We start from the raw sequence: 72,089 nt of genomic DNA, 5'->3' as shown, positions 1-72,089 counted from the left end.
TTAGTTTCTGCCGATACTAGGTTGTACTCTGCTAAACACGTGGTTACCTTGCTGATGCCGGTACTTGATCCTTAGGCGTGAGCTGCTTATTGTACGGTGTATGGTCACAGAGAGCGGTACGTGACAGTGGACGTCTCATTGTTCCTTGTTTCTATTTCCATATTCTTATATTTTAAATTTGTTCAATAATGCCTTGGATTATTGATTTATTGCGATATTGAAATATTTGGATGCGTTGTATCTCTTATTCCCTTTAAGATTTCTGTTTTTAATTCCATATGCCTAGAGTTGTGGCTCGTGCAAATCGCGAGTTACGGCGTAATAAATACGTTACGGCTCGTGTGGAGCGCGAGACCTCAACGAACGAAATCGAACAAATCGTGAGCGCCAGCTTACCTCATACAAGTCGCAGAAAAGGAGATTGTGACATTCGAAATCGCAATCCATTCTGCGTGATGCTTTTTAAGAAAAATCATAGATTATAGATTAAACCTGTTTACTTATTGAAATCTATAACGCCGTATCGCAAATATGACTCCTTTTGCTTCCATAAATAAATAATTCAAAGAGGCGAGGAAAGAGGCAGAAATAGAGATAAGGATACAAACATTGAAAATTAAAAAGAACCAGAGGAGGATTTGATGGAAAGATTAAAATAGATAGAGCAGAGAGAAGAGTTAGAAGAAATAACATAATGCTTAAGGCAAATGATATGCCAATAGGTCGAAGGGAATGGTAAAAATAGTAATAAAACAAACCACGCAGGTGGAAACTGAAGGAAATGGCAACAAAGAAAAGAAATGATGGTGAAGAAGAATAGGATGAAAAGGCAAGGAAGCAATTTACGTTAATAGAAAGTTAATAAATATTTCGAAAGATTGGGGCAAACCATAATCATACAGGTATGTAAAATAAAAACACAGAATAAAATCTGAAGAATACTAATAGTGTAGAGTAGAGATACGAAAAAAACGGCGGAGAAGATGGAGAAAATAATCGGAAACGTAAAGGAAGAACGGGTGCCGATTGGCGAGGATTTCAACGCAAGGATAAGAATGGGAGGTCCGTTACGAAGCGAAGAAAGAGGAAGAGGAAACGAGAAAGCCAAAGTGTAAAATAAATGCACAGAAGGAACGAAACTGTTCGGATGGGAAATTCTGTATGGGAACATGGTAGGAAACGATGTAGGGGATTACAATTTCATCGGCAAGAAGGACAGTTGAGCAACCGATTATGTAATAATACAGCCAATGGTAAAACACCAAGTTAGAAGAATCAGAACTAAAGATATAATAGAATCAGACCACTTACCGATGAGGGTGGAGAAATGTAGAACTACTAGCTCGAATATTCAAAGTGAAGAGCAGTGAAAAAAGGAAAGGTATGAATGACAGAAGGTATAGACTAGACTTCGAAAACGAGGAAACGAGCGAAATGGTGGAAGAAATAATACGAAAATAAAAGAGGCGCCACTGAAAAGATTTAAGGTGTGTGTGTGTGTCCGTGATACTTCTAGATGTTGGTGTAGATGTCGCTGATGGAGTACTGCTATTTTTCTGCCAATTTATATGCGTGGAAGAAAAATCGGACTCCGGTCACCGGGATTCGATTTCGGGTTCCGGACGTTCGTAACCTAAGGCGCTAACCACTGCGCTGCCGTCGTCCGACACTAGATATTGTCGAGTGGTGAGGTATTTGCTGTTGAGTGCCGCCACAGAGTAACAAAGATTAAGACAATAAAAGTAGGTTTGGAGAAGTAGTTGCAAAAAGAAAATGGAAGCAAGGAAAGAGAGAAAGCATTATTCTAGATTTGTACTTATTTCCCACTGACTAGGAGAAAAATTTTATGAACCTACTAGTGGAAGAAGAACGAAGCAGGCAGAAATAAAGGAATGCAACAATGAGAGGAAACAGGTAGCAAGGAGATACCATAAATGAATAGGAAGTAAGAAGCCAGACAAAGAAATTAAAGAAAGGAAAGGTGATAGGAACAGATGACACGGCAAATGTGATAAATATGCAGTATATGAGGTATAGTTGCATGGTGGTAGAAAAACACTAACAGGAATTACAGAGTTGATGAATGAAGGATTACTAAAAGCATGAAAAGAAGGTATTATTCGCCCTACATTTGAACCAGGAGACGGAGACAGTACAAAGAATTACACAGGGATAGCATCACTAAATAAGGCATACAAGATATATGCGATGGCTCTTGAAAAAAGATTAAATGCGAAACTGGAACAGAAGAAAATTATGCCAGAGATGCAAGCAGATTCTCATCGCGGAAAAATATTTTTATCCTGAATTACGTGATAAACAGAGAAATTAAGAGAAGAGAGGAAAAGCTGTACACGTTTTCACCAACCTCGTAGCTATTTTCGATAAAGGAAAAGATTTAATGACAAACGCGAGAAAATCGGAAGTATCGATAGTCACGAAAAACAGAAGCCAAAGGAAAAGAGGAATAGAAAATTAGGGCGATGGAGTAAAACTAGAGAAAAAAGTAGAAGACTTTAGTATTTAGAACACATTCTGCAAAAAAAGAAAAAAAGAAAAAATACAGAGACTCAAAAAACAGCATTTGAGTGAGATGACAAAGAGGGCAGTGATAGCCATGAAATAGACATGGGGAATAGGGGGAAGAGGTTTAAAAATAGCCTGGGAAAAAAATGATGATTTTCGGCAATTGGTGAAAAGCATCACGTAGCAGAAATATGGAAATGGGAAGAATCGGAAGAGTTAGAAAAATTATAGACGAAAAACATAAAGAGGGTTTTAAGAATAGATTTTAACACGTCCTCGCACGTAGTGATGGAAGAAAATAAAGTGGACAAGTTAAGAATCGCAGGGGGCAGAAAAGACGTAAGGTACGAAGAAAAATCAAAGTCAAACGATACAAATAATATAACCCCCAAATGCAGGAAAGAGAAAAGGTGAAAATGGTACGAGGAAAGAGAAGGATATTATGAAGAAGGGGTCATAAACATGAGAGAATTGTGGACATCGGATGGAGAAGAACCTGGCAGAAACCCTAGTACAGGTGGACAGGGCAGAGCAAAGACATACACAATATAACAGAATAATAAAAGAAACGAAGAGTACAAGGGATTAAGGGAGGGAAGCAGAGCGCAGTGTCGAAAGAGGAATGTAGAGGAAAGGATCAAGTGGTGACAGCGAGATTCAGATGCGATAATATAGAAAGAATCAATGACTTTTGGATAAAATCAGAGGAGAAAAACCTGTGTGGTACTAGATTATTACTAGATTGTTGGGACGAACGGAAGAAACGATATAACATCTTATAAAAGAATGCAGGAAAAAGGATGGCCATGCGTGTACAAGAGCAAGAAAAGAAATGTGACGAGCATTTTGAATATTTTAACATATTTAACATATCGTATGAAAATTACAATGATTAAGTAAGAAAATTATAATAATGTATATGTATTCCGATTTTGAAGACACAAGTAGGTTACATATCGAGTGTTCCGACCGTTCGCGGAGAGACGCGGTCGCGAGGAAAACGCGTCAGCGAGAGGCGTAAATTCTCGCTACGATTCGGTTAATCGACGCCGCGAAGTAGTCGTTCCCCTGTTTCGGTTAAGATAACAGAGGTGGTTAAATGAATATGACACAGTATAGTAAGTTATATTTCACCGTTTATTCCAACAACTTATAACGTAGGCAGTTACGCTGATGCGTATGTACGAGATGAGTGAGTGACTGATCTACGGGTGTGCATACCCGGTCGAAGGATGTTGACCGTTCGAAGGATGTAAAATTAGTGATGTTCGGAGACGATGCTGTGGCGGAGGAAAGCTAAGGATGGGTGTGTCTAGCGCACGGGACCATCGGATTTGTTGGTGACGATTTTAGTTAAGAGAGTGAGGGAAATAGGCTTCGTTGTTAATTGGTTAAACGAAGAGTCTTAACCGCCCTCGAGAGAAAGTGGTTAGTGGGAGGAAAGTTGCAGCGTACGTGAGAAAAACCAACTTTCCCTTGTCAAGCCGTGGTAGATAATAGTCTTTGGAAATTCTTCGGAAACAGACGTTTGTTTGGTTTGAAGGACCTTTACTAGGAAATCTATGAGATTTATGGAAGGTACTTGAGACTATTGAGGGTACGCAGTGAGTATCCGAAGACATCTGGTTGCCATCTTGCCCGCGGTGTGTGGCCTGGGCTAGGTAGAGTGTTACGCGACGTAACATCGAGATTCTGCGTAACTTTGCATGAGCTTCGACGGAATTTTTTGTTTCTTACAGAATTTCCTTGTCCACGAATAGCGCGTGTTTAATCTCGAATTTAGGTTGATCAAGAGCAAGCAAGGGAGAGGGTTAATGTAGTATAACATATTTTCTTTGTTATATTTATATGATGATAAAAAAACTTCCCTGGACCACATGAAATAAGCACTATGAAACTGTTCGCTCTCGGCCTTCCCACATTCTAGTTAGCACTATAGGCTATCGAAGAACATCACCCGTGCCGTACAGCGTTTCAAAAGACACACTGGCCGAAAGGCGGAACGCGAGTCCGGAGAGCATCCAGGCTTCGGCAATAGGACCATCCGTCCCTCCTCCCACGGGACGGGAAATTCTCTCCGGGCCAGGCATATGTCGAACAGACGCCTCAGCCTCGGGGTCAAGACCACGGCGACCTCCTTCCACAGACGGACCGGGGATTCGTCGAGACCCGGAGCTTTCCGCGCTCCGATCGCTGACCCGCGATTAAGGGCTCCAACTTCACGTGGTGTCCGGTGGCTTTTCCTCCAGCAGTTGCAGTTCCTGCTCTTCGCTACCCCTGCTCTCCTCCTCGTTGACAGCTCCAAGAAACAGAGCGCCGACGACCTCCTCCAGGAACCGAGGGTCCATGTTCTCCGTTTCGGGAGGCCACCAAGGACGGAGTTTGTACAACACCATTCTGTAAGAACGCCCCCAGGGATACTGTGAGGTGCTCGTCCCAGGCCCGCCTCTTCGCCTTCTTGATCGCTCGTTGCAGGGGCTCCGCGCTTCGCGGTAGGCCTCGTAAAAACAAGCCACCGTGGATACGACGGGATCCGGTGTACCGACGCCGGGCACGGATGCACGTTTCGCGGAGTCGAGCGATTTCCCCAGTACACCGCACCAGCGTAACGCGGAGCCCCCGACCGCGGCATGCACGAATAACAGATCGCCTGCATGTCGCGCCTCAGCCTCCGCTTCCTCATCCGACCGGGATTCTTCCACCCAAGTGACGGCCATGGCGGCCGCCGCCATGACATCCTCGTCGCGCCGGGTCGCTGCCCACCGCGCGAAGTTCCTTCTTCTTCCCAATGTGCTGCCGGGCCCGCGAGTCCCAGACGAACGGTCGTCTCTCGCGCCGCCGACAACTACATCCATCACGATGTAGAGGCGATCCGGGAGTGTTTCCTCTGGGGAAACCTTCCGCCTTGCAACATGCCCGGAAGCGGCAGGGTTTGCCCACGTGAGGTCCACTATGGACTCGCCCTGCCACGCCACGCACGTCCTGGACTACCCCCGGTTGATAAGCCGAAGGTCGAGCGCAGACGCCCAGTCCTGTGCGGCGCGCCCCCTTCCATCGGTGCTACGGGAACCCCCCACGTCGTGGGGCTGACGCAGATCTAGCGGGTTATTAACTCGCGAAGACGCTCCACTCCCTTACTCGAGGAAGGTGGACTTTTACACTCGCATTGTCTGCCTGAAATATCCACGCCGACAAACTCACGTCGAACTGAAAGATAAGAATGTGTAAAAAGCAACTGGATATGGAAAGAATTTGGGATAGTCATTGCTCCGTTAGCCATTGGCAAATCAGTGTTTACCAGGCACCATCGACTTGGTCGAGGTATTGTCATTTGACATAGGTGGACGTGAGAAGTGCAATGACATACCAGTACCTTAGAGGCCCAAATGTCAATAAAGACCTAGGTGATTACTTCGGTCTATGCTTTCATGCATTCTTTCTTCCTAATTTTTGGGTACAAGAAGTTATTTTGTTTGTATTTATATTATTTTTTGTTGAAAGGGAAGAAGGTAACGTTCAAATAGTCAGTACATAATATTATTCATAGTAAAATTATTATACCGGATATTTTGGTGATCTGATGTAACCAGAACACACTAAAATAACCAAAAATATATATATTTGTATTAGTTCCTATTTTTTTATACGAAGATACTCTCATACGTACCTTGATAACCTTTGTGAGGCTATTGACTTATTGTCTTGTTTCAGAATAAATTTCTTAATTCCCATCAGGTAAATTGCAACATACTTTTCCCAATTCATATCCTGTAAATCTAGTTTGACCATATCGCTGTCATTCAACATTTTTACTTTCCTCCCTAAGTCGGAACAGTTATCTGTTTGGAAAATCCATTCGTGCATAGCCAAATATGCTGTCAATGTGAACATCTTATTGCCATTTTGCAGAAGTTTTATCATTCTGAAATATCATTTTTAATTGTTATTATAAATGAAGTCAGAGATTATCCCCTAAAGATTGTTCTTGTTGTGCGAGGATTGGTAGAATACTCACATTGGTTCCCCATCTCGGAGTCTTGAAATGATATCTATGACGAACGCAGGTAAAACATGCGGAAATACACTCCGAACGTTGTAATGACGTTCCACCGTACCCGCTTCCTTGCCCGCGGGCTTAGGGTCGGAGGTTCCCTGCGGCAGCAAGCGTTTCTCGTTGCCACTTACGGACGTGGATCCGCGGATGGTTCCTCTTGCTTCCTCCTTCGGGGGGGGGGGGCGGTCCCCCTATCCTGTTTACGGGTGGTGCTCCGAGCGCCTCGCAAAACAGGCATTTCTGGCTCGCGGTAGTGCATGCCTTGGCTTGGTGTCCCGACCTGCCGCATCTGTAGCACAGGTCCCCCTATCCTCCTTGGAGGTGCAGGTCTTGTTTATGTGCCCAATCTCCAGGCACCTGTAACATTGTAATGGTCTTCGCTCGATGGCTTCGACCTTCGCTATCGACCAACCTACGGCGACCTTGCCAACCTGGGCCAGTTTCCTCTCTGCACCGTCCGGGCCTCGTATCTACACGGATCCAAGGCCGTTTCGAGCGAGGCGGATCTCTCCCAGTCCTCCGCCTGGTAACCGCTCTCCTTCACCAGGGTGTTCCTGATTTCCTCCTTGGTGGCCGAAATATCTATCCTGGTCAACTTCGCTTCTCCAGCTCGGAAAGGTGTCGCCACGCGGACTTTGATCCGATCCAGAGTCCGGGTCAGCCGTGCTGCGAGTGCAGCGGCCTTCTCCCTCTTCTGGTCCTCGGAGAACTCCAGAACGACGCCTCCGGTCATAGTTTTCCACCCTCACTGCGTTGATGCCAACCTCAGCCAGAGAGACGCTTCCTTGGCCGCGGCCATCGCCTCCGCGCAGGATTGGCCTGATCTATCCTTTAGCGTAATCGTTGCCGCCGATGTTCGCGGTGTATGAAGGGGGCAGCTCGTCTCCCCCTATTCGCACGTTCTCCGATTCTCCCTCTGGGGCTTTCCTCGGGTTCTTCGTCTCTGTCCTGGGAGTTAGCTTCGCCGGTTGCTTCTTCGCTGGCTCCTTTTTCTTCTTGTTTCTTCTTTCGACGGTCTGTCATTCCATGGCAGCCGCTTATCTTCCCTTGGTCGCTGGAGTATTTGGAACTCCAGGCTCCACCCTTCTCGTGGTCTCGTCGGGGACGACCTGCTTTTCTCTTCTTCTTTCTATATTTTCGAGGCGTTCTTCCATCAGCCGGAGCAGCGAAGGTCCTAGCTCCTCCATCTTGTTTTCGATCGCGGCGAGACGCGCTGTCTCGCTGCTCTTCTCTGCAGTGGAGCGCGAGGCCAGCTCTTTTCAGAGCGTCTCGTTCCTCGCCTCTAATGCTGTTATGCGTCCTTCTATTATCGTTAAAATCTGATGGTAGTCAGCCTCCTCACGGTGCGATGACTGGATTGCTCAGTATTAATACTTTTCTAGTTTATGACTTACAGTTTTTGACAAGTTGACTTGTGCGTTCAAAATATTTTTTTACGTTTTCGAGGTAGTTAGAATAGTAGTTAAGTAGAATAAGTATTAAACAGTTTGCCCGTTATAGAGATAGTTCGCAGGTCGCAGCTATGTATTTGTACACACATTTAAGTGAGGTGGTGGTATAAGAGCAACGAAAGTTTCTGGTAAATTATTTCTTAATATTCTAAGAGTATGAATTAAATCTATTTTGTGATCGTTTAACATAGACCATGGAGATGTTGCACACTTATTAATGCAAAAATCATTACTTCCAATCATCAACGAAATTAACTGGAAAACATAAAAATGTAGATACTATTGCTTAAACGATTAAATATTAAATGAAATTATAAATTTTGATTAAAGAAAAGAAAAAATTTGTTCAATTTCATACTGGCATTTATATATATATGTATATAATTACTTTGTTTACGAACATACGAACTTTCCAATGTTTGTTGATATCTATCCTCGGGTCATCTTTTCTTTTATTCATCAGATATGTCGCCATGAAAGTCATATCTTTAGACATAACTCCACTTTCGGCGACGTTTAACTGCGCAGCTGGATCAGTACTTATAGCGTCCCCAAGTGAATAACCTACTAATTTGGGATTGAATTCCTGCATGTAGGAAAATCGGACTATGAAAGATTTCAGTATTCGCATTAATGGCGATAACACAAATCATATGCGTAAACAATGCAGAAGTAAGAAATGAACAAATTTTAAGAATATTAGGGAGAGTGAGGTACTGTCGCCAAGTTGCTTGACCATCGATACTGCAGACTATGCCTCTATTTTCAATGTTCACTTCGAACGTATAAATCGAAGTAACTCCAGCGCCGATTGTCACGGAATCACCCATTGCAGCAATGACATCTATGTCTCCTGGTTTTAAATGGTGAACCGACTCGGGAACATTCGATGATCTGCCGGCTAAACAAATTAAAGTAAAGACATTAGAATACATATGAGCTTCAAAAGATAAGCATCAATTTTACTATTCTTAAACTACAGTGGGGTGAGGAGCTTATAATGTTATATATCTATCTTCAAAAATGATATTAATAGGACAAGACCATGAATGAACTCGAAATCACATTGACATTCTTGTAGCCACTACAAATTATGAAGAACAGCGTTCTTCGCTGTAATTTCCTGCCACAGAAATTTACCGATTGTCCCTAGGATAAATTGCAAAAATTATTGGAAATAAAAGAAATCTGCGATTTAAATTGAATAATGATTTTAAAGAATAAATACGACGATATAATATTTACAAGTGATATCATGAAATATTTGACAGCAATAATCATAAATTTGGTTAAGTGCCTGTTACATTGCAAGGAAAAGGACGTCTATTGGAACTTCCTTTTGAAATTTATATTTATTCCGTAATTGAGACATTCGATCCCCGTTTCTTGTCCCAACAAAATAGTCATTTTAAAACAATTTGCAAAAATACTTCATCTGTGATGTAACATTGCACGCGATATATTATAATTCCGATCAAGTAATTGCAACGAAATATTTCAAAACTTTTACAAACGTTATCGAATTCGTTCTTAATTTTAGATATATAGATGTATGTTTTCAGTTCTTAAATTTAATATGCGTATCTTAATTGTCTAGAATTTTAATAGCGTGTGAAAACTCGTGAGCTACTGTATATTTTCAAGATTTATGCTACAAAGTAAACGCGTTCAGAGGCGAGAGGTATCAACTCCTCCCTTTGCACCCCGTCATTAACATAACCAAAACTCAATTTCTATCTGAAATCACAATCAGGTTCCTGCCTCTTATACTCGTATAACAAGACTGACCAGTATTTTAAGAACAAATGGAAATAGTATACGGACATCTTTTGATTTCACATTTACATAACAGCTCGTCACTTCTAATGCACTTCAGAACTGCTGTTTACTTTCGTTACAAATTTCGAAATAAGTACTGTTTACAAAATTACTCATCTCAAGAATCAGAAGAGGATGCCACAGAATTCATAGCGTATGTTACTTGAAAATATAATCTCTACAATATTTATATGTTAAAAGGAAAATGATCCGTGCTGTGCAAGTGTTTATCTACTTTTACCGAAAAAAATTTCGTCAATTTATCATTTTACACCGAAAATATATATATTCACAATGAAACATTAGTCTATGAAAAATAAGATTCACAATATTTCAATTTTCCTCCAGAAATCGTCTCTGTAACCAAAAGGAAACGAAATTATTGCATAAAGACGTAACACGAAATAAACTAAAACAGACATACCATAGGACTGCGTTAACGGATTACGATATTCACGATAGATGAAAGTAAGAATCGACGTATCCAAGGCAGTTCTTTGCGATATGATCAGCACGCATAATTCTAATCAAGGCACAGATATTGCTTCTTCATCGTAAGTTTTCTTGCACAATCAAATGCTCACTTTTAAGTTTCCACAGTGATTTTTTATTTGTGTTGATTATAAAGACAAAAAGATATAAATTTTTGCGATGACTGTTAACTGCTACGCGTATTATCGAGGGTCTCGATAGCACCGCATCCAGTCTTAACCGTTCCTAGTTGGAGATCGTTACGAACACTATTCGTACTCGTAAAGGATTTGAAACAGTTATAATACATGATCGTAATGTGAGACAAGATATATGTATTAATTCAGATATTTCGTTCCCAATTATGTTTCTTGCAGATGTATTTGCATTTACGTTGTCAACAAGGTCAAGAAAATTTATGAATACGGATAGGTAAAGCCTGAGCAATGTGATTTACATATTGTACAATGTGTATGTACTACCGTTATTTCTTATTTTACTTTAAACATACTGTAGAAATTGTATAACGAAAGAAGATCTGAAAAAATATTTTTCCTAAAAAAAATGTTACAGATCTTTCCTTGGCTTTCATACGTTAAATGTTATAAATTCAAGTCAAAATATCTACTAAATTAATATAGTTTAATATGTTAGTAAATAGTAAAATAGAATTAATACTTTTTTGCAGAGAATGACGAAGTAGATTAACATGTTAAAAAGCCTATGGTTTCATTTGAGGACACAAAACTGACTTTTGTATTTTCTCTAAATCCTGTTACCACATTTTTTAGTCCTTTAAAATATTTAAGTGAAATTTGAAAATATTTAAATGAACGGAGTTCGTGGAACACTCAGTACAGATTTCATACGGAAGATTTTAGTTTCTATTTCGTTACTGGTTACTACTATGCTTACTCGTTGGTTGCCTCGTCAAGAAGGATGAAATCACATAATCTTTTTTTAACGTAACTTATTTTCTAACAGGGAAACGTCCACATTAGCTAATTTATAATAGAAAAAATATAACTTTACGTTTCGCTAATCGAAAAGTCTATTTGAAGTTTGTTGAAGTTGATACTCCCGATTTTCAAATTATAAAGTTTCAGTCCTGTTTCAGCGTTACTGCGTCAACGATGTGTAACAAATTGTTTTTCTAAGAGGTCTAGTTCTTCCTTTTACCGAGTTTTCTGTGTTTAAATAATCAAGCCATGTTTGCAGAATGAAAACTAATCGAATTTTTCAGTTTGGTACGTAACTTTGAAATATCCATAAACATTGATTAAAACTAACACGTTTATGTATATAATGATAGCAATCTGTCATAATAAAATAGTATATATGTTTATAACTTAGTTAACAATAAATGATGTTCACTGAATTAATATCTAATAATTCATAATGTTTATTTATCCATGATTCAGAACATGCATTACGAATTATAATACTTGAATTTACACTTACTTTCATCAATTGAATCTCGTGCTCGAAGAGGGGAAAGTAATAGCTCCAACTTTTGTAGTATTAAACTAATTTAATTGTATAATTCGATTAACAGTAACATAGTTGACACGAATAACATAATTCCATATCGAAGTTATTGAATTTATATCAAGTGCCCGTGATACGTCAATCAAAGATATTATTCTGTCCTTTTACAATCGTAGTAGCTCTAATGGCAACATTCGCATCATCATCGACAGTCAATAACGAAATCATAAATTCAAGAAATATAATGTTTGTTCGAATTAGTCGACTCCCGATCACGCTAATATAATACAGTCAATATAACAGTAGAAAAAGTCTTTGACAGTTTACTTGCTTAAATTTTTAACAGTGTAGAATGCAAATATGAAAGAGGCAAAGAAAACAGAGGAACGAAGGATCATAAGAGCTTCCGTTATCCTGTTATCGATTAACGTTTAAGTCTCATTAGGAAGTAAGTATACGTACGAAGACGCGTATTTGGTTTCCATGTAGAACATCATAAAAATCTTTCTGTTAAACGCCGACCTAATTGTCTCGCAAAACTTCCTCTCATTTATTCTGATAATTTTAGTACATGATCTTATAATAATAAGATTTTTAGATATTTTATCTGTCTAGACACAAAAATTAATAGATATATTTCTTTTTCTGAAGATAAGCCAGAGGCACATGTACCAACACTCCTCATTGCTGTTGTATACATTGGTTTTGCTTCTTCTGGAATTGGTTCCTCGTTATTAAAACAATGTAAAACATAATAACATAATAGATACTATACAAGTAAATATAATATTATCTACTATTTTTACAAAGTCAATAACACACGTGGGACACAGTGGGATATTGCAAGATATCGCAAGATATCGCAAGATATCGCAAAATATCGTATAAAATATAAGATATTGCTCAAGACATAGCGAAAAACATCACATGATACATTACGCAAAATTTGATTCTTAATTTTAGTACATTCGTGATGCACTTGATCGATCAATAAATATTTACCCACAAAGGCAGGTTTTTGTTTATCCTCTTGCTCTTTTATACCCCTCGTTGTTGTTTTTCTTGCTCTCTTCACTGAGCGTAATTTGTCATATTGTCTTATTCATAGGTTGCGTTGCGATTTTTTGAGGCAGAAGTACGTGCAAGTGTAAGATTCTATATTTTCTCTGTGATTACAAGATATCCTTTCTATATTCTACTTATTTTTTTGTAGATGTTTTCTGTTTTAATGTTCATCCAAGTTGCTGCTATATTGAATAGATAACGTTGCGTGTAACACAAAAAATGTAAGTTCAGGTGATCCCCGGAATGTATTACGAAAGACATTACATGTCCTGTCTATTCTGTATTTTGTTTGTGTTTTCAGAGACGAAGTTTCCTCTCTGCTACTGCAATCGAAACTTGACATGCGCCATCTATGAGTTGCTGTTAGAATTAAAGTTAGGTGTAAGCGGTTCGTGTCATCAATCATTATCAGGGTATGGTTTTACGTGAAAGATAATCATTTACGTACCATAACATTATTCGCATATAACAAATATTACAAATACAATTATTACTAACATTTACTTATGTACGGCGTTTTCCACGGGCTTTAAATCTCTACAGGGCAATTACGGACACAGTATTACTCTAAATCAAACATCAAATTAGCACACCATTCGTGATGAGCTAAAAATTTATGTCTACTTAAGAAGTCAACGGAAGAAATAAGGTATCATGAAAGTCGTTGCATCTACAAAGAGTCTATAGCTCTGCTTTCTGCCGAAAATAGCATCTACGTGATCTAATTTCAACGTTTAATTTTCTATTTAAATATTCTCAATATTCTCTACCTATACCATGACTTTGCACTGCTTGCGATTTAATTACTTTATGTAATTGTATTTTAAATGTCTTTTAGAGGCTTTCATTAAATGTTTTGTTAAACTGGTTAGTTAAATTAACACAAAGTGTCTAAAATTCAATTACATGTTTATTTATCGTTACAATTCCGTGTGATTTATTTTCATTTAATGCAACAATTAGGAATATTCATCAGTCTTTAATACAATTTATCATCGGTAAATGACTAATTAATCTCATCACAGCTACAGAAATGAGTATCCTCGTATATACAGACACTCTTATAAAATTCAAATTATACTTAATAAAATTTTGCACTTCAGATAGTTGCGATAGCGCTCGACGTAGCCTAGACCCTCGTAATCCAGACATACACGAGGTTATGTCATGACGAAGCCGCAAAAATCCATCTCGACGTAACAGTAACAGGTAAACGAGCCAAGGTAAACTATGCAAATGAGGATTGGGAACACAGACTGTAAGAATTCATGACCAGCGAAGAACTATGTCGCATAAATGTACTTGTATTTGGAGACATCATATAACTATCCCCGGTAAAAGAAACATTGTTGTTTCGTACAACTACAGCGACATGATTATTACTATCACATTGCAGATATTAATTCTTGGTACCAATTTTCAATCTGCGAACTCGCCACGAATATAAGGCAGAAGGACGATACAGAGTTTATCGACTTATTAACAATTCCTCAATAAGAAATACGATGCGAGCGAAGGAGAATTCCTCTATTCTGAGAGTTTGTGGTTGGTGCAGTATTAAGAATATTCGCGACAGCAAAATTAATGGACCAAAATGATACAAAAATGAGATAGCATAATCACATTGTATATACATTACTTACTCAGTAAGACGAGTTTCGCTAAATATGGAGAAAGATCATTCAAGAATGTTATTTCTGCAAATGTAAATAAGTGCAGCGGAATGTTGCATACAATAGCATTAGCTGAGAGATCACGAATTAAGTTACAACGAAACATGTCAATTCTGGTGGTTTGATGAACGGCGCAACGGGAATCGTAAAAAAATTTACATCGTCAACACTTTGAAGAAATCAGCTGGAAGACGGGGCATTCCCGGACTCAGTGCTTATAAAATTTAACGACGAATTCATTGAAAGCAAATTCAAAGACATCGATGGCTACATTCCGATATCTCTAATAGTGCAGCATTTCAGGCGATGAAAGGTTATGAAATTAACGTTAAACGCAGAAAGTCCCTTATCCTAAGCTCTAGTAACTGTACATAAATTACGAGAAACTACATCAAACAGGGCTGTAATTGGTCTTGGCAAAAAGAATTTATCAAAGGACCAAATCTACTTTGCTCTTAGTTGTGTTAAAACGTTATATGGCCTAGCTACATCTGATTTATCACTTAAAAAATTACTTAATGAATTGTATGATGAAAAAGTACTTGCAGAAATGCAAAGATTACCAGGACTTTCTTCGCCAAAAAACAACTGAAGCCCACTTCCTACGACCAATATGTCAAGAAACGATCCAAATATCTTTGAAACGAGGAGTTAGTAATAAAATATACGAAACAAGTCAGCATTGAATGACAAAAATATATTTAGAAACGGGCGATATACTCTCCCAATGAAAATTTTGTAAAACAACCGCCCAATTTCATCACTTCCAGCAACTAGTTTGTAGAGAAACAATAGAATAGAACCAAATGACGCGACGAATAAGGCAGGTCATGTGCAATAACGATAAGGATAAGGAAATTGAACAAATTTCACAAGAGAGACCAATCATTAGACTATATCTACAAGATGCAGGATGTTTCATCCCAACAGATTGATCCAGCACAGATTGATTGATACGCATACATAAAAATTAGATTTTTGTGGCTCACAGTACTTGACAATAATCATGCGTGAAAAATTCTTTAATGAGATCAACGGAAGACATACCCTACGCGAAGCATCGTAATATCAGTTCAACGATTGCAGAGCAATCACTGCAAAATTAAGGAAAAAAGATTATATCACGAGACCATCAGGAGAATATGCTCTATGAGATGCAACAGGAACCATTTTGGTTCATCAAGCCGTTCCATGGAAATCGATAGACATACACGAAATCGGTATATCATTCATCGGTGAAATTAGTGTTTTAAAACAGAACATAGTTTAGAATAAACAAATCGGAAAAGTTTTCTTAACAAGATTAACGAAATAATATATCTTACATGATGCATGAAAAAAGGAAAAAAAAGATATACTCATTGAATTAGAAGTACTGTCTCTCGAAGTCGATATAATATAAATATCACTTAATTGGATAAAGGTTTATTCCAATTATAATATTTGTAATTGTTATATTTATATATTATAACTATATTATAATTATATTATGTTGCAGATGGAGGAATATGTTTAATATATCGAATATAAAGTATTTTTTCACGTTTATTGTACACTTCTTTTCATATTGGCCATTACAATGAATATTCCTCCAAACGTTAAATATAATATAAAAGTGTTCTACTCTTTCGTAAATTTATCATTGAATCAATGGATAATCCTTTAACATATGCAAATCACCACTTTCGCGGAAGAAAATTTTGTGATTTCCAATTCTGTATTAACACGTTCGTCGCCACGTCGCACATATTCGTGCGACGGGTTTACTTCCGTGGGGACCCCGTTACCAACGTATGGTGACGCTCTTCTTGTTCGAGTTAAGACGTTTGTCGCCCAGCGTGTTTCGGCTATGTTTCCTGCGGGGCCCAAATCCGACCGTGGCTTCCTCAATATTGGAACTCGATGAAATTCTATTTATAATTTTTTTCTTTAAATTCACTACTTCGTCATCACTACTCTCCCCACTTCCAAATATATTTTCATACTGCTTACTGAACATTTTGAGGATGAAAAAATCACTGATGTACGTCTCACAAGTATGCGTCAAAGATCTCAGATATCTGCCATGAGATCCCTCGGAATACTCTAGCTGGAAAGTTTATCGCTTTCTCCTTTTCTGAACTAAATATATTTGTCGGAGATGAAAGAACATCGGGATTTCCCGTCTGGAATGTTGGGAAAACCTCCAATACCCTAGTCCAGACTTTTACTATAGCTACACTTAAGTAATAGAAATAAGAAATAGTTTTAATGTTCCAATCTGGTGACATAGCTGGTCACTGGACGTAGCCACGGTCTGATTTGGGCCCCGCAGGAAACATAGCCGAAACACGCTGGGCGACGAACGTGTTAATAGAAACTCAATTATAGGTTTTAGATTGTGATGATCTAAAATCGGAAAAGTCATCATCTGTGGTATCAATATCCTCTGACGGTGCCTAACGAACATAAAAAGGGGAAGACAAGTTTTTATTTATTTATTTATTTATTTAAATTTTACAATTTGTCCAGTAGGACATTTGGCAAAATATTATAGCTTAGTGGTATAATAATATAACATGTGGATAACTGCCCCCAGTGAGATACCATCTTCGAATTTGATTGATTTATTTCTTTATTGAGGTGAGTGTTTGTTTGTTAGGTTATGTCCTTTGTGAGATCTGTTGGGTGTTTCCTTTTTAATCTTCTTTTTATGCTTGATGTGCCGACCGTTTCCGCCGCCAGCCTGTTTGGGTGCGTTGCTATTCTATCTCTGTGCCTTCTTGCACATCTGTTAATCTCCTCCTTGACCGTTGGTATTTTCCCTCCTCCTTTCCGAACGTCCTCGTTTCTAACGTACCATGGCGCGTTTACTATTGTTCTAAGTATTTTAGCTTGCATTGCCTCTATTTTGGTTATATGGTTCATTGCTGCTGTTCCCCATAGTGGTATTCCGTACGTCCAGATTGGTTTTATGATCATTTTATATATTTTTAGTTTATTTTCTATACTTAGTTTGGATTTTCGACTTGTTAACCAATACATTTGTCTCCTTGCTATCTGTATTTTGTCTACTATTGATTTAATATGCTGTTTCCATGTGAATCGTGTATCTAGGTATTTGACTTGCCTTGTTTGTATTATGTGCCTGCCGTTTAGTGTAATGTTTGGTGGTATCTGTTTTCGCAGTGTGAATGTAATGTGTTTGCATTTATCGGGGTCTGCTCTAATTTGTTTAACTTGAAGCCACTTTTCTATATTTGTGATATGTTCTTGTAGTAATGTAACTGCTTTTACAGGGTTAGTGTGCCTGACTAGTACAGCTGTGTCATCTACGATTGTCAGACTTTTGCTATTGTAAATGTTGGTATGTTGGCCGTGTATAGTGTATATAGTATTGGTCCTAAGACGCTTCCTTGCGAAATCCCTGCTTTGATGTCTTTGACTTCGGAGTATGTATCCTTGATTTTTATTACGAATGTTCTGCTGCTTAAGTAGGATTGTATTAATTGGTATATTTGCTCCGGGAATTGTTTCCTGATTCTTTGTAGTAGGCTTTCGTGGTTTATTTCGTCAAATGCTTTCTCCATGCCCATAAAGAGGGCTGTACAGTATTGTTTGTTTTCTAATGCTATTATTATTTCGTTAATGAGCCTGTGCATTTGCTCTATAGTGGAGTGTTTGTTTCTGAATCCAAATTGGTGATATGGTATTAATTTTTCCTTCTCTATTATTGGTTTTAAGCGGGCGTAAATTATTTTTTCTAGTATTTTGAAAAACACGGGAAGTAGTGATATTGGTCTGTAAGATGCTGTTTTGTGTGGGTCTTTGCCTGGTTTAGGTAACATTATGATCTGTGCCAGTTTCCATAGTTTAGGAAAGTATTGAATTCTTAGTATTGCATTAAATATTATTGTGATTTGTCTTATCGCTTTTGGCGGAAGGTTTTCCAAGATTTTACCATTGATTAGGTCGATTCCTGGTGCTTTATTATTTTTTGTTTTCTCGATTATGTTTCTCATTTCTTGTGCTGTAGTATTAGGTAGTGTAGTGTTTGTCAGTTGAGGTACCTGTGGTTTGCGCATACTCGTCCGTATGGCATTTGGGGTTGCTGTTGTTGATATTATGTAGTGTAAATGTGTTGTAAAGGTAGTTGGAAAATTCTTCAACTTGCTTTTCGTTGCTTCTTGCCCATGTGTTGTCTGCCTTTCTGATTGCTGGGCCTAGTATTATTGGCTTCTTTATTTTCTTCGTGGCTTTCCATAGGGAGTACTTAGAGTTCTCGTGCGCAGAGAGTGACTCTGTGAATCTTGTGAATTCGTTATTGTTGTGCTCTTTTATTTTGTTTTTTGTTTCCTTTGCAAGTTTGTGTAGGTGTTTTTTATTTTCTCGTGTTCTATGTTTTTGCCATTTTGCTTTCGCTTTCCTTTTTCCTCTGATTTTTTCGAGTATGTCTGGTGGAATTGTTTTTGTTTGTCTGTTGGTTGGTTCAGGTATAGTGGTTGCCCATGCTGCTTCTTGGATAATTTCTGTCAATGTTGTTACTGTCTGTTCGATGTGTTCGGGTGTTTTCAATGGGATGTTGCAGTTGGTTTTACTCTCGATTATTTCTTTAAAAGTTTGCCACTTGGTGGTTTTGTTGCATAGTGTCTCTGGATTGCTGTAAAGTATTGGTTTGTTTCTGTATGTAACTATTATGGGTGTCTGATCGAACGTGAGCTTAACGCTGGTTGCTATATTTAGTTTATTTGCGTTTAGTCCCTTTGTAACTGCAAAATCAAGTAGTGCAGTAGTAATTGGGGGCACCGTTTTTGAAAACGTGAGATGTGGAGAAAACGCTTTAAAGTTTTGAACACTAAAAAATCTGGTATAAAACGTTCATAAGCGAATTTTATCGGCATACCTCTTCACTAGCGTAGCAATTGTTGAAAAGACTAATAACAAATCAATTATCCTATAATATTTTTCACGATCCTTCGTAACTTGATCTTCAACGGTCACTTTTATTTTTTTAGCTGACGCGCTACTTGCTGAAGTGCCTTCGTATTTACATTTATGCGGAGGTACAATTTTTCTAAGTCGACATAATCTCGAACCAGTTGATTGTCTATCAGATCTAGTAACTTTTTTAGGCATTTTAGTAATAATTTAACACAAAACTTATTGAAAATGGAATATTTCCTCCTACACTAAATTTTTTACTCTACACTGACAAAATATACAGTACAGGTATAAGGAGGTTTGTACTTAAGTCGTTAAGAGAAAAGAACTTCTGCGAAGTAACAATGGCACGCTCGGGTCGGGTAGGTAATATCATCCGACATGTATAAAAATACTCGTAACTTCGTCCATTTTGCTCCAATCGACTTGAAATTTTGACACAATATTCTTAAGATGTTATGCATTCAACTGGAAAAATAAAAAAAATGCAAAAAAAGTTTTAGAACCTTACCCCCCCCCCCCTTAAGTAAGATTTAATTAAATGGTATATCTGCTCCGGGAATTGTTTTCTGACTGATTGAAGTAGGCTTTCCTGTTTCATTTTGTTAAATGCTTTCACGATGTCCATAAAGGGAGCTGTGCAGTATTGTTTGTTACAACAAACTTAAACTATAATAATGATGATCTAGTGGAAATCCTCTCATTTAGCTTCCCACAAAACAACAGATTAACTCCACTTTTGGGAAATGTATGGAGTATTGGACAAGTACTACTGGGAAAGGTCTATGAAAATACCTATAAATGCAGAAATATTCTGTATCCAATCAGGAAATGGTTCTTCCAAAGAGGCACCAATTATGCTTGGCCGCACTATCGCAACTAGCAGATGCTTGCACTTGCTGGCTACAATCAGTTCTGCTAAATTCATACTGAATGTGTATGTGTTTGGATAAGTTTTTAAAATCCCTTTTTCTATTTGGTCCATCGACGTTTTGTCGAATTTGTCACACATATCGATCACCTCTGAAGGTTTCAAGCTCGTGCTGCAAAGTCAATAATAAGTGAACATATTCTTCATGATATAATTATAAATGTAATATGTCTAAACCAGGAAACAATGTCCGCGTATAACTTATCCTTACGTATAAACTTTTTCCTCGATCTCATGTAGATTCGCATTACTATAAGCGGTGCTAACATGGACGAAGCTAATCGGATGCATCGGTTCATTCCAAAGTTCGATGACGCGAGCAGTACCTTTCGTATTCACATTAACATTGTGAGCTCGTTGAAGCTCACAATGGCTGCGACGTGAAACACTATGTTTACTTTCTCTAACAACAGATTTCTATATTCTCGTGAAAGACACAAATCCGACAGGCTCACATCACGTTTCAGGAAATATACTCTGTAGAAAACTGAAGGATTCTTTGCTTTCATGTCATCGTAAAAATATAGCGCAACGGATATTACTCTATTACCAAGTTACTACTACTGTTTTCGCACGTTCGCGGCGAGACACGATCTCGAAGAAGCGCGCGAACGGGAGTCTTAAATTCCCGTTACGATTTGCTAATCGACGCCGCGAATCGTTCGATCCCTTATTTCTTTTGGGATAATAAGGGTAGTTAAATGAAAGATAACGCTGCTGCTAACAGATTATTATATACTTTCACAAACCAACAACTTCGGTGTAACACAAAATGAATATTTTTGAGTCTCTAGTCGGATTATCGCGTATAATGATGGATTTGTCGACTCACTGTATTCGAATTGTTGACTGCTTGACGAGATGCTTGATTGAGACTGACTGATCTTCGGGTGTAAACCCGGTCGAACGATGTTGACTGTTCGAAGGATGTAAAATCAGTGATGATGGGAGACGATGCTGTGGCGGAGGAAAGCTAAGAATGAGTGTGTCTAGCGGGACCATCGGAATTGTTGGTGACGATTTTGGCTAAGAGAGTGAGGGAATAGTCTTCGTTGTTAATTGGTTAAACGAAGGGTCTTAACCGCCCTCGAGAGAAAGTGGTTAGTGGGAGGAAAGTTGCATCATATGTGAGAAAAACTAACTTTCCCTTGTCAAGCCGTAGTAGACAAAGGTCTTTACAAATGCTTCGGAAACAGACGTTTGTTTGGTTTGAAGGACCTCGACTAGGAAATTCCTGAGATTTATGGAAGATACTTGAGACTATTGAGGGTACGCCGTACGGAAGAGCGGACATCTGGTGTCCGTCTGGCCCGCGGTGTGTGACCTGGGCCAGGCAGAGGGTCGCCCGGCGTAACAATGCTGAATCACTGTATTTATCAAGACTTATCTTCTCCAATCTCCTTCTACACACAATCTGTAGTGCCGTCGACTCCCTTAAGTACATTTCGTCGAACTTTTTCATTATTTCATAAGCTCATTTTTCTTCTTATTGTCTATATATATTCTAATATATTCTAATTGTCTATCTGAGATGGCACTGTAAATTATATTTATCGCCTCCAGATCCTTTTTATCCCAGTCTGGATTGTCTGTTTCAGTCTTCACTCTAGTTATAACAATATCACATTCTGTATACCTCAGAAACATCGTTAATCTTTTCTTCCACATACCGTAATTATCATCAAATATCGGTATCATAATTTCCGATCTCTCCATCTTAATTGATTTTCTATTCTTTAGACAGCGTTCCTACGTCCTCGAAGTATTTTTTCTTTTATTTTATATCCTTTGAACTTTTCTTCCTAACTAAACTCACTCGAACTAACTCGCAAGACTAAAAATCACGCACTAAATAGCTTGCAAAACTAGTAACCACGCTCTGCTACTATGTTATGGTATAGAGAGGATTCGGAAATATAAATAGTTTACTTTATTTCACACACAACAGCTATACATATATATGTCAGATTTACATTAGAATTAGGGTTAGGGGCGTGAAACGAATCCTCACCAGGATCACACATTGTCGTTATGCAACAGAGTAGACATTGACTAGTGCAAATATGATTATTACAGAATTTGACAAATAACCGTGGTAATTAGATACTGGAGAAGCTAATGACAATGATCCTAGGTTCAATAACGAATCCGCGGTCAACGGGATAACAGGATGCGCTTTCTTCGAAAGCTCAAATCGTACTCGACTTGCTTGGCTACGATAGAAGTATAACTAAACTAACTCTTTGTTAAAACGTGGAATATCCACCGAGCGTTTAGACGCTAAGTAACTCGCTAAAACGACCTCACGAGAGAATGACATTTCGTCGCAACGATGCTACAGAGGAAAACTATGATGGGGTGTGTCTAAGGACACGAGATCGTCGGATTCATCCAGGATAGCCTTCGTTCAGAAAGTGAAGGAAATTGACGTTGCTGTTAATTGATCAATTTCCATGTTGGTGGTTAGAAAAAGATGCTAGCCGCCCTCGAGAGAAAGCTGTACGTATACTGTGGAAACGCATCGACATCTGGCAATCATCTTACTTGAATAATAGGGACTGCTAGTGGCAAGCTACGGGACAGAGACCGTTGGAATGTTTACTGTCGAGTGTTACAACTATTTCCTTTTTAAGGCGAGCTATAGAATTACTCCAGGCCTCTGCCAGACAAAGCGTTCATCCCGTGACCACGGCTACGTTCGGCGACTGGTTGTCGCCTCGAGTCCAAGCGCATTATAACAAATCTCGAACAAATACAATCGGATCGAATGACGACAATTGTTTAACTGCACCTATAATAGAATCTAGATTACGGTGTTAAGGGACTTTCCCGATGTTCCAAAGGGAAGGCTCTGATGTCCTTTCATCTCCGATATATATTACACTCTGAAGACCTCGATAACCTTCTTACACGCACACTTGTTTTCAACCGATTCCTCTAGATTCTTCTAACAGCTTCCAATCGTCTTTTGTCTCAACTGAGACCTGGACACCCTCTGACGCTTACAAACACATTCACATGTACAGCGCAAATGTATCATCTACCTAACAGTTATATATTAGCCCTCGCTCGTTGTTCGTTATAAAATATATTCAGACTTCTTCTGTCGAGATACTACTATTCACAGTCAGCTTATCGTGTAATCAAGTACTAACTTACACAATTTCTAGACGAACAGTTTTACAAAATTTCGAAATACGTTAGTACGAATTCGTTAGCGCGCTTCTTTTATCATTACCAATTTCGAATAACAAACGAGTGAGAAAACGCATATTTTAACGGCTTCTATCCTTTTGCAAATCGTCATACGTTATTTATCGACCATTCGTGGAGAGACGCGATCTCGCGATAGCGCGTCAACGGGAGCCATAAATTCCCGTTATGATTATACAATCGATGTCACGAACTGATCGATCCCCGATTTCGTTTCGGATAATAGAGGTGGTTGAATTAGTATAACATTTGTTTAACAGTTCAAATATATTATGTATTTCCAACAACTTGTAGACAAAATGCGTACGCTCTATGCATTTATGTGTAAGTTAGATAGATGCCTGATTTGAAGTAGATATGGACCAGTGCCAAGAAGTTGACTAATCTAAAGTCGTTGAACCAGTGAAGTTCGGTGACGATGCTGTCGCAAAGGAAAACTCTTGCTGGGTGATAATCGCCCCACCACTGGTCGCTTGCGGGTGGAATCCCTCGAAAAATGGGAAAAGCCACTATTTATCCCCCCCACTATTTATCTGGTGAAGCAATAACCATAAGGAACCTCTTGACTCGAAGGTGTTCAATGGCAATTAACGTCCTTAACGCTAAATCGAAAAGCCTCGTTTTATGACAGTTCCTTAGGATTATTGCTCCCCGTCACCCTACACCGACTACTTCCTTCTTCTGGGACGAGCTTCCTTTGCGGCATGCGATCGTACCGGAGAATCGCCAGGATACGGGATGGGAACAGTGGCAAAAATGAAGAGCCGAAGACCGGAACAGACACTGGGGAGAAGGAGCAGCTCGAGTTCGAGTCCGAAAGTAAAGGAACGGCAACGGCTCCGAGAAAAGGGAGGAGAAGCGCTGCCTCTGTCGCCATACGGTGGTCGAATACGACGGTCGGTCGAATAACTGCCGACCTTGGCGCGGAATTGATACGCGAGGACGCACGCCGGAAGGAAAGGGTGCGTTACCTCGTTAATATGAAGCCGGTCGTCCTCAAAGGACGATAGAGCCGCAGACCAGGAGGAACAAGGAGAGAGGGTGGAGATTTCGAAGGTCCCTAATGAAGCGAAGGAAACAACTTCGTCGGAACCAAGAGGAGGATCAACAATATGATATCCGGGGCCTAAACGGCTCCCACCCTCACTACCGCAGCATTACCAAACAGTGCGGAACCACTGTCGGATCTCCGCTGTCGGAAGAAGAAGGAGTCGGACCAATGGTGAGTGTTTTTCTTCATCCACCAAGAAACGGAACACCGGACGGGATCGCCGCTTGCGAGGGTGGGTTCGCCTTCTAGGGTGGAAACCAACTCCTCTAGGATGGGATCTAGCAAAAAGGGCGATTAGACGACAGCGAGGGTTCCGGGAGAAAGAAGGAAACAGCAGCAACGATAACAACTACAACCACCTCGACCAGAACATTTGCCGAGATGGCTGCTCTTCCCCGAATGAATGGAGAATGGAAGACCGTTGAAAAGAGGGTTAAGCGGGCAAAAGAGAAGGTGACAGAGAGTGAAATAGGGACGTCCCAGATGGTTCGGAAGTGAAGTACGCAGAGGAGATACCGACGGTTCGGAGGGAGATTAATCTCTCCAAGCTCGGCATCGTCTAAGTTTGACCTAGGAGGGTGGTGACGGGTGCCCTGATCCTTGGAAATCGCTGGTAGAGAGAAGGCCGCGCTCCTGGCCGAGCGCATGACGGAGTTCATAGGAACAACCCCATTAGGGTCGCCATGCCGCAGGGGACGGCGGAGTCAACACTTAACCAATCGAAGAAGGCGCCTCCCCTGTGTGAAGAACATCGCTGCGTGCCCGAAGGGAGAGATCTTCCTTTCTGCTGTTAGAAGAAGAAAGCAAAGTCTTTGACGTCGCTGCCACTGTGACATTCAAGGAGCCGTTGCACGTAGCTGTTAATGTGAATATGAAAGGTACTTCTTGAGACATCGAACTTTGGAACGAACTAAAGCATCCAATTAGCTTTGTCCACGTTAGTGTCACGACAGGCACACTTCCAATCCGATGGACTGATGACGGAGATAAAGATGTGTACTGGTGATCTAAGGAGATCGCTCGTCTCCGCGGGGCTTGCATCCGCGCTGGGCGCCGGCATACCAGATCCCGCCGAAGCCACGGTGGCTCGTCTGTATAAGGCCTACCGCGAAGCGCGAAGGCCACTGCAACGAGCCATCAAGGAGGCGAAGAACAGAACAACAGAAAGGTGTTGAACAAACTCTGTCCATGGGCGCCTCCCGTAACGGAGAGCATGGACCCTTGGTTCCTGGAAGAGGTCGTCGGCACCCTGTTCCTGGGAGCGGCGAACGAGGAAGATGGTAGCTTTACCGAAGAGGAGGGGCAGGAGCCGCAACCGCCGGAGGAAGAACCACGTATAATCCGTATACTCTTCCGGGTTCGTATATTGCGTATCACCAAATAACTCCTTTAACCTCACTTTTATTGGCGTCGATGGGCCATCATATGTGTGTACATTCCTTAATTTTACCAACTCGCTTATCACTTCATCATATATATATGTCGGGTTTACATTAGAATTAGGGTTAGGGGCGTAAAGCGAATCTTCGTTTGGATTACACGTCGTCGTTATGCAATAGAGAAGACATTGGCTAGTGCAAATGCGATTACCATAGAACCGGACAAGTAACCGTGGTGATTAGATACTCGAGAGACTAATGACAATGATCCCAGGATCAATAACGAATCCGCGGACAACGGGACGGTAGTCGTACGCACTCGCAAAAATCTAAGTCGGATTCTGTGTTGATATTCACTGACCGTAAGGCGTTAATCTCTTTTTTGTCGGTGAGGTCGCAAAAGAGAATGACTTTCCGTCCCGGTGATACCCCAGAGGAAAACTATGACGGGGTGTGTCTAAGGACACGAGATCATCGGATTCGTCGGGGACATCCTACGTTCGGAAAGTAAGGGAAATTGACGTTGCTGCTAATTGGCCAATCTCCATATCGGTAGTTAGAAAAGGATGCTAGCTGCCCTTGAGGGAGGGTTGCTAGTGGGAGACGTCGTTCGTGGAAAAATAGGACTCTCCTGTCTTCCCGTAACTGGGACAAAGACTGTGTATCTGTTGAAGAATTTTAGGTAACTAGATATTAGTGTTTATGACGGTCCTCGGGCTAGCCGATCACGTACTGTGGAGACGCGTCGACATCTGGTAAACATCCTGCCCGGAGAATAGGATCTGCGTGTGGCAAGCTACGGGACAGAAACCGTTGGAATGTTTACTGCCACGTGCCGCTACAAATCTTTCTTTTAAGGAGAGCTATAGGATTACTCAATGCCTTTGTTAGATGGAGAGTTCGTCCCGTTGACCGCGGCCACGTTCGGCGACTAATTGTCGCCTTGAGCCCAAACTCATTGTCACAAGTCTCAAACAAATACAATTGGTTAGAATGACGGCAAATCGTTTAGTTACAACTGTAGATTTTAATTACAACGTTTTTATGGATTTTCCCGAGGTTTCAGAGGGAAGGCACCGATGTCCTCTTATCTCCGATATATAATTGCATAAAACTAACATAATTATTTACATCTTTCCTATTTAACTGTCATTTTCATCTTGAAGTAAATATTAAATGTTGTTATGGTACCAATTAACATTAACTTAACTATACACTATTGTCACGTCCCGCGTTGCGCACGCGCCGTAACGTAGGCTATAGCTACCAATAGCGCGAGTGAGCGTTCCAATTTGAAATTTAAATAAATTTTAACAATTTGTATATAAACCAAATTCGAACCTCACAACCCCCACGGAATAACCCGTCACATGACAACCCCTTCACGGTAGACCTAAATATAAATAAGCGTAGCGGCATAGAAGAAGCGGTAATAATTCCTTAGTTTTAGAGTAGTTAATTCCTAAGTTTTGGGTGATTAGTTTTCTCAGTTCTTGGTGATTAACTCCTTGGTTCTTGGCGATCAGTTCCCATTTCCTAGCAAGTAATTTCTTGTTCATAGCGATTAATTCTTAATTCCTCTAGCTCTTAATTTCTCAATTCCTTTGTTTTTTAGTTCTTCAGTTCCTTAGTTTTCAGCTCTTAATTCCTTTAGCTCTTAGTTTTGCTCTCAACTTTTAGGTTCTTTAGTCCTTTAGTTCTTTAGCTTTTAGTTCTTTGCTTTATTAGTTTCCAATTCTTGTTAGTCTTGTTAATCGACGTGTTTGTATTTGTCAATTTGTAAACTATCGAAAATCTATCGAAATTAAAATCTTGTAATTAATAAGAGCGAAACGTATTGCGAACGATTGTAACTCCGAGCATTCGAAATTTCAACGACTATTCTGTCAATATCCAATTAGAATACGAATAAACATTTTCTTTTGTGAAGAATATTTGTCTAATAATATAGCAGGATTAAGCGAACATTTATTTTCACCAACTTTAATCATCTCCCGTGCCAGTACTCCTGCGCATGGCAGGTTAGCCGAAAAGTGGAGTTTAATTTCAAATCGCATTAAATAACAGACAATACTACAATTTAATCTAAATTCAAAAATTAACGGCAACGCAACCAAAACGAGCCAGACAAAACGTAACACTATTAACGGTATTCAGCAAAACCAAAACAAACAAAATAAAACAAAATAAACAGTCTTAATCTGTTGAGTCATTGTTATTAGGGGCTCGTATAATCTCTCGCTTTTATTAGTCATATCTAAATTCTATTTACTTTCTTTTTCATTCATAATTTGACTTTATATTATTCTGACCCAAATGACCTTATTCAACGACCATTTTAAGTAATACTTATCGTTATGTATACATTACACGATGTATATATCTTATATCTCTTATATACTTAAAAGCTATACTACCAACATTCTGGCAATTCTCCATTTATTAATTAATTTATAATTAATTAATTTCTGGGTATTGCACGATAAATGACTCCTGAAGGAAATACTGTCAATAAACCCGGTCCTTCAAACGTACTTTCCAATTATTTATCATGACGCCCAATACGCATATGGTAATAAATAACAATGTGAGTATTATTCTTTCTTAATTTATCAAATTATTCAGTATTAAAATATATTCATCAGCTTCTATACTTTCAATATTACAATTACTTAATTTATTTTAGGTTTAAAAACGACGATGTGTACTACAACTGTTACGTCGCGTAACACTCTACCTAGCCCAGGCCACACACCGCGGGCAATATGGCAACCAGATGTCTTCGGATACTCGCAGCGTATCCTCCATAGTTTCAAGTACCTTCCATAAATCTCATAGATTTCCTAGAAAAGGTCCTTTAAAGAAAACAAACATCTGGTTCCGAGGAATTTCTAAAGACTATTGTCTACCACGGCTGCACAAGGGAAAGTTGGTTTTTCTCACGCACACTGCAACTTTCCTCCCACTAACCACTTTCTCTCGAGGGCGGTTAAGACCCTTCGTTTAACCAATTAAAAACGAAGCCTATTCCCTCACTCTCCTAAATAACATCGGCACCAACCAATCCGATGGTCCCGTGCGCTAGACACACCCATCCTTAGCTTTCCTCCGCCACAGCATCGTCTCCGAACATCACTGATTTTACATCCTTCGAACGGTCAACATCCTTCGACCGGGTATGCACACCCGTAGATCAGTCACTCACTCATCTCGTACATACGCACCAGCGTAACTGCCTTCGTTATAAGTTGTTGGAATAAACGGTGAAATATAACTTACTATACTGTGTCATATTCATTTAACCACCTCTGTTATCTTAACCGAAACAGGGGAACGACTACTTCGCGGCGTCGATTAACCGAATCGTAGCGAGAATTTACGCCTCTCGCTGACGCGTTTTCCTCGCGAACGCGTCTCTCCGCGAACGGTCGTAACATACAGTGACGAGCAAAAGTGTAAACACACTCCGCTGATATTACGTAAAAGGCGATAATACGACTAATTTTTCAAGTGGTCGGTAAAGATTAGGTAACAGTAACTACAAGCTGCGTCTGATTAACGAAATGTAATAGTTCATTTTCATTAACATTAATAATGTACAGAACATTTTACAAACATGGACATCTCAAACCATGTTTACAGTTTTGCACTTTAATTATACTCGTTGAATTATGATTTCAACCTAGTATTTCGTCCACTTTCCTTTAATTTTTTTCAATGCTTTTAATGTACGAAGCATACTGTCAATTAAATTTTTAATTATTTGTGGTTCAATATTGTACCATTCTTGTTGTGTTCTTTCCTATAATTCATGAACACCTGAAGGTGCATTGTTATATTTTGCCAGCCTTCTTTTCAAAACGGACCACAAATTTTTGATCGGATTCATATGCGGACTTTGTCCTGGCCACTTCATCACAAAAAGATTTTGATTTTCTAGCCAGGTTTTAACTACTTTAGCAGTATGCTTAGGATCCCCGTCTTGTTCAAATACTACTTCACGCTCACTTTCGATACTTGGATTAGTTAAGAATTTTTTTATTAGACTGACTGGATGATTTTGAAGGGAGCATTTATATTCTTCCATTCGTTGGAGTGGGAGAAGGTTTTGTTTATACTTAGTGTAAAATTCGGAGAACGGCTGGAGTGATCGAATGCCACTCAGGCGGCTGAGAACGGGTGCTGACCGGACGGTCACACGCGATAAGGCGTTCGGAATTTCGGTTTGTTATATACAGTTGCTCGAATTTCGTCTGTGACATTCCCCCCTTCTTAGATTGAACTTGATCCCTCAAGTTTTCTTCAGAAGACTTTTGTGGAATCGGACTTGACGTGGCTTGAAAATTACAGCTGATTCCTCCTCTTCATCTGAGTGGTATGTGTTGGTTGGAATATAGATGGGTGTTGAGCCCAGGGTGAGTGGTACTGGTGAGGCTGTCGCATTGTGGCTGTTGATTACAGTTTCATTTCGGCAGCAAAATAAATTGATACATAATTTGTTCGGTATACATTTCCTGATGCATTTGAATACCCCTATTTTGTTTAATCCATATATACCTAGTATGCCTAATGCTATGTACCCTAATATCTGGAGCGTGGTTAGTCCTCAATACTGTATATTTTTAATTCTGTGTTCGAAATTAAGAGTTTCTATCTCGTCGCCTATTTTATCGATCGTTGTTTTATAGCCTTGTAAATTATCTATTATTTTCGGTGCTCGCTCGAGTTTATCTAATAGATGAGTGAAACTATCGTTTGTTTTGGGCGCTAGGGTTTTTGTTTTGATTTCGTATATGACTCCGTTTTTTGTTTCGCCTAGACGCATGTGTTCGTCTTTGTACAATATATCGCAAGAAGTGTTAGCTCTTATGATGGAAGGCTTGTCAAGTTTTTGTAAGGTATGTTTCGTTTGGCAAATTGTGTCTATTTCTATCGGATTTGCTGATATCGCAATGTAACAGTTGCTAGTTTTGAGCGGTATAAAGCTAATGTCTTCAATCTTAAGTACAGTTATTTGACAATGTTCAATGTGTGGTTTGAAATTTATTATTTCGCTGCGACAATCGGTTTTTGAATTTCTGTCATGGATTGGTAGTGTTTGTTTGCATATAGTGGTTCCGGCTCGATTCTTACAAAGTTTGTTGAAATACTCGATATCAGCGTTTATAAATGAAAGACCTGAAGTTAAATATATCTGATGTTCGACTACTGGAACCAAAAATACTCCATTTCTTTTACTCGGGATAGGATATACTTGTAATATGTTCCATTCTGTGTTAGAGACTAAAGGTACTATGATTTTGAAAAATATTTTGTCATCTATTGTGAAGATTTTAAGATCACTGATGTCGAGTATGAATTGAAAATGTTCGGTTTTGGCAGAAATCGCGGTGTTGTACATCTGGCTACCTATTGCCTTGGCGTAATTTTCTATGAATTCATTGGGGTCAAGTATTTGTGGACTAATTATTCCTTGTTTGCCTAATATCATGACGTTAAGTATTTCATCTAATTGGAAGTGTAGAGTTTGCATCGCGGTGTCGACTTTCATGATCATCTTAAGCATAGATCTATCGATATTTGCCTGCTGTTGTAATTTTAATATATCACTATATGATCTCTCTAAGTGGTTTAGGTTTTCCGAGTTTACAATTTTTCTAATAAGTGCTGTTTGATTAGCTATTCTGGTCTTGATTTTATTATTATCATCGAATAGTTTGTCCATATTTTTGTTTATGAGCGTAAGATCATCATCGTCGAGAGTCCCGAACAGACTTTTCGATACGGAACCTATGATGTTAAGCAAACCTCGTGTGCTCCGGGTATGTGTTAACGCTTTCAAGTGTTTTGCGAGTTGTTTTAGGTTATTGATGCGATTTTGTAATCCGCCTAACTCTTCGACGTATTGTTTGCTGATTGCACGTGAGTCTATCGTTAATTTATATGATTCTATTGCGCTTATCTATTCGTATATGTCGCTAGTGTCTAATCCTACTATTACATTGGCAGTGTCGCTGTATAAATATCCTTTTCCTATGTTTTCTACGAATACAGAGTTTCCTTCTAATGGTGTAATATTTATTTGCGCGGATACTATTCCGGCAAAGAGGAGCGTCGACCTGGAAAGTAAGGTTTTAAACGATTACCGTGTATCTTTTTGTCTTGAATCAGATAGTATGGAGTACATACTTTATCAATCGTGTACGGTCCTAACCATTCCACATCAAGTTTATGCCTTTTATGATCGTTATGTATTAAAACAGAGTCTCCTTCTTTGAAAACTGATTGAGGTTTTATAATTTTACGTTTTTGATCGCGCTGATATCGCTGTTTACTTTTGATCAATGTTTCGCGAGCGTGTCGGAGTCTAGAGTCCCATTCCTTTTTGCGGAACGTGACTTCGTCTGCGTATGTGCGTTGGGGATTCTTGGATATTGTGGAGGGAAGATTGGCTTGGTGTCCGAATGTGAGTTCGAATGGCGTGTAACCAGTAGAGTCGTGTATCATTGTGTTATATGCAAGGCATACAAAGTTAAGTTGATCATCCCATTCTTCATCCGAATTTCGCTGTATCGATTTTAACATGTCTGTTATTACTGCGTGTGTCCGTTCTAACGATCCGTTACTTTGTGGGTGGAAGGATGTCGTTTTGATATGTTTGATTTTGAACGCGTCTTCGTACTGTTGCATTAAACTAGATATAAAATTCTGTCCGCGGTCAGTTAATATCTTTTTTGGAGCGGAAAAGATGTAAATGTAATGATTCAAGATTGCGTTCCAAATTGTTTCCGTTTGCTGAGTTTTTAGTGGTACGAGTATTAAGTATTTTGTCAATTCGTCATGTATGGATAGAATGTACTGATTGCCTTTTTTCGTCTTTTTCAGTGGGCCTAATAAGTCCATAGCAATTTTATCGTTTGGTTCGAGGGGTGTGTCGGTGATACAAGGTTCTTCGCGCGGTCTGATACGTGTAGTTTTAGATGTTTGGCAGGTGTCGCATGATTCTATATGTTGTTGTATGCGTTTCATCAAATCTGGTACTCTGTGCCGTTCACGAATGCGGTCGTATGTCTTTTGTATACCGGGGTGTCCTACTAAATCGTGATTTTCTTTCAATAATTCGTCTATTTCTTCGTCGCTATATGTTTGAATTGGTTCCCATGCAAAATTTAATTCTTTTACGGTGTCGTTCAGGAATAGTAAAATTTGTTTGATCGCGTTCTTTTCGGTCTCTGTGAAACTGTCGTCGCCTATACCTATCTTTTCGTTTATATGAATAATTTCGTTTCATTTAGTTAACCATTCGATTCTGTCGTAATTTCCTAGCTCTGTTTTGGATAATTGATAGAAAGATTTACGGTTCGGAGTCATTTTGAGAATTTTGGGTAACGCTTCGGTAGATTTTTCCCAATCGTGATATTTTTTATCGAGTTCTATGTTCAAATTTTCGCGTCGTCTGGTCAGAACATGTATTCTAGATAGTGCGTCGGCTGCAATATTATCTTTTCCTTTCGTGTATTCTATGTCGTATTCGTATTCTTCTAGTTTTAATCGCCATCTCATCAAGCGTGATGTGGGTCTTTGCAATTCTGTAACCATTTTAGTGCTTGGTGATCGGTTCGGATGAGGAATTTTCGTCCTAACAGATATTGTCGGAGGCGTTTCACGGCCCATACTATTGCTAAAAGTTCTTTTTCTGTAGTGGAATAATTTCGTTCCGGTGGGTTTAGAGTTCGCGAGATATAACAACATGGATGTCCGTCCTGTGATAAGATTGCACCTATACCTTCGTTACTGGCGTCAGTCGTTAATGTGAATGGTTTCGCAAAGTCTGGGAATTTTAGTACGGGTGATGAACAGAGTTTGTCTTTTAATGTCTGGAATGCTTCCTGGGTTTTATCTGTCCAATGAAATGGTGTCTCCTTTTTTGTAAGTTCGGTCAATGGTTTCGCGATCTTAGAAAAGTTTCTGATGAACTTACGGTAATAACCTACTAGTCCTAAGAACGATTTGATGTCTGTGGGATGACGTGGCTGTTTGAAATTGCTAACGGCTTCTAATTTTTTGGGATTTGGCTTTACACCTTCGGCGGTTACTATATGTCCAAGATATTCTAATTCTGGTTTGAGAAATTCGCATTTGTCCGGCTGTATTTTGAGTCCGAGTTCGCGTAGGCGTTGCAATACTATCGCGAGGTTGCTATTGTGCTCTTCAATCGACTGTCCGAATATTATAATGTTGTCTAAATATACGAAGCAATGTTTATTTATGAGTCCTCTTAGCGCGGTATCCATCATGCGTTGAAATGTCGCAGGTGCATTCTTTAAACCGAATGGCATCCTATTGTAATGATAGTGTCCTTGTGGTGTGGAGAATGTTGTGTACTTTTTAGAGTCTATGTCCATTGGGATTTGGTGGAATCCGGAGGATAAATCGAGGGTTGAGAAGAATTTTGCGTTGCCTAGTTGGAATAGTATGTCGTCTATGTCAGGTAATGGATATGCGTCCTGGTGAGTTAGTTCGTTTATTTTTCTGAAGTCTATTACAATTCGCCATTTCTGTTTCCCTGAGGCGTCTGCCTTTTTTGGTACTACCCAGACTGGTGAATTGTAAGGAGAATCAGATGGTTCTATAATATTCTTTTGTAGCATTTCGTCCATTTGTCGTTTGATTTCTTCTTTATGGCATTCAGGCGGTCGGTAAGATTTTGTGTTAATGATTTTATTTTCTTTTAACGTTATTGTGTGTTTAGCAAGATTAGTGCATGGTAATAAGTCGGTCTCTAGATTGAATACGTCAAGGTAGAACAGCAATATCTTTTCGATTGGTTCACGGGGGGTTTTCTCTATATGCGAAAGTCTAACCAAATCTTTAAACGTGGAGACTTGATCATACATATTTGAATTTTCGATAAAATTAGTCATTTTGGCTGGGCACTCACCACCATTGATAAAGCATATCGTTGTCGGTTTTCCTTCCAGGTAGACTGTTTTTGACACTGCTTGTTTTGGAGGTACGTCGTTTTCCTGTTGCAATAAAAGTATATTATTGTCAAGTTTTAATTGTTGATTCGAGAGTTCAAATTTGAATTTAGATAGGGTTGGCAGACCGAGTATGTCGTCTTCTATGATTGGAAAGTTGTCTTCTACCACAAAAAATTCTAGAGTTTTGCCGAATAGTTTTATCAAAGCGTGTTCGTTGGTTTTAAATTTAGAGTGTCCCATCGAGAATTTCCGTTCTTTTGTTATTCTTGGTCGTAATACGCATCTTCGCTTGAGTATATTAATTCCTGCTCCGCTGTCAATGAGGAATTTATGTCGCTGTCCGTCGGATCGTAAAAGTACTGTGGGTAGTCTTCCTGTTGTGGCGTTAATTCGTAGGTCTGGTCTATTGGTTCCTCTATTTCTTCCTTGTGTGTCTCGAGATTGTGGACTGCTGGTGGTCTCAGAAATTGGCTGGGTGTTCGAAAATTTTTACATTGACTGGAGACATGTCCGATTTGGTTGCATTTGAAGCATTTTAATTGTGTCCTTTGGGCAAGTGGTATTTGTTCGGTTTGTCGGAAGCTTCTTGGCATTGGATTGGGTGTTGGAGTTGGTTTTTTAGTGATCGGATTAGGATTATTGGTTGTTAATCGTTGCTGCTCAGGAAGTCGTAATCGTTCTATTGGTTTTAGTCGTCGATTTCGATCTTCCCTGAAGAATCGCTGGATGTCGGTGGCTTTCTTTTCGGCTTCAAGGATATTGTATGGTGGATTGGCGAGTAGTAATTGTCCTATTTCGCCTTTCAGGCCTCGGATAAAATCGATCACGGAGTCTTTTAAAATCCTGTCGTTCATAGCTCGTCTAGTAATTTCGTCACGGTATTCGTTCGTTATACTGTATTGTAACTTATTGAGTGCTCTGCGGAACCTGATGATATAACTTTGCACACTTTCGTCGTGACGCTGTCTCGTTTCGCGTAGCTGGTTTTGATGTTCTCTAACAGAGTCTTGGGTGGCTACGTTTCGTCTTAGGGCATCGTACAGGTGTCCGTATTCGTATATCGATATATTGCAGATGGCCATTGCGGCTTTACCCGTGATTTTCCCGATTTTGATCATTTTTAATAGTAACGTGGGTTCGCTACACATGGCTCGTAATTCGCGTACTTCGCGTATGAATTCTTCTACTCCGATATTGTCTTCGCCGTTTAATTGCGGAAAACATACTATCGCGTCTTTGGCCCGTAAGCTCGGAGAGGCGAATTGCGGTGGACGGTCTTCGTAAGAGGGATGGTTGTCTTCTTCTGTTCGAATTGGAACGCATGGTGGGGAAGTTCTATCTCTCGCGACAACAGATTCGTCCATAGTAATAAGGGAGCCTAGTTCTGTAGTAGCGTCGCGTCCTATTTTTATTTTAGAGATATTTTTGCCTAATAGTTCTATTTCCGCTGCACGCTTCCTATTTTCACTGTCGGCCGTCCGTTGTGTCTCTTCTACACGTTGCGCAAGAATTTCAATTTGTTTTTGAATTACGTCGAGTATGGCACGAATCGAATTGTCCGTACCTCCGTTTGTAGAAACGATTTCAATAGTTTCGACTTTGTCTTTTCGTGATGTGGGCATGATTCTAATTGAGCTTATTGAGTCTGAACTACTGTTGCTATTTGGACTCGAAGCGCTTGAGAAACTGGGTTTTCTCACACGGTATCGTGAAGATGAATCCAGATTTTTCAGCTTACCGTAGTAGCTATGACCGTTGAGTCTCAGGGATGTTTCCTCTCTGGTTGGTTCTAGATTCCGAATCTTATTCGTAGGCTTGCTCTGCGCTGACCGTAGTCCTCTCGTCTAGTTTCACCGTAATGGAACGTTGAAAGTTGTTGCAGGGCTTCGTAGTAGCAAAGATTCGCACTGGGTCCGTTGATCCTTCGATCTTCAATGATGCGCGTACGCCGAAATCGTAATTTCGTTTGCACTGAAGTGAATAGATCCTGGCAGGATCGCCAAAAATGTCGTGTAAAATTAAAGTAAAAATAAGGAACTTGTTAATTTCCGAAAAGGAGATTAAGTTCTTTTTATTTTTTTACTCAATTTATACAATTTTTTCGGTTCGCGATGATACACTTTCGATACTTGGATTAGTTAAGAATTTTTTTATTAGACTGACTGGATGATTTTGAAGGGAGCATTTATATTCTTCCATTCGTTGGAGTGGGAGAAGGTTTTGTTTATACTTAGTGTAAAATTCGGAGAACGGCTGGAGTGATCGAATGCCACTCAGGCGGCTGAGAACGGGTGCTGACCGGACGGTCACACGCGATAAGGCGTTCGGAATTTCGGTTTGTTATATACAGTTGCTCGAATTTCGTCTGTGACAACAGCATCGTCTCCCAAGAAAGTACTGATTTTACATCCTTCGAACAGTCAACATCCTTCCACCGGGTATACACACCCGCAGTTCAGTCACTCATTCATCTCGTACATACGCACCAGCGTAACTGCCTTCGTTATAAATTGTTGGAATAAACGGTGAAATATAACTTACTCTACTGTGTCATACTCATTTAACCACCTCTGTTATCTTATCCGAAACAGGGGAACGACTACTTCGCGGCGTCGATTCACCAAATCGTAGCGAGAATTTACGCCTCTCGCTGACGCGTTTTCCTCGCGACCGCGTCTCTCCGCGAACGGTCGTAACAACAACCACCAGTATCATCTATATTGTATTGTAACACTATGAGAGTGAGGGCATGGATCAGCATAAACTTATACACTATACTTGTACTTATACTTATGCCTTTATTTATTTAAATTTTTCTACTACAAATTTATTCACTTGTTCTTCTATCAGTCAACCTCAACACATGTAAACAATTTGTTCACAAGTTTACGCAGCGTAGGAAATTCGCAAACGCACTGTGGTGGCCGGACTGTTCCCGGATAAATCGTAATAAAAATAGCCATATTCACATAAAAACCGCATATGCATTACGAATTTATGAGCTGTTAAGGGGGGGGGGGTAAGGTTTTAAAATTTTTTTTTGCATTTTTTTTTATTTCTTTAATTGAATGCATAACATCTTAAGAATATTGTGCCAAAATTTCAAGTCGATTGGAGCAAAATTGACGAAATTACGAGTATTTTTATACATGTCGGATGATATTACCTACTCCACTCGAGCGTGCTATTATTACTTCGCAGACATTTTTTTCTCTATATAATACCTAATCTTACCCCCAGATCTATTTATAGTACTTAACGACTTAAGTACAAATCTCTTTATACCTGTACTGTATATTTTGTCAGTGTAGAGTAAAAGATTTAGTGTAGAAGTAAATATTCCATTTTCATTAAGTTTTGTGTTAAATTATTACTAAAGTGCCTAAAAAAGTTACTAGATCTGATAGACAATTAACTGGTTCGAGATTATATCAACCTAGAAAAATTGTACCTCCGCATAAACGTAAATACGAAGGCACTTCAACAAATAGCGCGTCAGCTGAAAAAATTAAAGTGACTGTTGAAGATCAAATTACGGAGGATCATGAAAAATATTATAGGATAATTCATTTTTTATTAGTCTTTTCAACAATTGCTACGCTAGTGAAGAGGTAAACCGATAAAATTCGCTTATGAACGTTTTATACCAGATTTTTTAGTGTTCAAAACTTTAAAGCGTTTTCCCCACATCTCACGTTTTCAAAGTCGGTGCCCCCAATTACTTCAAAACTGCTACACAAATGCTTTTGAAATTTTGAAAACTACTTCCTCATATAATTTGCGAGGTAGCACTGCAGAGTTTTTTCAAATTTGTTAATTATTTTTATTTTAAAATGACAAATTAGCCGAAAATTTTCGCACAAAATCGCGTTTTTCCCTTCAAAGTGTTCCAAAACAGTGAAAAATTGAAATTTCGAAAAATCCTTCACAGCGTTACCTGGGGAAAACTGTTACCTAACGAATGAACTTTAACTTTTTGATTTCTGATGATCCAGCACCAAGTTCTGAGGGGCACCGCAATTATACTTTTTTCCGAGACACGTCCGAATAATTGCTGCCATTGCCGTATTTTTTAATATTTCTCCGTGAAAATTTTACACAATATTCCTCGTATGGCACATTTTAATATGCTATTGGTTTTAAAAAAGAAATTTTAACTGTATCGTCAGAAAAAATTCACAAAGACATGCTCTTTTTGTACGAATTAACCTTACCCCCCCCCCTTAATAAACGTGGCAATTCTTGTATGAACCACATACAATTTCCGTACAAACCACTGATCACTGTACATTGCAATATTCACATACATACACATGAAATGAAAACCAATATGATATTTAAATTTAACTTAAATAAAAAACTACCTACTACTTATTATGTGAAATAATATTTCATCCAGCATGAATGTCACATCTAGTTTCTATTTCAAAGTGAGCCTTTAATGCAAATGAAGCATTCTTAAAAAAGTTTTACTTTAGAACTACCTTATTTTAAAATATATTTATTTTCTATCATCATTGTTTATTGCTCAGTAGACTTTTCAATGATAAATTATTATTGTACATTATTGTCAACGAATAACTATCTCGTAACTTTTATTTGGTGGAGGATGAAAGAAGTTTCTGTCATTATAATAATGTCATTGTAATGGAAGAATGTTCATAGTCAGCGAGCAGATGAATTGCTTACAGCTCAGAAATCATATGGGTATAAATAACTGCATTCTTATTAAAATGTTATAGAAAAAACAAGCAATGTCACAAATGGATTTATTTAGCAAGGAGACGAGTGAAGAGACAAAATGAAAAGGATGATGAATCCCTTCTCCAGAAAATTGTATTTATATTCCTTTAGTTTAATCAGGAGAAATTACGTTCAAATAGTCAGTACACGACACAGTATATTATCCATAGTAAGATCGTTATACCGGACATTTTGGTGATCTGACGTATCCAGTACAACCTGAAATCAACGAAAATATATGTATTTATATTAATTCCTATTTTTTTTACACGAAGTTACTTTTATATCCACCTTGATAACCGTTGTCGGGCTGTTGACTTAAAGTCTTGTTTCAAAATAAATTTCTTAATCCCCACCTGGTACATTGCAACATACTTCTCCAAATCCAAATCCCGTAAATCCAGTTTCACCATATCGCTGTCGTTCAACATTTTCACCTTCCTCGCCAAGTCGGAACAGTTATCCGTTTGGAAGGACCATTCGTGTATGGTGAAAAATGCAAACGATGCGGCAAGCTTATTGCCATTTCTGAGAAGTTTCATCACTCTGAAATAACATTTTAAATTATTATTATAGATGAAAACAATGATTATTCCAGAAAGATTGTTCTCGTTATTCAAGGGTCGATAGAATACTTACATTGGTTTACTACCTCGGAGTCTTAAAAATATATCTATGACGAACGCAAGAAAAATACGCGGAATTACACTCAGAACGTTGTAAATATATCTATTAGCTACGACTGAACAACGTGGGTACCATAGCGTATCGTTCAGTGGGGTTTCTATGCTATATTTTACCATAGCGTCTATCATCGGACCAAACCTTGTAAATTGGAAAATTTACATTATTACAATTAATGGAATTACGCGCAAAGTAAAGTTTATTATTATCCGAGTATCTCAGGAAGTATTATGCAATTTCAATAAATATTATTTATATTACTATTTTTCTAAATTGAACTATTGGGAGCAAAAGTGGACTTTTGTGCTCTTCATTTGTTTGCGCTTTTATTGTCCACGTTATTTAAATAAACTGAAACTTTTGGAATACTGTAACAATCGAATTACATTAGTTCGTAAAAAATTCGCAATAAATATTACTTAAAAGGGTATGCGTTACTCGTGCAGTTGTATACTTTAACTTCGTGATCACGATGCAGCGTGACATGCCATGCAATACATATTATCGTGTCGACTACGAAATCGACAGGCACCACATCCAATCTTGTATCTCTCCTACCCCGTACCGCCGTTACACATCCTCTGCCGACTAGCAGAAAGGTACCTGGTAACATTAAATTGGTTTAGAAATTATTTGTGATTTTGTATTAGCAGAAATGTACCGTTAAATAGATTGGTAAGAATTCTCGGTATCGTGAGCAACAACAAATTTGAACAATAATAATGATGATCTAGTGGTAAGCCTCTCATTTAGCCTCTAACAAACTAACCAATTAATTCTACTTATGTGAAATGTAAGGAGTACTGAACAATTATCACTGAAAAAGATTTATGTAAATACCTGTAACTGCAGAAATATTCTGTATCCAACCAGGACATGGTTCTTTCAAAGAGGCACCAATTACGCTTGGCCGTACTATCGCAACTGGCAGGTGTTTACTCTTGTTTACTACAATCTGCTCTGCTAAATTCTTACTGAATGTGTACGTGTTTGGATATGTTTTTAAAATCCCATTTTCTATTAGGTTAATGGACGTTTTGTCTAATTTGTCACAGATATCGATTACCTCTGAAGGACTCAAGCTCGTGCTGCAAAGTCAGTAATAAGTGCACATATTCTTCACGTTATATTTACAAATATAATATTCTTAAACCATGGAACAACGTTTGCGTATAACTTATTCTTACGTATAAACTTTTTCCCCAATCTCACGTAGATTCACATTACTATAAGCTGTACTGACGTGGACGAAGCTAATTGGATGCCTCAGTTCGTTCCAAAGTTCGATAACACGAGCAGTACCTTTCGTATTCACATTAATAGCCACTTGTAACGGTTCGTTGAATCTCACAGTGGCCGCGGCGTGAAACACTATGTTTACTTTCTCTAACAACAGATTTCTATCTTCTCGCGAAAGACCTAAGTCCGGCAGACTTGCGTCACCTTTCATGGGATAAACTCTGCTGAGGGTTGAGGGGTGTTTTCCTTTGATGTCATCGTAAATCTGAAGACGAAAAATTACCAGGAAAGAGAGTTAATCAATTTGGCTCCTGACTGCCTTAAACATTGAAAGGAACAAGAATATATTTACGAACAGGATCATCTATGATCTTCTTAAATCGTTGTTCTACCGTTTCGTTAGTTTTAGGACGAATTAATATAAAAATGACAGCGATGCGTGGACATATGCGGATCAGTTTTTCCAGGAGACCTTTCCCAACGAAACCGGTTGCTCCAGTCACAAGGATCCCACAACCGGCGTAGAATTCCTCGAGAGAACTCGTCTTATTCAGTCCTTTATTGATTCCATTTTCATTTGTTTCTTTATTGACTGTATCCATGTTTCAGGATCTTCACACTTGAAGTCCCTATATTTGCCATAGATTAACATTCCCAACAATTAGTAAGTGGAAAAATGTTTTAAATGATATAGAAAATTGGTTATAGTTGATACCTTTTTATGGATTACTTTTTAAAGAAGTCTACGGATAACCTTTGCAAAGAGAAACACAATTCAATAATTATGGTTTCGTTTTGCAGAATGAAACAATTAAATAACGATAATAATTGAATAATTTTGGTAGATTTTCACCAAAAAAAGAGGTATTAATTTGCATTATTATCTATTACTCCATGAAACAATACCTTTTTTAATCCTTCGAGTAATAGTTGAAACAATATTTATGTAGTTTCCTTTGCCTTTTTCATTTTTTATATTAGGTGTATGTATGTGAATATTGTAATATGCAGTGGTCAGTGATTTGTGTGGAAAATGTGTGTGGTTTATGCAGAACAGTATTCGATCTTATTTAGTAGCACCTGAAGAATGCTTGTTGCGCATGTGATTTTTCTGTCACCATTCGTGAACGCGTGCGTATTTGAAATCTGTATAAACATATTTTATATGTGCTCCGCATTCATTATTTATTTATGTGCCGTTATAGATTTCTATGAGTAAACGGGTTTAATCTATAATTGATGATTTTTCTTAGAAAACGTCGCGCAGGATAGTTTGCATCTCCGAACGTCATAGTCTTCTTCTTTACGATTTGCACGAGGTAAGCTGTTGTCCATCTATCGTTCGTGTGAAAACAAAGCTCAATTATCTTATTCTCCATTTTCATCTTAGTTTAACTTCAAGAATGTGCTATATTTTATATTATCATGATTGTGCCTATTATATTGCATTACTTTCTACGTCTTCTAGTTTTGTAATTTGTTTTCTCCGTGATCTTTACAATACCAAGCCTTCTGTTTCAGAAATTGCTGTTTTATAGAAATTTGATACGTTAAATACTGTACACATATATATGTCGGAGATGAAAGGACACCGAGTCATTTCCTTTGGAACTTGGGAAAATCTCCTAACATTATAATCTAGATTCTAATCATAGCCGTAATTAAGCAATTTTCGTGATTCAATCCGATTGTATTTTTTTTTTTTTTTTTTGTTTGGTTGTTTACATTCCCAATTTGTTCGATTTGGACATTTGGTAGAATTTTTTGACTGTTTGATTATCATGTGCGTGGCTACCCCCAGTGAGGTACCATCTTCGTGTTGGTTAGGTTATATGCTTTGTGAAATCTGTTGGGTGTTTCCTGTTTAGTCTTCTTTCTATGCTTCATGTGTTGATCGTTTCCGCTGCCAGCCGGTTCGGGTGCGTTGCTATTCTTTCTCTGTACCTTCTTGCACGCTAATCTCCTCCTTGACCGTTGGTATTCCCAGGTCTTTCCGAATGTCCTTGTTTCTAACGTACCATGGGGCTTTTACTACTGTTCTAGGAATTTTAGCTTGCATTGTCTCTATTTTGCTTATATGGATCATTGGTGCCTTTCCCTATAGTGGTATTCCGTACGTCCAGATTGGTTTTATGATCATTTTGTATATTTTTAATTTATTTTCTATACTTAGTTTGGATTTTCTACTTGTCAGCCAATGCATTTGTCTCCTTGCCGTCTGTATTTTGTCTGTTATTGATTTGATATACTGTTTCCATGTGAGTTGTGTATCTCTGTGGAGTCCTAGGTATTTGACTTGCCTTGTTCGTATTATGTGTGTGCCGTTTAGTACAATGTTTGGTGGTTTCTGTTTTCACAGTGTGAATGTAATGTGTTTGCATTTATCGGGGTTTGCTTTAATTTGTTTAACCTGTAGGCACTTTTCTATTTTTGTGATATGTTCTTGTAGTAATGTGACTGTTGTTACAGGGTTAGTGTGCCTGCCTAGTACCGCTGAGTCGTCCGCGAATGTCAGTATTTTGCTATTGGTAGTTGTTGGTATGTTAGCCGTGTATAGTGTGTATAGTATTGGTCCTAAGACGCTTCCTTGCGGAACCCCTGCCTTGATGTCTTTGACTTCGGAGTATGTGTCCTTGATTTTTATTACGAAGGTTCTGCTGCTTAAGTAGGATTTTATTAATTGGTATATTTGCTCCGGGAATTGTTTCCTGATTCTTTGTAGTAGGCTTTCGTGGTTTATTTTGTCAAATGCTTTCTCTATGCCCATAAAGAGGGCTGTGCAGTATTGTTTGTTTTCTAATGCTAGTATTATTTCATTAGTGAGTCTGTGCATTTGCTCCATCGTGGAGTGTTTGTATCTGAATCCGAATTGATGATCTGGTATTAATTTTTCCTTCTCTATTATTGCTTTTAAGTGGGTGTAAATTATTTTTTCTAGTATTATGGAAAACACGGGAAGTAGTGATATTGGTCTGTAAGATGCTGTTTGGTGTGGGTCTTTGCCTGGTTTAGGTAACATTACGATCTGTGCTAGTTTCCATAGTTTAGGATAGTATAGAATTCTTAATATTGCATTGTAAATTATTGTGATTAGTCGTATCGCTTTTGGAGGAAGGTTTTTCAAGATTTTACCATTGATTAGGTCGATTCCTGGTGCTTTATTGTTTTTTGTTTTCTCGATTATGTTTCTAGTTTCTTGTGCTGTTGTTTTAGATATGGTATAGTGATTGTCAGTTGAGGTATTAGTGGTTAACGCATCCTCGTCCGTATGACTATTGTGGTTGCTGTTATTGATATTATGTGGTGTAAATGTGTTGCAAAGGTGGTTGGAAAATTCTTCAGCTTGCTCTTCGTTGCTTCTTGGCCATGTGTTATCTGCTCTTTTGATTGCTGGGGCCAGTTTTATTGTCTTCTTTACTTTTTTTGTGGCTTTGCACGGGGAGTAGTTGTAGTTCTCGTGTGCAGATAGTGATTCAATGAACTTTGTGAACTCGTTGTTGTGTTCTTCTATTTTGCTTTTTATTCCCTTTGCAAGTTTGTTTAGGTGTTTTTTGTTTTCTTTTCTTCTATGTTTTTGCCATTTTGCTTTCGCTTTTCTTTTTTCTCTAATTTTTTCGAGGATGTCTGGCGGAATTATTTCTCCTTGTCTATTGGTTGATTCAAGTATAGTGGTTGCCCATGCTGCTTCTTGAATAGTTCCTGTAAATGTTGTTACTGCTTGATTGATGTGTTCAGGTATTTTCAATGGGATGTTGCAGTTGATTTTGCTCTCAATTATTTCTTTAAATGTTTGCCATTTGGTGATTTTATTGCATTGTGTCTCTGAATCGCTGTAGAGTATTGGTTTGTTTCTGTATGTAATTGTTATGGGTGTATGATCGGAGGTAAGCTCGAGGCTGGGTGCTATGTTTAGTTTATTTGTGTTTAGTCCCTTTGTAACTGCAAAGTCTAGCAGGTCAGGTATTTTGCTTAGGTCTGTCGGCCAGTATGTCGGTTTTGCTGTGGATAATATATTGAGGTTATTATTTCTAATGTATTTTTCCAAGATTCTGCCTCGAGGTGTGGTGTTTCTTGATCCCCATAGTGTGTGCTTTGAGTTATAGTCTCCCGCTGCAATATACTTGTCATCTTAGTGTCGAATGTACTCTTCTCACATTTGCGTTGTAATTTTGTGTCGCGGCGGTATGCATACTGCTGACAACTGCAGTTGGTTGCTGTTAGTCTGTACGGTAACGGTGGTTGCTTGTATATTGTATATGTTCCTTACTGACCTGCCTGTGTAGGTGATGTTTAATGTCGTGTTTTATTACTACTGCGGTCCCTCCGTGTGCGTTTCCTGAGGGATGCTTGGAATCATATATGGTGTAGTACGGTATTTTTATGTAACTTTTTGTAGTAAAGTTTGTTTCTGATACGAGTAGTATGTCGATATTATTGTTGTACAGGAATGTTTCAGTTTCTAGGGCCCTTTGTTGTAGGTCGTTAGAGTTCCAGGCCGCAATTTTAAGCGTATCTGTTTTTATTTTTTGCTTAGCATGTTTGTAAGAAGTTGTAACATGACTGTGATTTGTTGCGTTTGCTGTCTGAGAACTGCGTTTTGTTCGCTTAACATTTTTGTTAGCATTTCGGTGTTTTTGATGGATTGTTTGAGCAGTTCCTTGATCTCTGTAATGTCGTTGCTGTTATTCTTCTGATTTTGGTTATCTAAGGGTGGCGATCGGTTGGCTACTTGTGCGTAACTTCGGCTACCAACGGTATTGGTGTTACTGTGGTTATCGTTCTTTACGTGCTGTAAATATGGTTTTGTCTCAGTTTTTATGCTATCCTGTTGCGCGTGAAAGTTATTGTGTGTCCTGTTTCTAAGCGGCGGAGACAGTTTACGTTGAAGTTGTTTTCTGACTATACAGTCTTTGTAGCTGGCTGGGTGGTTTCCACTGCAATTGTAACATTTTACTTCATTTATTTTTCCTATGTATGGACAGTTTATTGTTAGGTGCTTTTCTGCGCATTTGACACACGCCTGGCTTCTGCTGCAGTAATTTTTTGTGTGTCCATATTGCTGACACCGTATGCATTGCGGTATGTCTTTTCTATGTCTAGGTGGCTCTACTGTTACTATTGTGTTTAGAACTTTTTTAATCTCAAACATTCCTTTTTCATTATTTTTAGGTTCGAGTCCTATTAGAAATAGCGGTAATAGTTGCTTAGTATCATATCTGGTTATGTTGTTTATTGCTCTTACCTGGTGTCCGCTTTCAGCTAGTTCCTCGCATATGTTGTTTGTATTTGTTTTCGGGTGTAATCTTCTGATTACTGCTTTGTAACTTTTATCAGTTTTGAATTGGTAAGTGTGATACCCGGCGTTTTTTTTTTGTTTTGGTGCTTTTGTCACAATTCTAAAAGTTTCTGGGGTGTTAGTTTGTACTTTTACTTGGTCTAGTTTTAATTGTTTTATGCTGTAATTTTCTTTTTCTGCCGTGTTGTTCAGTAGTTTAATGAGGGGGTCTATTATTTTGGCTTCTATGTTAATTCGTGGTTTGGCGATGTGGGTTATTGGTTTTTCGGCTAGGTCTATTTCTTTCTCTTCTGGCAGTGCGCTGAAGGAGTTTCGGAGAGTAATTTCTTGTAGCCATTGTTGCTTTTCTGCTTCTATAGCTTTCCTAACGTTTGTGCTTGTTGTTATTTTACGTTTTTTGTTGTAAATTGCCACCTTCCAGCTTTCATCCTGGTGGGTTAGTTCGTTGTTGATTTTATTCTCGTCATTATTATTGTTGCGTCGTGCAACACTCTACCTGGACCTGGCCATACACCGCGGGCCAGACAGACCCCAGATGTCCGCTCATCCTTACGGCGTACCCTCAATAGCCTTAAGTACCCGTCATAAATCCCAATAATTTGCTTGCTCAGGCCCTTCAGACCGAACAAATATCTTTTTCTAAAACGCTTTCTGAGGACTATTGTCTACCACGGCTGGACAAGGGAAAGTTGGGTTTTTCCACGTACGATGCTTCCTAATAGCAACTTTCTATCGAGGGCAGCTAAGATCCATCCTAATCCATCAACCTTCGTTTGACCAATTAATACAAATCCAAGGGTCCCGTGCGCTAGACACACCCATCCTCAGCTTTCCTCCGCTACAGCATCGTCACCGAACATCACTGATTCTTCAACCTTCAAACATACAACATCCTTCGACCGGGTTCACACTCGAAGATCAGTCAATCACTTATCTTATACACACGCACCAGCGTAACTATCTTCTTCACAAAGTTGTTGGAATAAACTGTCATTCACACCTTGTTACATCAGTGTCATATTCAATTAACCACCTCTATTATACTAATCGAAATAGGGGATCGATCATTTCGTGGCGTCGATTATCTAATCGTGACGGGAATTTACGACTCCCGTTGGCGTGCTTCCTCGCGATCGCGTCTCTCCGCGAGTGGTCGAAACAATTATAGTATCGTGAATATAATAATTAGTTTATTAATAATAAATGTATTAAACAGAAAACAATGGTTATTTAATATAAACTAATCGTAACAACGTATTATAATTAATTAACAACTCTCGTCAACAGAGATTCAACTCTCTCTCAACAACGCCACTCTCTGGCTTCTCAACTCATACTGCCGTTAATTCGTGTATGTCCCTTAGCTACCCTTTGTCTTTTGTGTTAACCTCATACCTTTTGTTTAAGCTCCATCAAGCACATGCTCAGTAACCGCTTGTTTATAATTAGCGCGATGAACCACCCCCCAGGCCTCTCGTCCACGATACTACATTATTTTGTAATGTTCCCATTTCTATTTTATTTATAGCTGAGCACTCCTGTTCTTGGTTTAGTGATTGACTTGGGTTTGTTATCTTTGTAGCTTTGTTTATGAAATATGTTTCGCGTTTGCTTGTTAATTTTATTGGCGGTATTTGTTGTTTCATTTTGGATTTTCCAGCATTTGGCGATGGGCGTTATCGTTCGTCACTTTCTTTTCCCCACTTGCCGCACTTCACTGAAGCACTGTTTCACACTTCCGTTTAGCTCGGTTGCTCGGGCGGAACTGTTATTGGTAATGTGAACCCTACATATTTATATAGTATACAAGTGAAAAGAGTTATATATTGAGTAATAACTAATAACAATATGTGAAATTTGACATGTGTAAAATTGAACATAAAGTCTTTTTAACACTTGAATGTAATGAAAGGATGTTTATATTATAATTCGAAGAGATATTTTGTCGCATCTAAATAATTAACAAGTGAATTTTTAAGAAAGTGATAAATAAAATAAGGGAAATATATTTTATCGCAATATAGAATATTTTACCTGTACTTAATATAATTGCGCAATACACAATCTCTTCACTACCATTTCATAGTTTCTTTTATATACAGTGACGAGCAAATGTGTAAACACACTGATTTTATGTAAAAGGCGATACTACGACTAATTTTTCAAGTAATCGGTAAAGAGCAGGCAACAGTGACTACAAGCTGCTTCTGATTAACGAAATGTGATAGTTCATTTTCATTAACATTAATAATGTACAGAATATTTTATAATAATTGCGTTTTGAATCAATGTTTATAGTTTTGCACGTTTCGTCAGAAACGTTTATGATAGCGTGTAAATGTCAGGGAAACGAAACTGTCAATAAGCACTGGTTATCCATTGTTTCGCAGTCAACGGTTCCACACCATTGTTACATTACTTTTCAGTTTGATATGCTTAATCCAAGATGAAGCCACTTAGTGAAGATAAAGGAACAGTATTATTTGTTTGTGTGATAAAGGTTTGTCGTTGCGGAAAATTGCAGAGAAATATGGTGTCAGTCATACGATAGTTGCAAGCATAAGAAAAAAACAGTTGACCGTAAACCTCCGAACGGGACGGACCTCTCAGCCTAAAAAGGGACAGCAGGCTTAGGCCCTAAAAGTGTGCGCGTCAAAGTAAAGAACCACCCTCTAAAGGAAAAAGAAAAAGTGACAAAAAAGTGAAAAATACTGCAGTGACATCATCGTGATATAAATTTAAAAAAAAATAAGAAAATAAAAGTATATAAAAAAATAGAAGCTGCCGAGAATGATGCAAAAAGCAAGGCAACGAAACCCGCCTTAGAACTAACAAGAAAACCCACCAAAAGAAAAATAAATCCGCAAAAAGCGGCCAAGGAAATCAACAGCTTAAGACTGTCCGCGAAAAGGACGCGGAAACTCAACCCCCAACCAAACCTAGATGCCAGAAACAAAGGATTAGAAGAAATCCTAAAAAAACACAAAACAAGAGCCCCCCCCGCGCGCCCAGGACGAAAGTACCAAAGAAGACAGAAACATGAGACCCGTAAAAGCTGCCTCGCCCCCAGCGATCACAACACATAACCGATTCAGCTTGCTAGAATCAGAACCACACCTACAGTCACAGCCGGGACGAGCAAACTACCCAACGCCAAACACAACGCTAGAGAAAATTAAACAAAAAAACCAAATACTACGTGGCAAAATGGGAAAACACAGTCCCACCCCAGACGGACACCCCACCACATACGCTGCAGAGGAGCGTACGAAGGCCCCATCCACTACAAGGGAATACAAACCGCCGCCTATCAACATAACGTTACAAGACCCTAAGGACGCAGTAACGCTCATAGAGAAAGTAGCCAAGATCAATCAGTTGTATATCAAAAGGATACATTCAGGTAAGCATGCTCTCTACCTCCGAAATCTATCCGATTTCCACACAGCGAAAGAAACGCTTCGGGCAGCCAACACAACCTTCTACACGTATACACCCAAAGCAGAGAAACACCACACATACTTGCTAAAAGGCTTAGACAATAGCTACACCGAAATGGAAATACTCACGGACCTACAAGCCTTGCAAATAGACGACGTAAAATTCACAAAAGTCACACGATTCACGACAAAAAGATCAAGGGAGAACAATATATTGCTCCCAATTTGCATAATACAAGTATCCCCCGACAGCAACATAAGCAAACTGCTAAGAATAAACCATTTTAACTACTACAAAATAAAATGGGAAAAAATAATAAAAAAAAATAATGATATAACTCAATGCCACAAATGCCAGTGACTAGGACACACAGCACAAAACTGTAACCTAAACTACCGCTGTGTAAAATGCACCGAGCCTCACGGCCCAGGCGAGTGCAAAATCAAAAAAGAAGAAGCAGTAACCAAGGAGAAAATATTCTGCGTTAACTGCAAAAACTACGGACACCCCGCATCTTACAAGGGGTGTCCAAAACTCGTGAAGCTGCGCAAAAAGCTAGCTGAAAAAAAAAGAAAAAAGACAAGGAAACATAGATAAAACGAATTGCCCAAATAAGCCGTAAATACGTCCCAGAACTAAAGTTCCTGACGTAGTGAAACAACAAACAGAACTAAACCAAATAATCGAAAACACAACAAAAATAACAAACTTAAATCCGCGATCAAGCCAAAGCGCAACTAAAACCGATAACACCCCCCAACAAAGCATTATAAACGTTATCGAAGAATTAAGAAAAAAGCATACTACAAGCGTTAAAAGATCAACAAACGCAATTAAATGAAATAAAAGAAACACTATCGACACACGAAGAAAGGATCAGCGCCATCTTCATCACTTTTAACAGTGCAGAAGATAAATAGCCAAAATCCACTAAACCAACAGTTACAGCAAAAAACACACAAATTAAAATTAAAACACCTGAAAATAATAGTAATAAATGCCAACTCTCTAATGTCAAACCAAAAAAGATACAGTATGCTAACCCTAATAAATAAAGAAACCCCCGATATCGTACTCGTCTCAGAAACAAAACTAAATAAAAAACACAAAGTACACTTTAAAAACTACTCCATGATAAGACACGACAGACCGAACGCCAGCCAAGGAGGAGGAACAGCAATCCTCATAAAAAACCCCATAAAACACAAAACAATTCTAAATGACAAAATAACAAGTTTCAAAATCCTAGAAACAACGATCATAAAAATAAAAATAAGCAATAAGGAAAACTTGTTTATTACTGCAGCCTACGCAACCCTCGGAAACCAGAAAGAATTTAGCGACGAATTCAATAAACTCTTCGAACTCTTACAGCTCAATAAAACAGAAAACTATTATATAATAGCAGGCGACCTGAACGCAAAACATACGAGCTGGAAAAACGAAATAAACAACACGAGAGGCAACTTCATTAGAAACTGGCTAGACAATAAAAACATTCACTACAAAACAACTTTATACAGCTCCGAGCTACCCTCTTGCCCAAAAGGACGCTCATACCTGGACATGTGCCTAGCAGACGCACGACTAAAATTTCAAAACCTACGGCCAAATAACACCCTCAAAACCTTAGCCTATGATAGTGACCATAACGCCCTAACATTTCACGTAAGCAAGAACACATCTGACCTCCTAACACTCGAAACACAGACTCAAATACCCAGGTATAACTACAAAAAGACAGACTGGAAAAAGTTCCAAAACATACTCGAACAAAACTGTGACTTAAAGATCTGCAACAACGTCAACCTAACAAACAGACAAATCGACGCATTCATAGATGAAATAGAAAAACATACACAAATCGCTCTCCAAAAATCTGTGCCAAACATAAAACAAAAAAACTCATGCGAGCCCTATATCAACAAGTACCTACTATACAAAATAAAAGCGCAAATGAAACAAGAATTCGCGAACTCTGTAAACCATTACTGGACGAATAAAATAAAAAACATCTCCAAAAACGACTCAGCCAACATGTTCCCACAAATAAATCAAATCTTCAGACCAAAAGGACAAAGCCCCATCCCACCTCTCAAATTGCCCCCAGAAAAAACCTCCCTCATCCAAGAAGCAAGTATAACGATACACAACACCACCAGAGACAACGAGAGTAACTTTATAATAACTAAAACCACAGAAAAACTAGACATTATCGGCACCCACTTTTTCAAAATACACACACAAAATGAACACATGGGCCGAGATCAACTAAACAGAATTATCATCGCCGAAACAAACAAACTCAAAAATGAAATGGAACAAGACAAAACGCTAAACAAAACAGTCTGCACATTCTCAAACGAAAACGCCGCAGACAACTCCAAACAACCAGATCCAGAAACAAACTACTTCACAAATTACAACCAACTAAACACAATCTTCTCCAAACTTAACAACAAAAAACATTTTACTCAAGCGCCTACCGAACAAAATAAAATGGTACTACACAGTACTCTTCAACAATGCACTAAACAACACATATTTCCCCAGAAAGTGGAAAAAAGCCAAACTGATAGCTATTACAAAAAAAGATAAAGACGGCTCATTGCCCGTAAACCTATGACCCATAAGTCTCCTCCCCAACATAAGCAAAGTATTTGAAATAATCATGAACAACCCCCTAACCCCCTTCTGCAAAAAAATGACATAATCCCAGAAAATCAATTAGGCTTCAGGCACAAACACTCCACAATCCACGCAATAAACAAACTTACGTCGGACTTAAACGCAAAACAACGCGTAGCCGCCTGCTTAATAGACCTCGAAAAAGCTATTGACACAGTCTGGATCCCAAGTCTCATATACAAATTGATCAAGATAAACCTTCCTAAACGCCTAATTCAAATAGTCTGGGACATGATCACATGCAGCACATTCGTAGTGACCGAAGGTACAAACACATCAAGCAAAGAATTCTCCATAACAAACGGTCTGCAACAAGGTACAGTAAATTCCCCGCTACTTTTCAATATTTACAACTGTGACTTACTAAACCTCTTTACTCTCAATACATCCACCCACAAACGCTCCATAGCCTTCGCAGATGACTTAATCATCTACGTAACAGGCCGTAAAACTAAGACAATAAAAACTGAACTGCAAGAATTTTTCGAAAAAATAAACGACTATTACCGCGCATGGAAACTACAAATCAACACAAGCAAATGCGAAACCATACTGTTCATACCCAAGTTAAGTGAAATTGGCCCAACAGAAAGAGAACACTGCAGAAAATTCCAAGTAAGAGAAAAAGCAAACAAACGGGCACTCATACCACACAAAAACTGCGTAAAATACCTGGGAATAATCATAGACGACAAATTATACTACAAACAGCACACCGAAACCCAACTTGCTAAGGCCAATAAAGCATTCTGGAGAATAAAAAGACTATTCTATTCCAAACATCTCGACAGCAAAGTAAAATACTATGCTACCAAGCACTAATCAGACCAATCATTACCTACGGCTGCCCAATCTGGTACAACATATCAGCCCCCCAGATGGAAAAAATCCGCATATTCGAAAGAAAATGCATCAGGGCTTGCCTGAGGACATACAGATCCGAACACAGCGGATTCAAAAAATTTGTAAAAAACAAAACAATATACGACCTAGCCAACATTCACCGCATCGACTGTCACATCCCAAAGATAATAAGAAACCACTTCGCACAAGCGGCAAAAACAGAAGAAAACAGCTTAATTTTCAGTTGCCTATTTCTTAACAACGCATATTACAAAAACACTCTGACAACAGGCCACATCCCCCCAGAAGATTTCCTATACCTAGACGAAAAAAAACTACCTCCAGGACCAAAACAACATCCCAATAATATATCACATAAAAAGAAAAATAGGGATCAAAACCATACTTTACGCAGAAAACATAAATGGACAGACCGCAGACACCAGATGGAGATACAACATGGCCCTCCCCCGGAAAGACACCAAAGACAAACAGAAAAAACAAAAAAAATACTGGTGGATACAGAACCCATAACAAAATAAGAGACAACATTAAACCGACAGAACTCAATTCTGACACCGCATAACACAGGTGTACAATGTAAATAATGTAAATATTTGTAAATAATCCTATTTGACATCACCCCAGCCCCAACCCTCTCATCCCGCCACTCCCCAAAGTTACACAGCACCCAAAAAGCAAACTACCGAAGCGTCCTGTTTTGCGACCAAGGTTTCAAGACAGAAAACAAAAAATAAAAAAAGAAGCTCCGCTTCCCAGAGGCTTAAACCCAAAAACCTCATCATACAACAAAAAATGTAAAGCGCCGACACATAATACAGCATGGCTGCGTCGTACCGCCGCGTATCGGTACCTTTGCCTAACATACCATTACAAAAATTCATGTTTATTGTGACTAATGTACTTAAGATCTGCATTTTCTGGACTCAATAAACTCCTTTGTAAGAAAGAATAAGAAAAAAGTATGTTAGTGCACCAAATTCTTTAGAAAACGGTAGACCGCGACCTATTTCGGGTAGACAAGCACGTGAAATTGCACACTGTATTCGATCGAATAGTTACAAAACACCAAACATTGCTGCTCAGGAAATCGAAATATGTGCTAGCGATTGGACCATTCGTCGCTCTTTAAAGTGAATTGGTCTACGAGCGATGGAAAAAGAAAGTAAACTAGCTCTTTCAAGCAGAAATATTAAATTACGAAAACAATTTGTTGACACCTACAAAGAATGGACGACGGAAGATTGGAAAAGAGTTATATGGATTGACGAAACAAAAATTAACAGATTCGAATCTGACAGAAGTTTCTAGTATTGAACTTCATCCGAGAATAATGATCAACCAGGTGGTAAAAAACAAACTATGAAGTTTGGAGGTGGCTCAATTATGTGTTGGGGTTGCTTCACTCACAGAGATGTTGGTCCCTTAGTTCGAATTGAAGGTATAAAGCGAGAAGAGCATTATTTGACCATTCTACAAAGTAATTTACCTTCTGTAGTTAATTCTATCGGATATAATGAACGTGAAGTAGTATTTCAACAAAACGTGGCTGGAAAATCAACATTTTTCTGTGATGAAGTGGCCAGGACAAAGTCCGGATATGAAACCGATCGTAAATTTGTGTTCCATTTTGAAAAGAAGACTGGCAAAATATAACAATGCACCTTCAGGTGTTCATGAATTATGGGAAAGAACACAACAAGAATGGTACAATATTGAACCACAAATAATTAAAAATTTAATTGACAGTATGCTTCGTACATTAAAAGCATTGAAAAAAAGTAAAGGAAAGTGGACGAAATACTAGGTTGAAATCATAATTCGACGAGTATAATTAAAGTGCAAAACTGTAAACATGGTTTGAGATGTCCATGTTTGTAAAATGTTCTGTACATTATTAATGTTAATGAAAATGAACTATTACATTTCGTTAATCAGACGCAGCTTGTAGTTACTGTTACCTAATCTTTACCGATCACTTGAAAAATTAGTCGTATTATCGCCTTTTACGTAAAATCAGCTGTCACTGTATGTTACGACTGTTCGCGGAGAGACGCGTTCGCGAGGAAAACGCGTCAGCGAGAGGCGTAAATTCTCGCTACGATTCGGTTAATTGACGCCGCGAATTAGTCGTTCCCCTGTTTCGGTTAAGATAACAGAGGTGGTTGAATGAATATGACACAGTATAGTAAGTTATATTTCACCGTTTATTCCAACAACTTATAACGAAGGCAGTTACGCTGGTGCGTATGTACGAGATGAGTGAGTGACTGATCTACGGGTGTGCATACCCGGTCGAAGGATGTTGACCGTTCGAAGGATGCAAAATCAGTGATGTTCGGAGACGATGCTGTGGCGGAGGAAAGCTAAGGATGGGTGTGTCTAGCGCACGGGACCATCGGATTGGTTGGTGACGATTTTAGTTAAGAGAGTGAGGGAAATAGGCTTCGTTGTTAATTGGTTAAATGAAGGGTCTTAACCGCCCTCGAGAGAAAGTGGTTAGTGGGAGGAAAGTTGCATCCTACGTGAGAAAAACTAACTTTCCCTTGTCAAGCCGTGGTAGACAATGGTCTTTAGAAGTGCTTCGGAAACAGGCGTTTGTTTGGTTTGAAGGACCTCGACTAGGAAATTCCTGAGATTTATGGAAGGTACTTGAGGCTATTGAGAGTACGCAGTGAGTATCCGAAGACATCTGGTTGCCATCTTGCCCGCGGCGTGTGGCCTGAGCTAGGTAGAGTGTTATGCGACGTAACACTGTATATAAAAGAAACTATGAAATGGTAGTGGAGAGATTAAATATTGCGCAAATATATTGTTAAGTTCAAGTAAAATATTACATATGTATATATCAGTTCATTTGCGTTGCCTTCAATTTATTTTACTACAAACAATGGATTCTTACCATTTATAATATAATATGACAAGTATCTCGTATGTTTAATGTATTCACCGCGGAGCGTATTTTCACCTTTCATAAACACGAAAGATCGAAGACAGTCCTAAAAATAATATGCAGATGAAATATCTGGGTCTCGTTATCGACAGCCAGCGGACGCTCGAGCCACACTACGACTCCCTGATTCCGAATGTGTCGGTGGCTGCTAATGTCTTGTGCGGCCGGTTACCGAACATCGGCGGGACGGGAGACGCGGTGCGCCGACTATACGAGGGCGTCGTCCGGTCCCGAGTGATGTACGGGGCCCCGGTATGGACGAACGACCTGACGGCGAGTCGCCTCAGTATCCTGCTCCTGAGGAGGCTGCACAGGGAAACCGCCATCAGAATCATTAGGGGATACATGACGGTGTACAGCGCGTCGGCGACCGCTCTAGCCGCGTCCCCCCGTGGGAGCTCCGGGCGCTAGCACTCGAAGGGAGATACACCCACTGGAGAATATGGCATCCGGGAGAAGATCTGACCGAGCAGGCAGCCCCAAACGACCTAGGAACCGCCGAGGAGGACACGTGGGACCTGTGGCGATCCCAGCTGATCAACGAAGGAGGCGAACATCGAGACGCGGAGGCGGTCCTCACAAATTGGGAGACATGGAGAAGCCGCCGCGGCCTCCCGCTCACATTCAGGATGACCCAACTGCTCACTGGACACGGCGTGTTCGGCGAGTACCTGAGAAAAATCGGACGGGAGACGACGGACACTTGTCAACACTGCGGAAAGGGCAGGGACATAGCGCAGCACACGCTGGAACTCTGACCGGCGTGGGTGCTGTCCCGCTACACTCTGCCTCACGCCATAGAAGAAAGATTGACCCCCTCAGCGATTGTAGAAACGATGTTGAGAGGGTCACAGGAACACGACGCTGTCCGCCTCTTCTGCGAGCCAGTTATGCTCGCGAAGGAGCGAGCAGAAAGGGAGAGAAAGAAAAACTCTCACCCTTGTAGAATAAAACTATGGAGGAGGATGGCAGTCAGGCGACCTAGAGCCGCTCCATCGCCGTCCCAGCGCACCACGACTAGAAGGATCGATAGCGCTAGGAGCAATGCCCCCCCCCCCTAGCGCCGTATTCAATAGTCGGGAGGTGCTAGGACTGGCTCGAAAAACAGGACGCGAGAAGGGGGTGCAACAGAAGTTAATTCATAAGAGGTTCCTGGAACACTCCTCTCATACGCGTGGGATGGTCATCGTGGAGTTTTAGTCGGTAGGAATCCGACAGTACTCTGCTGTTATGCGATTACTGTAGCAGCGGAGTGTCCATGAGGATTTCTCCACGTACAAAAAAAAAGTCCTAACAATAATATGAAAAACCCTTCTTAAACTCAACTTTTGCCAGAAAATAGCCGTAGGTTCGTGCGACTATCACACGAAGGCGACCGTTTCGATCACCGCTAATGAGTCGTTGTAAATTACCGAATAACCACAATAATGAACCATTTTTACTGTGTAAAATGCAAAATGCAAAATATATAGTTTAAAATTCAAAAACTTTATTTAAGCTATTCCAGTAAATTACCTGATAATATTTTTGATATATATGACATTGGTAATGATGATTACAATTAATAGAAGACCAAATGAATACAGAATAACACGGAATCACCTGTTACCTGTTGTTACTTCCACTGCGTATTCTTTACCACAGATCGTACAATAATGCGTTTTCACTACAGTAGATCCCGATAAGTCTGTCACTGGTCACTGTACTGTAACGATATTCGATGTGTCGCTCCTCTAGATACTCATGCTTTTATAATAATAACACCACCCTACTACTGAAACTGTATAACGTCATACATGAATGATACGATTAACATTTGTATGTCCAGAACCAAGCAAAAAATAGATTTAAACATTTGAATTTTAATGACATTCTTAGTGCATATAACATTTTATTTGTTAAGATGAAGGCGAAAATATTTGAATTGTAAATTCCATTTCATATTACGAACTACCTATTCTGCTGAGATTAAAGAACACACTATCCGTGTGAAACGTAATCATCTAATGCTGTAATAAAAATTAAAATTATGGTACAACTTCGTTTAGTAAGAAATTCTTAGGAAATATAAAATGTATTCATATTCTTACAAGTCTCCGAAATAATATTCAAAAAAAAAAATTCGATACATTTTCCTGTAGTGAAAATATTACTAAGTACCTAGCTTATTATAAAAATATATGTATAATACATATTCGTGCAGTTAGCACTTCCTAGGTTAAAACGTGTATGCACACTTTGCCGAGCAGGCAGCCCCAAGCGACCTAGGAACCGCCGAGGAGGACACGTGGGACCTGTGGCGATCCCAGCTGATCAACGAAGGAGGCGAACATCGAGACGCGGAGGCGGTCCTCCCAAATTGGGAGACGTGGAGAAGCCGCCGCGGCCTCCCGCTCACATTCAGGATGACCCAACTGCTCACTGGACACGGCGTGTTCGGCGAGTACCTGAGAAAAATCGGACGGCAGACGACGGACACTTGTCAACACTGCGGAAAGGGCAGGGACACAGCGCAGCACACGCTGGAACTCTGACCGGCGTGGGTGCTGTCCCGCTACACTCTGCCTCATGCCATAGAAGAAAGATTGACCCCCTCAGCGATTGTAGAAACGATGTTGAGAGGGTCACAGGAACACGACGCTGTCCGCCTCTTCTGCGAGCCAGTTATGCTCGCGAAGGAGCGAGCAGAAAGGGAGAGAAAGAAAAACTCTCACCCTTGTAGAATAAAACTATGGAGGAGGATGGCAGTCAGGCGACCTAGAGCCGCTCCATCGCCGTCCCAGCGCACCACGACTAGAAGGATCGATAGCGCTAGGAGCAATGCCCCCTCCCCCTAGCGCCGTATTCAATAGTCGGGCGGTGCTAGGACTGGCTCGAAAAACAGGACGCGAGAAGGGGGTGCAACAGAAGTTAATTCATAAGAGGTTCCTGGAACACTCCTCTCATACGCGTGGGATGGTCATCGTGGAGTTTTAGTCGGTAGGAATCCGACAGTACTCTGCTGTTACGCGATTACTGCAGCAGCGGAGTGTCCATGAGGATTTCTCCACGTACAAAAAAAAAGTCCTAACAATAATATGAAAAACCCTTCTTAAACTCAACTTTTGCCAGAAAATAGCCGTAGGTTCGTGCGACTATCACACGAAGTCGAACGTTTCGATCACCGCTAATGAGTCGTTGTAAATTACCGAATAACCACAATAATGAACCATTTTTACTGTGTAAAATGTAAAATGCAAAATATATAGTTTAAAATTCAAAAACTTTATTTAAGCTATTGCAGTAAATTACCTGATAATATTTTTGATATATATGACATTGGTAATGATGATTACAATTAATAGAAGACCAAATGAATACAGAATAACACGGAATCACCTGTTACCTGTTGTTACTTCCACTGCGTATTCTTTACCACAGATCGTACAATAATGCGTTTTCACTACAGTAGATCCCGATAAGTCTGTCACTGGTCACTGTACTGTAACGATATTCGATGTGTCGCTCCTCTAGATACTCATGCTTTTATAATAATAACACCACCCTACTACTGAAACTGTATAACGTCATACATGAATGATACGATTAACATTTGTATGTCCAGAACCAAGCAAAAAATAGATTTAAACATTTGAATTTTAATGACATTCTTAGTGCATATAACGTTTTATTTGTTAAGATGAAGGCGAAAATATTTGAATTGTAAATTCCATTTCATATTACGAACTACCTATTCTGCTGAGATTAAATAACACACTATCCGTGTGAAACGTATTCATCTAATGCTGTAATAAAAATTAAAATTATGGTACAACTTCGTTTAGTAAGAAATTCTTAGGAAATGGAAAATGTATTCATATTCTTACAAGTCTCCGAAATAATATTCAAAAAAAAATTCGATACATTTTCCTGTTGTGAAAATATTACTAAGTACCTAGCTTATTATAAAAATATATGTATAATACATATTCGTGCAGTTAGCACTTCCTAGGTTAAAACGTGTATGCACACTTTACCGAGCAGGCAGCCCCAAACGACCTAGGAACCGCCGAGGAGGACACGTGGGACCTGTGGCGATCCCAGCTGATCAACGAAGGAGGCGAACATCGAGTCGCGGAGGCGGTCCTCCCAAATTGGGAGACATGGAGAAGCCGCCGCGGCCTCCCGCTCACATTCAGGATGACCCAACTGCTCACTGGACACGGCGTGTTCGGCGAGTACCTGAGAAAAATCGGACGGGAGACGACGGACACTTGTCAACACTGCGGAAAGGGCAGGGACACAGCGCAGCACACGCTGGAACTCTGACCGGCGTGGGTGCTGTCCCGCTACACTCTGCCTCACGCCATAGAAGAAAGATTGACCCCCTCAGCGATTGTAGAAACGATGTTGAGAGGGTCACAGGAACACGACGCTGTCCGCCTCTTCTGCGAGCCAGTTATGCTCGCGAAGGAGCGAGCAGAAAGGGAGAGAAAGAAAAACTCTCACCCTTGTAGAATAAAACTATGGAGGAGGATGGCAGTCAGGCGACCTAGAGCCGCTCCATCGCCGTCCCAGCGCACCACGACTAGAAGGATCGATAGCGCTAGGAGCAATGCCCCCCCCCTAGCGCCGTATTCAATCGTCGGGAGGTGCTAGGACTGGCTCGAAAAACAGGACGCGAGAAGGGGGTGCAACAGAAGTTAATTCATAAGAGGTTCCTGGAACACTCCTCTCATACGCGTGGGATGGTCATCGTGGAGTTTTAGTCGGTAGGAATCCGACAGTACTCTGCTGTTACACAATTACTAGAACAGCGGAGTGTCCATGAGGACTTCTCCACGTACACAAAAAATGGTTAATACTTGTATAAATATTTATAAAAATTATATGCATCAATGTGTAAAAATATGAATTTGAAAGACAATTTCATCCTGATACAAGACAAGTATCCAAAACACAATAATACACGATACACAATGCTAGAAAGTACAATGCTAATACACGAGCCCTAATTCTGCATCATGTTTAGAAACACTTGAGAACAGTTCCGCAATATGTGCGTTATTGAAAACATATGACTACCTGAAACGAAAACTATCGATTCACCATATATCATCATAAAATCATTTAAAGAAGATATCCTTAAAAACATGGAAAAATATTTTAAGTAAAGTACTTATCAATTTGATAATTTAATGCCACGATAATTACAAAACATAATGGTATCAAAACGAAACTTCACTAACAAGAAATGTCCCGAATTAGCAGACTCTGATTTTAATAAAACTTGAGACTTGAAGAACAGCGCGAAATATTAAACACGTATTCTTTGTTAGTTGCGGTAAATCAAATTTATGAGGTGTAACCACACTCTAAAGTTTAACGCTTAAAGGATTACCTCAAATACGGTTAAAAACAAATATTTGTGAGTAAGAGTTTCAACGTATTGAACGAAAATGCGACAGTTAATAAGAAATTTTCAAAATTGTTTGAAGAAATCACGCAGTAATGTCTATTTGAAAAGTTGTGGTATCAAAGCACATGACAAAGAAAAGTTGCATTTTTTATCACGAATGCTACTATGTGTTATGCATATATATGCATATATATATGTCGGAGATGAAAGAACACCGGAGCCTGTGGAATTTTGGATAATCCCACAACATTGTAATCTAGAGTCTACTATAGCTGTAATTAAACAATTGTAGTTATTCAATCCGATTGTAATTGTTCGCGAGTTATGATAATGGGCTTGGGCTCGAGGCGACAGCCAGTCGCCGAACGTAGCCGCGGTCACGGGATGAACACTTTGTCTAACAAAGGTATGGAGTAATTCTATAGCTCTCCTTAAAAGAAATATTCGTGGCGACACGCGACAGTAAACATTCCAATGGTTTCTATCCCGTGGCTCGCCAGACGCAGACCCTATTCTTCGAGCAAGATGATTGCCAGATGTCGATGCGTCTCCGCAGTACATGTTCAGCTAGCCAGAGGGCCCGTTATAAATCTTAAGATTTAGTTGACTAAAGTCCTTCAGACAGACAATCTTTGTCCCAGCTACGGAAAAATAGGAGAGAGCTATTTTTCAACGAACGGTGTCTCCCACTAGAAACTTTCACTCGAGGGCGGCTAGCATCTTTTTCTAACCACCGATATGGAGATTGACCAATTAGCAGCAACGCCAAATTCCCTCACCTTCTGAACCAAGGCTATCCTCGACGAATCCGATGATCTCGTGTCCTCAGACACACCCCATATAGGTTCCCTCTGTGGCATCATCGGGACGGGAAATTCATTCTCTCTCGCGACGAAAAGAGTAACCCCTTACGACCAGTGAATATTACGCGTCCGACTTAGATTTTGTGAGCACGTTCATCTATCATCCCGTCGACCGCGGATTCGTTATTGAACCTAGGATCATTGTCATTAATTTCCCTAGAATCTAATTACCACGGTTACTTGTCCAGTTCTATGATAATCGTATTTGCACTAGTCAATGTCTTCTCTATTGCATAACGATAACGTGTAACCCAAACGAAGATTCGTTTCACGCCCCTAACCCTAATTCTAATGTAAACCCGACATCAGAAGTGGGATCAGTGCCGGTTATAACAGTGCAAGAGCTTACGACCATCGTGCGCGAGTTAATTCCGTCGCTAGTGCAAAAATCGAGTGTGGAACCTAACAATTTTTCGACTCCGCTGCATGGTGCGCAGCTACCAATCTGATTATGGAGGAAAACCCTTTACAATGCTATGCCCTGAATATAATTTCAATACCGAGTGTCGAATCGACTTCTACGTAGTGGAGGCGCCAACTGGTAGATCAAGCCATCCGGGTGAGTTGTTTCCATTTTACGCCGATCTCGGAGCCGAGTGTTCGCTAATTAAAGAATCCGTATTCTTGAGAATTTCTGGCAAAAGAACGATTGATATAGTAGTAATGCAAGGAATAAGAAATATTGGTACTAAACGTATCGCTCAAATCTTATCCGTTGCAGGTGTCGGCGGGTAGAGATAAACTTTTCACGTTCTCGCTGATAGTTATTTAACAATACGATATCACGATTGCTCGTTCAATTTTAAGCCAAGATTTTGACGTAATATTACACAAAATAGCCTCGCTATGTGCAAAACAAAATAATTATTGCCTGTAATAAAACCGCCGAAAACGAGATCGATGTTAATGAAGTTGACAATGAGGTACGTGGTAAAAGGTAGATTAATAGGTAAAGTGATAAAGGTAGATTAATCTTTCTTTTCGAAAATTCAGAGATTCATCCGTTCCCTACGTACTCGTACCAAAAATACAGGCCAGTTAGAAGTACAATTAATTGATCCTAACATCGCCGTACAAGGAGTCCTAATACACTTCGCGAGCGCAAAGTAGTACGTGAGAGAACAAGCGACTTAATTACAGTCAAAAATCATAAAGCCTAGTAATTCACCGTTCGCGAGCCCTGTGTTACTCGTGAAGGCGAACAATGGTTCAGATAGATGATAGGTAGATTTTCGAGAACTAAATAAATATACGGTCGCGGATCGGTATCCTTTACCCCTCATTGCGGATCAAGTCGCGAGATTGCAAAAGCGAGATACTTTATTATTCTAGACATGGCCGGTGGGTTTCTCCAAACCCCTATTCATCCTAATTTCTAGGAAGTATACAGCCTTGATTACCCTCGATGAACAATTTGGATAATAAGTTGTTGTTTTCTTCGAATTCTTTTGTGCCTTTGTCCGATCCATTCGATGTCCTTTATTTGCATAACATAAGTGCGTGCGCGTTTAATGTTTCTTCCGGAAGTCATTTTCCGGACGGCGATACTATGCTGACTCCGTCGAAAATGGGGATTCTTATATTTTCGGACAACCCTAATAATTTTTGCAACTCATACTTGTCTAAATATTCTAATATTTATGTTCTTCCTTGCTACAATTTTGTAAACCATCAAAGCGTCTACTACGGAAATTCTCAGGAGTAGTCGCATGCCAGGCCTTTTTAATTGTGGTGACAAAAGAAATCATTTGGTCGAAGTGATCTGTACTACACTTCCCTTCATTGTATTCAGCAGCGGCTGCTGATTTCGATGTTGCGAACAAACGAAACGAGAGATCATTCTTGAGATTCCTTTGAAAACACGTATAACAGCCAACGTGCCATTCGTACGTTGTCGTCTATTTGGATGATGTCCTAATTATTGCCGACTCGATAGATCAAGCCCTAACAGGACTGCACACCGTACTAGATACCCTTGTAAAAGCCGGATTCTCCTTTAACTTTGCAAAATGTTCTTTTCTAAAGGCATCGGTACTCTATTTGGAATATGTAATTTACGACGGAGAAGTTTGTCCCAACTCGGGTATAATGCACGCCTTGAGTTCTTTACCTGCGTCAACGACCGTCACACAGCTTAGGCAGTTCATAGGTTTAGCCTTTTATTTCCGAAAATTCGTCCCTAAATTTTCACGGGTAATGAAACCCTTGTATGCGCTTATTTCCGATAGAACTTCATATCGACGCTAGTTCGGATGGATATGAGGTTATTTTAATGCACAAGATTGAAGGTAAAAATAGAGTAATAGAATATTACAGTATAAGAAGTAGCCCTGCGGAATCTAGGTATCATTCTTACGAATTAGAAAAGTTAGCAGTTGTGAACGCCGTCAAGTATTTCCGTCATTATCTCCACGGACGAGAATTTCTTGTCGTCTCCGATTGTAACCCTTTGAAGGCATCCAGTAGTAAGGTAAATTTAAATGACAGGGTTTACAGGTGGTGGGCTTACTTACAAACTTTTACTTTTGACATTCTGTGCCGGGAGGGTAAACGAATGGCCCACGTAAATTTTGTCTCGCGAAATCCCGTAGACTTGGATCACCTTACGATCAACGAAGTCGTAGAGAAGGAAATCAATCTGACCGAAATCTCCGAAGACTGGCTATTAGTGGAATAGCGTCGCGACTCCCAAATTTCTGGGATCGTCAATAAATTGCAGAACGAGGAGCTCACGGGAGATATCGCGAATACGTATGAATTACGGTCCGGTACCCTTCATCGTAATATACAGAGAAAAGGCAGAACTCTCTGCTTGTCCATTGTCCCCAGAGGTTTTAGATGGTCTGTTATTGACCATGTGCAACAGTCAATTATGCACTTAGGTTGGGATAAAACGCTTGAGAAACTGTGCGAGTGTTACTGGTTCGAAGGAATGGCGGAGTATGTTCGCAAATTCGTAGAGAACTGTCACGCTTGTCAAGTTTCGAAGACCAGTTCAGGTAAAATACAAGCTGAATTACATCCTATACCTAAGACCAGCATACCTTGGCATACAGTTCACGTGGACATAACGGGCAAACTAAGCGGTAAAAGTGGTTCGAAAGGATATGTCATTGTTTTGGCCGACGTCTTCACTAAATTCGCATATCTGCATCATACTCGTAAAGTAGATTTCCCTTAGTACCGCTAAAGCACTTAAGTACTATATTTTTATTCGGCATTCCTTGCCGGATGATAGCGGGTCAAGAGAGGTGTCCTAACGGGTAAATAGTTCCGAGATTTTTGCCAAGATAGGAACATTAAACTCCACCTAATAGCAACCGGTGCTAGTAGGGCCAATGGACAGGTAGAGCATACTATGAGTACGCTAAAAAATATGTTCACGACGGTAGAAACAACCGGGTGGTCTTGGCAAGACGCGATCGGGGAAATACAATTGGCTTTAAATTGCACCACCAACCGTGTAACGAAATCAAGCCCGTTAGAACTGCTGATCGGTAAAGCAGCAAGGCCATACGTCTTGATGCTACCCGATAATATAGAGGAAAAGACAATAGATATCCCCGATGTAAGGCGCCAAGCGATGAAAAAAAAAAAAAAAAAATATAGAGGCTAGTGCCAAGTACGACAAGGTCAGATTTGATAAAACTAAGGCGAAAGTGGTTAGGTTCAACCTCGGTGATTTTGTGCTACGGAAAATTGAAGAGAGAAACCAATGTAAACTAGATCCGAAATTTAAGGGTCCATTTAGGATAGCAGAGATTTTGGAGGGGGACCAATATATTCTAAAAACGTTAGACGGCAAACGCTCTTACAAGTATAGTCACGACAGGTTGAGAAGGATGCCAGATAGTCGCATTCCTGCGGATTTGGACGTTGTTAGTGGTGGCAAGGACAGTGACCCGAGCGATATGAGTACCCCGACACCCGAGGGTCATTAACGCAACGCCAGGAAGCTGAAGCGGTCGTGTATTCACATGCACCGCCAGCGGCAACGCCAGGAAGCCGAAGCGGTCGTATATTCACATGCACTGCCAGCGGCAACGCCATGAAGCTGAAGCGGTCGTGTACTCGCACGCACAGCCAGCTGCCAAGTTACGAACCTCAATCGGTCGTATGTTCGCACGCACTAACAGTGAAACTCTGTGCGGTCGTGCGATCTACAAAATCAAGATTCATCTGGGTGCAAAATCGCAAATAGTTCGTCACGCCACTACGACCCGACTGATAAACCACAGGATGCAACTAATATTTCGAACACGAATCATAATGTTAATAATTCTGTCCTTTTATTTTTGTTACCGAAACCTCGAGCAAAATCTTGTTGTCGAACTGGACCCTTGGTTTATTTGACATTTGATTAAGTTGTAACTAATGTTGATTGTACCAAATTTAATGTTAGGAATACCCAATATTTTAGCTACACCCGAGGACGTGTGATAGTCAGGATGGCCGTGTCGGAGATAAGAGGACACCGGTGCCTTCCCTCTGAAATCTCGGGAAAATCCATAAAAACATTGTAATTAAAATCTACAGTTGTAACTAAACGATTTGCCGTTATTCTAACCAATTGTATTTGTTTGAGACTTGTGACAATGAGCTTGGGCTCAAGGCGACAATTAGTCGCCGAACGTGGCCGCGGTCAACGGGACGAACTCTCCATCTAACAAAGGCATTGAGTAATCCTATAGCTCTCCTTAAAAGAAAGATTTGTAGCGGCACGTGGCAGTAAACATTCCAACGGTTTCTGTCCCGTAGCTTGCCACACGCAGATCCTATTCTCCGGGCAGGATGTTTACCAGATGTCGACGCGTCTCCACAGTACGTGATCGGCTAGCCCGAGGACCGTCATAAACACTAATATCTAGTTACCTAAAATTCTTCAACAGATACACAGTCTTTGTCCCAGTTACGGGAAGACAGGAGAGTCCTATTTTTCCACGAACGACGTCTCCCACTAGCAACCCTCCCTCAAGGGCAGCTAGCATCCTTTTCTAACTACCGATATGGAGATTGGCCAATTAGCAGCAACGTCAATTTCCCTTACTTTCCGAACGTAGGATGTCCCCGACGAATCCGATGATCTCGTGTCCTTAGACACACCCCGTCATAGTTTTCCTCTGGGGTATCACCGGGACGGAAAGTCATTCTCTTTTGCGACCTCACCGACAAAAAAGAGATTAACGCCTTACGGTCAGTGAATATCAACACAGAATCCGACTTAGATTTTTGCGAGTGCGTACGACTACCGTCCCGTTGTCCGCGGTTTCGTTATTGAACCTGGGATCATTGTCATTAGTCTCTCGAGTATCTAATCACCACGGTTACTTGTCCGGTTCTATGGTAATCGTATTTGCACTAGCCAATGTCTTCTCTATTGCATAACGACGACGTGTAATCCAAACGAAGATTCGCTTTACGCCCCTAACCCTAATTCTAATGTAAACCCGACATATATATAATATATTTATCATTATTACAATTATATTTAACTGCAATTACATTACAATTATTCATTCACTTACCATTTTTATAATTAGTTTGTTATTATTTCACGCTGGCGCTGCAGGTTGTCTCGCTGTGACCAGATTGAAATAAGTAATCTAAACTCAAACCCAATACATTGACGACATTCCCTCCTGATTGAATCATAACAGACATATTTTAGAGTATCTCATATGCTATTGTGTATGGAGCTTTACCCAAGCTCGTCCCAGCCTCGTTCGTCAAGAAAAAGGGAGGGTGAGTGATAGATTCGGCCGCTGGCAGCCAATAATACATGCGCAGCCATAGAAGCACAATTATCAGCGAAAATACACTGTAGTTGTACCGATAGCTTTTGAGAATATTTCGGAAACCATGGCTCATCCACAGTTTACATATAGAGAAAAAAATTGTTTAAAAGTTTGAGCTTCATAAATCATCGAAATCAGAGAACATGGAACGGTTTTACAATTTCGCCCTCGTTCTTAGGAGGCAGACGAAGACGAATAAAGTACCAATGTCTCTGTCTGTAACATTCATAGCACGCCACGCATACGTAGAATGCCTTTCTTGTCTTTCTTTATCACAACACAACTTTCGGACCATTTCTTCTATGCTTTCGGTATATGCGTGTGAAGAACTGTATACATGACCGTGATCCTAATTACACGTAATCGGCATCAATAGAATGTTTCATTAAGGCGCTAACTTTCAATATATAGTGTTTAGTTCTTATGTATGACATTGTATTGATGCATTTCTTCACATAGTTTTGGACCTTCGACAATAATTATTAAATTATCCAAAATAATGAAAAGAAATAAAATTTGAGAAGTTTTAAGGAGAATTGTCGCCGACTAAAAAAATTTTATCAATCTTTTGGTTAAACTGTAGGGAAAAATGGAATATATATGTCGGGGTTTACATTGGAATTAAGGTTAGGGGCGTGAAGCGAATCTTCGTTTGGATTACACATTGCCGTTATGCAGTAGAGAAGACATTGACTGGTGCAAATACGATTATTATAGAATTGGACATGTTACCGTGGTAATTAGATACTCTAGAAACTAATGACAATGATCCTAGGTTCAATAACGAATCCGCGGTCAACGGGATGATAGATGTACATGCTCACAAAATCTAAGACGGACTCTTTGTTAAAACGTGGAATATCCACCGAGCGTACAGACACTCGCTAATACGACCTCACGAGAGAATGACTTTTTGTCGCGATGATGCTGCAGAGAAAAGCTATGATGGGGTGTGTCTAAGTACACGAGATCATCGGATTCGTCGAGGATAGCCTTCGTTCAGAAGGTGAGGGAAATTGGCGTTGCTGCTAATTGGTCAATCTCCATATCGGTGGTTAGAAAAAGATGCTAGCCGCCCTCGAGGGAAAGTTTCTAGTGGGAGACACCGTTCGTTGAAAAATAGGTCTCTCCTATCTTCCCGTAGCTGGGACAAAGATTGTTTGTCTGTCTGAAGGACTTTAGCCAACTAAATCTTAAGATTTATAATGGGCCCTCAGGCTAGCCGAACATGTACTGCGGAGACGCATCGACATTTGGCAATCATCTTACTCGAAGAATAGGGTCTGCGTGTGGCGAGTCACGGGACAGAAACCGCTGGAATGTTTATTGTCGCGTGTCGCCACGAATATTTCTTTTAAGGAGAGCTATAGAATTACTCCATACATTTGTTAGACAAAGCGTCCATCCCGTGACCGCGGCAACGTTCGGCGACTGGTTGTCACCTCGAGCCCAAGCTCATTATCACAAATCTCGAATAAATACAATCAGATCAAATGACGACAGTTGTTTAATTACGCCTATGATAGAATCTAGATTACGGTGTTAAGGGATTTTCCCGAAGTTCCAAAGGGAAGGCTCCGATGTCCTTTCATCTTCGACACATATATCATGTAGATGACGTTAGACGTAATATAACATTTATAATGTAGAAGTTTAGTAGTATTCTTTCAAGAAATCTGTACTAAATCAACAATTTTCTTGCAATGGGATTAAATTCTGATTTTGTTACATAATACATACATCAAAGGTAGTTATGAGTAAACGAGGCTAAGCGTTCGATTTCGATAAATTTTAAATATGTTATAGGAGATATGTTATATGAGATATAGGAAACACAGAGAAACAAGGACTGACAGTCGCAACGTTCGGCAAACATTAATCAAAAACCCGTGATAAGCTGAGATCTTTAACTCAAAAATCAAACTTTCTTATTTTTTATTTATGATCGATGAAACTTTTACCAATAGTAAAATAGTGATCCTTAGATTTTTGGGATTAAAACAACATCAGACATATACATATTTTTGAGGCATATTAGCTTACTCAATAAATGATAGTTAAATACATATCAATAAGTAACTGTAATTCAAATTACATCATGTTTTAGTCTCGTATGAATCAGAAACGTCACACAAATACGTTAGTAAGAGTCTCACTTTTAAAAAATTAACAATAAAAATGTTTTGCTTTTGAATTAGTACTTAGGTACATTGTGACAATCAATGTCTAACATTGGAACATGTTACACTACTCGATCGCGGCGGGATGTCGAGTTTTCCCGTGCTTCATAGAGCTAGAGACCACTCCTTCGGGATGCAGATAATGACACTGCAATTATCAAATGCTTCCTGCATTTACAATAAATTACTGCTACTAATAATATATTGAATCCTGTCTATACTTGCACGTTCATGGCATCGTTTGCGTCGGCACAGTGCAACCGCTTATCTACTGTTTCTACAAACACACCGCGACCGCCGGAAAACTACCTGTATAACAAGTTAATTCGTCGACAAGGTACTTCAAAAAGATAGACTACAATTACGTTTTAAAGGGCAATGATTGCAGTTAGGAGGAAGAGGCTATCAAATGTGAATTGAGTCAAAATTCGTGGACAAATATTTCGTTTGAATACGCAAAGCTCATGTCACGTAGGAGACACAAGAAATCGCGAAATTAACAGATGACCGGTGATCTGCTCGCGTCTTAGTTCCAACGTTTCACAAGTAAGTAAGTATAAGTAAGTAAGTAAGTAAGTAAGTTATAACAAAAAAAGTGCTGAATGCTGATTTGGGGGGGGTTTATACTAAGGATTGGTTCCTCTGGAGGGGTTATCGTCAGGTGTATATCAGACGCGACTATTCTGTTACTGTCTGGTTACTGTTCCGATGATTGTGGCATGCAGGATGTTCTGTCTACTCTGTTACTGTTTCTGAGCGTGAGACACTCACAGGGGTTGACGCCCGCTATTTCAATCTACATAAGCCCAAACCTTATTACAAAAAAATGAAAATATTTATTGTCTGTATTGGATATGGATTACTTTTTTTCAATTCGACTGTCTTAGTAAACAAAATGATATTAATGTCAAGTGATAGCCA

General features: G+C 39.6%; 1 protein-coding gene and 1 pseudogene across 4 annotated transcripts; both read right to left on the bottom strand.

Moving 5' to 3' along the window:
• Nucleotides 1-8,100: 8,100 nt before the first annotated feature.
• LOC117165175 (phospholipase B1, membrane-associated-like) lies at nucleotides 8,101-10,402 on the bottom strand (annotated as a pseudogene).
• A 29,374-nt stretch (nucleotides 10,403-39,776) lies between these two features.
• Nucleotides 39,777-58,660, bottom strand: LOC117165131 (fatty acyl-CoA reductase 1-like). 4 transcript variants are annotated; one of them, XM_076626021.1, is made up of 9 exons: nucleotides 58,542-58,613; nucleotides 42,406-42,444; nucleotides 42,047-42,319; nucleotides 41,639-41,955; nucleotides 41,292-41,539; nucleotides 40,871-41,054; nucleotides 40,407-40,592; nucleotides 40,059-40,313; nucleotides 39,777-39,986 (listed from the first exon to the last, which is right to left on the bottom strand). In XM_076626021.1, exons 3-9 carry the CDS (start codon nucleotides 42,290-42,292, stop codon nucleotides 39,908-39,910), a joined length of 1,515 nt encoding a protein of 504 aa, XP_076482136.1. In that variant the 5' UTR covers nucleotides 42,293-42,319; nucleotides 42,406-42,444; nucleotides 58,542-58,613; the 3' UTR covers nucleotides 39,777-39,907. The 4 variants fall into 4 exon arrangements, with proteins under 4 accessions (XP_076482136.1, XP_033204478.2, XP_076482137.1 ...); XM_033348587.2 differs by lacking the exon at nucleotides 42,406-42,444 and having other exon boundaries at nucleotides 58,542-58,660; XM_076626022.1 differs by lacking the exon at nucleotides 42,406-42,444 and having other exon boundaries at nucleotides 40,124-40,313; nucleotides 58,542-58,660.
• Between the last annotated feature and the right edge of the window lie 13,429 nt (nucleotides 58,661-72,089).

This window comes from Bombus vancouverensis, chromosome 17 (assembly GCF_051014615.1).
Source record: "Bombus vancouverensis nearcticus chromosome 17, iyBomVanc1_principal, whole genome shotgun sequence".
NCBI lineage: Eukaryota > Metazoa > Arthropoda > Insecta > Hymenoptera > Apidae > Bombus > Bombus vancouverensis.
Note: the sequence above shows the minus strand (reverse complement) of the source record. Positions and strands in the feature narration are given on the sequence as shown.

Coding starts and splice junctions, on each gene's coding strand:
- LOC117165131 (XM_033348587.2), bottom strand. CDS start 42,292: ATGGATACAGTCAATAAAGAAACAAATGAAAATGGAATCAATAAAGGA. Junction 41,055..41,291: donor GAATATTTCTGCAGTTACAG/GTATTTACATAA, acceptor TAATGTTACCAG/GTACCTTTCTGCTAGTCGGC. Junction 40,314..40,406: donor CTCCGAGGTAGTAAACCAAT/GTAAGTATTCTA, acceptor ATGTTATTTCAG/AGTGATGAAACTTCTCAGAA.